We start from the raw sequence: 72089 nt of genomic DNA, 5'->3' as shown, positions 1-72089 counted from the left end.
ACTGTCTCATTTATTTGGAAAATAGCCAAGATATACAAGAAACAGCTTCTTTTAAAATTGCATTAACAAAAAGCTCAGCTTCCTTGGTTCTGAAGAATTCAGTAATTCTCTTATTTACCCATGAGCTTATCTACCAGCCCAAGTGCAGATCTCCACATTCCACCCAGGGTTACAACAGTATGGGGAATATTCACAGGTATGGGGTCCGGCCTCACAGTCACCTGCTTTGCAGTCACTGTCACCTGCCTCCCATTCACCGGTCTCACAGTCACCTACCTCACAGTCCTGTCACCTGCCTCACAGTCACCTGCCTCAGACTCACTATCATCTACTGCACAGTTATCTTCATCACAATATCTGTCACCTGCCTCACAGTCACCTGCCACACAGTTAGTCACCTGCCTCAGACTCATTGTGATCAACCTCTCAGTTATCTTCATCACAGTCTCTGTCACTTGCCTCACAGTCACCTGTCTCACAGTTAGTCACCTTCCTCACAGTTAGTTTCCTGCCTCACATTTAGTCACTTGCATCATTGCCACCGACCTTTATGACTGTTCTGATGGCAGCCCTGGTCCCTTGCCAAACATCATTCTAACCCACATACTTGATAAAACCTCATCTGTCATTGTGACAGCCATCTCAGTCTGAGAGATGAGTCCAGTGTTATTAAGTGCACCACCCCCTTCCTTACACTTAGCACCAATGCCACAATCCTCTGAATGTTTCCTTCCCTAAGAATAATCAACTTCTACTTCCATCCTTGTATACATCGCCAAAATACCCAGTTGGTCTTCATTTGGTATCTTGGTCCTGAATTTCTCCAGACTTGTGTGCAGACATACACTCAAGGCCTTCACACAGACTTCTCTAGGACAGCTCAGATTCAACAAAGCTCCAAACATACTTCTTAACATTCCTTATAAAAAATGATGCAACTGATCTGTCCATATCAGCAGACAACATTTTCTTCTGTTTAGTTATAGACATCAAAAGCCTAAGGTGGCCTTGTGTCCCCTCTTTGCCTCTAATCCCATTGGACTCTCCCAGACCAACAGAAGATATTCCTTTTCTCTGTACCTGAAATCACAATGATGATCCATCCAGAACCCTGGACTTTGGCCTTCACAAGCACTCTCCCCGAAGCTACTGTGTTAAGCCTATCTTCTGCTCTCCACTCCTGTGCCAGTGAATATATGCTCCTCCCACTCTGTTCACCTATAGAGCTGGGAATGCCTGATGTGTGGATGTGTGTGAGAGAGGAGGGAAGGAGAGGAAGAAAGTGAGAGAAACCTCAATGAGCAGTGACTGCATTTAGAACACTCTTGGAAGACATGCTTCACTGAGACAGGTCATTGAATTGGGTGGAAAAACAGGTATTTAAACCTTTGGGGGTGAGAGGTAGCTTTGATGGTGAGTGTATATCAGGGGTTTGAGCCATGGTGCTGGAAATGCCTCGTTTGCAGTTGAACATGGCCTTGTAAGGGGAAACAAATGACGTCTAAACTGGCTACAGGGCTATGTGAGCTCCAGCGGTGGGGCAAAGGTGGGGGCCCAGTTTTAAGCAGTCTAGGATATGCAGTCCTAATCCTGCTCATCTTAAGACAATATTTCCAGGATTTGGACATGCCTCGAAATCACTCTTGCTCCAGGTTTGCTTCTCACATCTCCAGAGATCCATTGGTCCCACAGATGTCCAGTAAACCCTGATTCTGAAGACCTTCCCCACAAACTCTAAAGCTTCCAAAGTCAATAATACCCCACAAACAAGGGCTCAGATACTCAGCTGCCACTCTAGTCCTGGATCCTGCATCTTAGCTCTCTGATCCTGCAAGACATGATACTGAACTACAACTGACTGCCAGCTGTCTCACTTCAGGATGTGCACACATCACTTCAGGTACCTATTATATTTTCTAAAGGACATGCTACTGGTAGTCAGATACTGGGATGTGTCCATACATCTGCTGTTCTGGATTGAGTATCTATGTCTGATCAGAATACAGGTGTAATAATCAGAGATAAAGGCAGGTTATTTCAAGACAAATTTCTAGTCTTCCCTGCAGCACAGTAGCCTAACTTCTGTGTTTAACATATACATCAATACATATATGAACAAAACATATACGACCATATGCCCATAAAAATTTCATAACTAGAATAATGATAATAATATATTAAAAAGTAAAGTTCACAAAATACTTCCACAGTGTAGTCCTCCCTCGCACTCAACTCCAAGTCATTTTTCCCTCTGAGCAATCTCTAGAGACATTTTCTAATCCTGTCTAGGAAGGAGTCTTCTCAGCTCATCATGATGGCACCAGGTCCCTCAGAATTAAAGTCCCTCTGCTCAAAAGTGCAGTTTCCATCACTCCTCACATGAATCTTCAAGCCTCTCCACATGCAGAGAAAACTTCTCAGGCCCTCCTTGCACTTGGTGACAGAAACAGAGAAACTTACTCTAGGGAGTCTCTCTGGTCCTGATCATCTGGACCGAGTTGAAAAGACCTGGGCAGGCACAGCTCTGACTTCTAATATGCACTTGGCTGAACTCAAGTGCTTCCTGGGGCCACAGAACCTTCCCAGGTAGTGTGTCCACATGGCAGCCACCTGCACACCAGGGGCTGAGCAAAGTAGTTCCAGGCTATGTCCCAACTGAAGCACTGTCAGCTTGTACAGCTGTCACTTAAGCAGTGTCCTCCTGAGTCCGACTTACATAGTTTTCTTGAGTTTCTGAGTTCCTTAACTCACTGCAGTAGCCCAAACTCAGATTCTTCAAATCCCATACAGACAAAGCCTCAGCCTCACAAAACCTGGAAGTTTCACCCTCGGACACCAAGCTGAGTCTTATAGGTTATGAAGTTCTCAAGGCATGACCCTTCATAGGCATGAACATAGTCATGTTGCACAACAGACATATACAGATCCTTGGTGGCCATACTTGCTGGTGTTCCAAAGTTCTGCTCCTTCTCCTGCTTCAGTGGTGTACAGAAGATTACCATAGCAAGGTCTGAAACATTGCACAGGATACCTTATTTCTGATATTTTTCAATGCTATGAAACCACATGACAATGGAAAATATATGTTCACCCAATGACCTGGGAATTAAAATTAACCCTTATTTCTATTCAGATGCATGTAGGCTGACCTTTTAATATGTCAGCTGTGGGACTGGTACTGTGGCTCAATAGCTAAAGGCTCTTGTTTCCCTGGTGGCAACCTGAGTTTAAACTCCAAGACCTACATGATAGAAGAGGACCAGACCTACACTTACAGGTTGTCATTTGTTCTTGACTCAAAAACATAGAAAGAAAGAAAGAAAGAAAGAAAGAAAGAAAGAAAGAAAGAAAGAAAGAAAGAAAGAAAGAAAGAATAAAACAAGGAAAGAAAAACAGAGAAAGAGAGGGAGATGGGGAGGGGGAGGAGACAGAGAGACAGAAAAAGAGAAAGAGAGGGAGAGAGGGGGATGGGAGGGGGAGAGGGAGAGAGAGGGAGGAAGAGAGAGAGAGAGAGAGAGAGAGAGAGAGAGAGAGAGAGAGAGAGAGAGAGAGAGAGAGAGAGAGAGAGAGAGAGAGAGAGAGAGAGATTAAAGGCAGTTGTGTGGGGTCATTTATGTTAGGGTAATGAAAAAAATTCCAAGTAGGATCATGATTTCATGATTGGAAAAACTGGGCAAATGTTGTTGAGTTGAGTAGATAGAGACACCAACTCTAAGCAATCTTAGATCCCCATAGAAAACATATCTATGTAGTCAGCCATTTTCAAAGTAACAGATATTCATAGAAGTTGCTAATTCAGAATGCGTGCAAAGCAGTAATTTATTACTGTGAGAATGTAGGATTCTGTTAAATGCTATTTTTTTCAATTTTTAATATTTTTATTACATATTTTCCTCAATTACATTTCCAATGCTATCCCAAAAGTCCCCCATAGCGCCCCCCACTTCCCTACCCACCCATTCCCATTCTTTTGGCCCTGGCATTCCCCTATATTGGGGCATATAAAGTTTGCACGTCCAATGGGCCTCTCTTTCCAGTGATGGCCGAATAGGCCATCTTTCGATACATATGCAGCTAGAGACAAGAGCTCCGGGGTACTGGTTAGTTCATAATGTTGTTCCAACTATAGGGTTGCAGATCCCTCTAGCTCCTTGGGTACTTTCTCTAGCTTCTCGATTGGGAGCCCTGTGATACATCCAATAGCTGACTGTGAGCATCCACTTCTGTGTTTGCTAGGTCCCTGCATAGTCTCACAAGAGACAGCTATCTTTGGGTCCTTTCAGCAAAATCTTGCTAGTGTATGCAATGGTGTCCGCGTTTAGAAGCTGATTATGGGATGGATCCCTGGATACGGCAGTCTCTAGATGGTCCATCCTTTCATCACAGCTCCAAGCTTTGTCTCTGTAACTCCTTCCATGGGTGTTTTGTTCTCAATTCTAAGAAGGGGCACAGTGTCAACATTTTGGTCTTCATTCTTCTTGAGTTTCATGCGTTTAGCAAATTGTATCTTATATCTTGGATATCCTAAGTTTTGGGCTAATAACCACTTATCAGTGAATACATATTGTGTGAGTTCCTTTGTGATTGTGTTACCTCACTCAAGATGATGCCCTCCAGGTCCATCCATTTGGCTAGGAATTTCATAAATTCATTCTTTTTAATAGCTGAGTAGTACTCCATTGTGTAGATGTACCATAATTTCTGTATCCATTTCTCTGTTGAGGGACATCTGGGTTCTTTCCAGCTTCTGGCTATTATAAATAGAGCTGCTATGAACATAGTGGAGCATGTGTCCTTCTTACCGGTTGGGACATCTTCTGGATATATGCCCAGGAGAGGTATTGCTGGATCCTCCGGTAGTACTATGTCCAATTTTCTGAGGAACCGCCAGACTGATTTCCAGAGTGGTTGTACAAGCTTGAAATCCCACCAACAATGGAGGAGTGTTCCTCTTTCTCCACATCCTCGCCAGCATCTGCTGTCACCTGAATTTTTGATCTTAGCCATTCTGACTGGTGTGAGGTGGAATCTCAGGGTTGTTTTGATTTGCATGTCCCTGATGATTAAGGATGTTGAACATTTTTTCAGGTGCTTCTCTGCCATTTGGTATTCTTCAGGTGAGAATTCTTTGTTCAGTTCTGAGCCCCATTTTTTAATGGGGTTATTTGACTTTCTGGAGTCTACCTTCTTGAGTTCCTTATATATATTGGATATTAGTCCCCTATCTGATTTAGGATAGGTAAAGATCCTTTCCCAATCTGTTGGTGGTTTTTTTGTCTTATTGATGGTGTCTTTTGCCTTGCAGAAGCATTGCAGTTTCATGAGGTCCCACTTGTCAATTCTCGATCTTACAGCACAAGCCATTACTGTTCTATTCAAGAATTTTTCCCCTGTGCCCATATCTTCAAGGCTTTTCCCCACTTTCTCCTCTATAAGTTTCAGTGTCTCTGGTTTTATGTGAAGTTCCTTGATCCACTAAATGCTATTTTAAAAGTACATTTATTTTAATTCTGTATTATCATGTTTGCATGAATGTCTGGTTACCATGAGACTCTCTCTGTGAGCTAGAGACCAGAAGAGGGTCTCCTTGGATCCTCTAGAACTGGACATATAGACGGTTATAAGCTGTAGTAGGTACTGAGAATCCTTGTCCTCTGGTAGACCTCTTAGCCACTGACCCATCCCTGCATACCAGGATATTTTCCCCACTAGAAAGTGACTTTACATTCACTGGCAGTTGTGGTTGAAAAGTATTTATATCAGGAGTAAAGCTTATCTAAAAAAATCAGTTGTGCAATACAAAGTAACTAGAAACACAGTTATTCATTCAATTGGTCCAAATTGGTCCTGAGACAACATTATTGGTGAAATGTACAAAAATATAGAATCTCCATATTGTAATTAAGGTGCTCTGATATAGAAAACGTGCAAGAAAAGTTGGTGGCATAAGGGTGAACCCTGAATAGCTAGCTTGCAATGACTGTAAAACATGATCTCTTGTATCTCTCAGAGAACCTACCTACTCAAGTACATAACCCTTCCATCTCGATACCTATAACTAATAGTAAAACAACCATCTGAATAAGAATAAAACACAACTTTTGAGTTTATCTTCTGAGTTACTGGTTAAACGTGAAAGGATCTTTCTTATTATGCCAGACCACATGAATTCATGTTTTATGACCCTATTCCTTGGTTAGTCTTCACTAAATTATTATTCAACCGTAGATGTGATAACTTACTCTGAGGGACAGTTTACAAGTCAGTTCTGAGCTCCATTGAGAGATACTTGCCCGTCATAGGTTCTGTGTTTTACTCTCATGAAGGAAGCTGAGGTTCACGGTAAATGTACTTGCAAAAATACATGGAAATACACCTTCTAGCATAAATTGTGTGATCAGATATTGTAAGACTGTATATTTCAGGAGGCTTCTACCTTGGTTTAAATGTGGGGGTTTTGTTGAGGTTTGGTCTTGCTTTTTTTTTTAATGCTAAATGTGGTCCCCCAAGACCTGGAATCTGCACTTAGACCTGTGACTCTGCACCAAGTCCTTTCTGATTGGTATATAAAGATACCAACACGCAATAGCTGAGCATAACAGACATAGATGGGATATAGGTTTCTCAGGCGTGGGGTCAGAAGAGGACCATGAGAAGAAGGTGCAGGAGGAAAAAGGAGAAACCACCATAGCATAAGTGATCCAGAAAAATGTGATCTTGAGGGCTGGCCAATTGGAGAGTCCAAATGAAACACAATAAGTAGTAGTTAATAATGCAGGAAAATAGGTTCTAATAGCATAGAGTTATCTATCCAGTTCTAATGTTGATTAAAGCTTATGGTAAATATAAAGTTTCTGTGTGTGTTTTATCCAGGAACTAAAGAATCAAAGCTTGGGTGGAAACCCCAGGTTGAGATTAAAATTTTCTATAACATATTGGAACATCAGTATCTAGCAAAAATTCACTTTTAAATAAATTAGTGTCAGATTGCCAAATGGAAAACATATACTGTCATCTTAAGATTAGGTGGTCAGGAGAACTGGTTTCTTAGATGTGTGATTTTCCTTGAAGCTGTGTTAAGGGTGGGAGAACTAGGGAAAAAATACAAAATTGGCATGTGTGATTCTAAGTTAGGATGAAGTTGAGCCTACCAAACTGTTGAGGTTGGCCTACTGCTCACATGTCCGGGTTCGAGCCAGGAAGGCATCTTGGAACTGAAAGAAAAGAGGGAGTCTAGGCCGGTTGAAAAATAATGAAACCAAGACAACTAGTCTGTTCAAGGTTTAAATGTTTAATGGCAGGCACACTTTTTAAAAGAGGGGTGGGGGGGTGCGGGGGGTGGCATTCCATTCCAGCCTATTCATTCTTGGATTCTGAACCAGCTGCAGGTGATGACATGCAGGATAGGGCATAGTCTCTGGAATAGCTCTGGGGCCTCTCAGCAGGTAGCAGCATCTTGAAGAGGAACAGGGACAGTGTCTGAACAATAGAGTGATCTAGGGAGGAAGGCTCCACCCTAGATAATCTCCCTACTGGCAGTCATGTAAAGTTCTGGATCCCCCTGCTTCAGGCTTGTGGGAGGCTACATCTCCTCCCTATTATTAATATTTAATAAAAGCTGGACTGACGCATCAAATTTTTATGCTCCGTAGTCCTGCCTGGGAATTATGGTGGCTGGTGGCCATGTGTGCCTTAGGATCTCAGATCCTCTCAAACCATCCAATTCTGTCATAGGAAGTTACATGTAGCTAGTTTGTGTCATAATTCAGACAAGCATGGCTTTGTGGTGTATTATTAACAGCCATGGCCTTTTGGCATGTACCCCTGTCTTAGATTGGTATGATCTGGGATCTGGTTGCCTGTCATTGACTAACAGGTCCTCATAGTGCACCTTATTCCCAAATCAGACCAAAGTCACAATATGTAGATAGAATTCTTCTTGATAAAAATTAATAACTGCCACCTGCATGCTGATGTGGGTGGGGATGCACACCTGCTGCAGTCAGGCTGAAGGGCATTGACTGACCTGCTTAAAAAACAAAGTCCAGACAGTGAAAGGCATAGTATAAAAGCTTCTTTTGGGAAAGTCCAGGTACTCCATTCAATTACTAATTAGAAAGATCAGACTAGACTTAGAGCTCCAGGTGTGGAGGAGGTGACTTTGAGAATAGCAGAAAGGCTTACAGCTTCCCTGGGAGTGGAGGCTGTGCTCTAATGTAACTTTCTGGCTAAAGAGAATTTTTAGCCATAATCAAGGTTAGAGTCCTACTTACTAGAAGATTCAGCATCTGTATCTAGTTGTTGAACTAATCTCTGAGGAGGCCATCACGATCCATCTTTGTGTGTGTGTGTGTGTGTGTGTGTGTGTGTGTGTGTGTGTATGTGTGAAAAAACAGAGACCAAGCTGCTTTCCCAGATTAGGATCCAGTCTGGACGCTTCCATGCATTAGTGAATGGGTCCTGCCACTTTACAATGACATAAGAACTAGAAGTAACTGGATGCCTGTAGCAATCCACTGCAGACAGACCATTAACATCAGTTTGCAAAAAATTTAGAAGAAATAAAGTAAAAACAAGATGTGCCAAAAAGTAGTCTACACAGGTGAGAGTGTTCACACAGAAGCGGACAGCTGGAGTAGCCATTCTACTATCGAATAAAATCGACTTCCAAACAAAAGTTATCAAAACAGACAAGGAGAGACACTTCATACTCATCAAAGGTAAAATCCTCCAAGAGGAACTCTCAATTCTGAATATATATGCTCCAAATGCAAGGGCAGCCACATTCATTAAAGACACTTTAGTAAATCTCAAAGCACACATTGCACCTCATACAATAATAGTGGGAGACTTCATCACACCACTTTCATTAATGGACAAATCGTGGAAACAGAAACTAAACAGGGACACAGTGAAACTAACAGAAGTTATGAAACAAATGGACTTAACAGATATCTACAGAACATTTTATCCTAAAACAAAAGGATATACCTTCTTCTCAGCACCTCATGGGACCTTCTCCAAAATTCACCATATAATTGGTCACAAAACAAGCCTCAACAGATACAAAAATATTGAAATTGTCCCATGCAACCTATCAGACCACCATGGAATATGGCTGATCTTCAATAACAACATAAATAATGGAAAGCCAACATTCACGTGGAAACTGAACAACACTCTTCTCAATGATACCTTGGTCAAGGAAGGAATAAAGAAAGAAATTAAAGACTTTTTAGAGTTTAATGAAAATGAAGCCACAACATACCCAAACCTATGGGACACTATGAAAGCATTTCTAAGAGGGAAACTCATAGCTATGAGTGCCTCCAAAAAGAAACTGGAGAGAGCACACACTAGCAGCTTGACAACACACCTAAAAGCTCTAGAAAAAAAGGAAAAAAATTCACCCAAATGGAGTAGACAGCAGGAAATAATCAAACTCAGGGCCAAAATCAACCGAGTGGAAACAAGAAGAACTATTCAAAGAATTAACCAAACTTGGAGTTGGTTCTTTGAGAAAATCAACAAGATAGATAAACCCTTAGCTAGACTCACTAGAGGTCACAGGGATAACATCTTAATTAACAAAATCAGAAATGAAAAGGGAGACATAACATAAATATTTGTTGCCCATTTTAGTTATTGGTTATTAAATGTGCCCAAAACAATTCTTTGGCTAAAGAAAATATTGTTGTAAAATCATCCCTCTTCACCTCAAAGTAGAGTTTCAGCATCCTATTAAGGCCTCTGTGGTGCTAACAAAGAATTGTAAGATAAATTCATATATTTTAGAATAACTATAACAAAAATTGTGTCTTAGAAACCTGAATAAGTGCCTGTTCCTTGTTCCAAAGAGCAATTAATTTGGTTATTACAGAATATTAAAATTTGATGTATTGCATATCATCATTTTAAATAAAATTGGCATTCATTATCCCAAAGATAAGTTAAAAATTTGTTTTTAATGCATGCTTTTGTATCTTCTATAAATTAATACATGCATGCATCCCATATACTGTTGTTTAAAAACAGCCCTCTTGTGGGAGAAAAGTATATTTGATTTTATCACATGCTTATTCTTTTGAGCTTCCCCCTGCTTCAACACATATAATTAAATTGTGTGCTGTAGATGGTGTTTTAAAATGGTGAATAATCAAGTTTAATTTGTAGCTTTATTAACATATATATGTCAGAGCTTACAATTGCTTAAAATTGTTCATCACTCAAATGCTACTAATTCTCAAAATTGCAATTACTTATGCTAGTCATAAGAAAAAATACTGATCCTTACAGAACTCTTTTTTGGACAGTTAAGAAATTGTCCTGGGTTGCCTGGAAAAGACCACCAGGATTTCCCTTTGTTTTATAGAGATTTACAAAAAGCTGTAGCTGAAAAAGGATTATAGGTAGCTCCTGAAAAAATACAAACTCAGGTTCCTTATAATTATTTGGGCTTCAGACTTACTGATCAAACTGTTTCTCTCCAGAAGATAGTTATTCGCAGAGACAACTTAAGGACTTTGAATGATTTTCAAAAATTGTTAGGTGATATTAATTGGCTTTGCCCCTATTTAAAGCTCACTACTTCTGTTAATTTTTAATAGGATTCACGTGCCTACAGGATTGTTATTGCAAAAGTCTCCTCTAATGTGGATACATTCAAGGATTTCTCCTAAACGCAATATCTTGCCATATTATGAAGCAATAGCCCAGATGATTGTCATTGGAAGGAAACAGGCACTAACTTATTTCAGCAAAGAGCCAGATATTATTGTTCAGCCTTACAATGTAAGTCAAGACACTTGGCTGAAACAGCATAGTACAGATTGGTTGCTTGCTCAAATAGGGTTTAATGAAACTATACAGCCACTACCCTCAAGATAGGTTGATAAAATTTTTAAATGTACATGACGTGATAATTCCTAAAATGACTTCCTTACAGCCTTTATATAATGCTCTATTGATTGTTACTGATGGCTCCTCTAAAGGTCGAGCTGGATATATTATAAATAATGAACAGTTAATCATAAAGACTCCTGGCCTCTCGGTTCAATTAGCAGAATTAACAGCAGTACTGAATGTCTTTCAGTCTGTGCATGAGGCTTTTAATATTTTTACTGATAGTTTATATGTTGCACAATCGGTATCCTTATTGGAGACCTGTGGTACGTTTAACTTTAATACACCAGCAGCATCCTTGTTTTCACAATTACAAAACATCATTCTTGCCCGAAAACAGCCATTCTATATTGGCCACATACGATCTCATTCTGGTCTTTCTGGACATTTAGCTGAAGGCAATGATTACATCGACAGAGCTTGAAAAGGAGAAGCCTTAATTTCAGATCCTGTTGCTTTGGCCAAACATGATCATGAAAAATTTCATCTCTCTAGCCAGACATTAAGACTCTGACTTAATATCACTAAGGAGCAGGCAAGAATGATTGCAAAACAATATCCTAAATGTATTACATTTCCTCCAGTGCCACATTTAGGAGTTAATCCACGAGGTCTTATGCCTAATCATATTTGGCAAATGGATGTAGCTTCTTATGCAGAATTTGGAAAATTTAAATATATACATGTTTGTATTGATACTTGTTCAGGATTACTTTTTGCTTCTCTGCATTCTGGAGAAGCTTCCAAAAATGTAATTGATCATTGCCTACAAGCTTTTAATGGCATGGGATTGCCTAAACTTATTAAGACAGATAACGGGCAATCCTATTCTAGCAAAAAATTTACTTCATTTTGTAAAGAATTTGGCATCAAATATAAAACTGGAATTCCTTATAACCACACGGGACAAGAAATAGTTAAACATGCTCATCGCACTTTAAAAAAAAAATGGCTTTTAAAAACAAAACAGGGGTGGTTATATCCCCCAAAGTCAACAAAGGCACATTTTTTAATAATTTTTTATTACGTATTTTCCTCAATTACATTTCCAATGCTATACCAAAAGTCCCCCATACCCTCCCCCCTACTTCCCTACACACCCATTCCGATTTTTTAGCCCTGGCGTTCCCCTGTACTAGGGCATATATAGTTTGCATGTTCAATGGGCCTCTCTTTCTAGTGATGGTCGATTAGGCCATCCTTTGATACATATGCAGCCAGAGTCAAGAGCTCTGGGGTACTGGTTAGTCCATAATGTTGTTGCACCTACAGGGTTGCAGATCTCTTTAGCTCCTTGGATACTTTCTCTAGCTCCTCCATTGGGGGCCCTGTGATCCATCCAATAGCTGACTGTGAGCATCCACTTCTGTGTTTGCTAGGCCCCGGCCTAGTCTCACAAGAGACAGCTATATCAGGGTCTTTTCAGCAAACGCTTGCTTGTGTATGCATTGGTGTCATCGTTTGGAGGCTAATTATGGGATGGATCCCTGGATATGGCAGTCTCTAGATGGTCCATCCTTTTGTCTCAGCTCCAAACTTTGTCTCTGTAACTCCTTCCATGGGTGATTGTTTCCAATTCTAAGAAGGGGCAAAGTGTCCACACTTTGGTCTTCTTTCTTCTTCAGTTTCATGTGTTTTACAAATTGTCTTATATCTAGGGTATACTAAGTTTCTGGGCTAATATACACTTCTTATTGAGTACATATCCTTTGAGTTCTTTTTGGATTGTGTTAACTCACTCAGGATGATGCACTCCAGGTCCATCCATTGGCCTAGGAATTTCATAAATTCATTCTTTTAATAGCTGAGTTGTACTCCGTTGTGTAAATGTACCACATTTTTTGTATCCATTCCTCTGTTGAGGGGCATCTGGGTTCTTTCCAGCTTCTGGCTATTATAAATAAGGCTGTTATGAACATAGTGGAGCATGTGTCCTTCTTACCGGTTGGGACATCTTCTGGATATATGCCCAGGAGAGGTATTGCAGGATCCTCTGGTAGTACTATGTCCAATTTTCTGAGGAACTGCCAGACTGATTTCCAGAGTGGTTGTATAAGCTTGCAATCCCACCAACAATGGAGGAGTGTTCCTCTTTCTCCACATCCTCGCCATTATCTGCTGTCACTTGAATTTCTGATCTTAGCCATTCTGATTGGTGTGAGGTGGAATCTCAGGGTTGTTTTGATTTGCATTTCCCTGATGATTAAGGATGTTGAACATTTTTTCAGGTGATTCTCAGCCATTCAGTATTCCTCAGGTGAGAATTCTTTGTTTGCTCTGTGCCCCACTTCTAATGGGGTTATTTGATTTTCTGGAGTCCACCCTCTTGAGTTCTCTATATGTATTGGATATTAGTCCCCTATCTGATTTAAGATAGGTAAAGATACTTTTCCAATCTGTTGGTGGCCTTTTTGTTATTGATTGTGTCTTTTGCCTTGCAGAAGCTTTGCAGTTTAATGAGGTCCCATTTGACAATCCTCGATCTTACAGCACATGGCATTGCTGTACTATTCAGGAATTTTTCCCCTGTGCCCATATCTTCGAGGCATTTCCCTACTTTCTCCTCTATAAGTTTCAGTGTCTCTGGTTTTATGTGGAGTTTCTTGATCCACTTAGATTTGACCTTAGTACAAGGAGATAGGAATGGATCAATTTGCTTTCTTCTACATAATAACAACCAGTTGTGCCAGCACCATTTGTTGAAAATGCTGTCTTTCTTCCACTGGATGATTTTAGCTCCCTTGTCGATGATCAAGTGACTATAGGTGTGTGGGTTCATTTCTGGGTCTTCAATTCTATTCCAGTGGTCTACTTGTCTGTCACTATACCAGTACCATGCAGTGTTTATCACAATTGCTCTGTAGTAAATCTGTAGGTCAGGCATGATGATTCTACCACAGGTACTTTTATCCTTGAGAAGAGTTTTTGCTATCCTAGGTTTTTTCTTATTCCAGATGAATTTGGAGATTGCTCTTTCTAATTCGTTGAAGAATTGAATTGGAATTTTGATGGGGATTGCATTGAACCTGTAGATTGCTTTTGGCAAGATAGCCATTTTTATAACGTTGATCCTGCCAATCCATGAGCATGGGAGATCTTTCCATCTTCTGAGATCTTCTTTCATTTCTTTCTTCAGACAATTGATGTTTTTATCATAAAGATCTTTCACTTCCTTAGTTAGAGTCACGCCAAATATTTTATATTATTTGTGACAATTGAGAAGAGTGTTGTTTCCCTAATTTCTTTCTCAGCCTGTTTATTCTTTGTGTAGAGAAAGGCCATTGATTTGTTTGAGTTAATTTTATATCCAGCTACTTCACCGAAGCTGTTTATCAGGTTTAGGAGTTCTCTGGTGGAATACTTAGGGTCACTTATATATTCTATCATATCATTTGCAAAAAGTGATATTTTTTACTTCATCTTTTCCAATTTGTATCCCCTTGATCTTTTGTTGTGGAAATGCTCTGGCTAGGACTTCAAGTACAATGTTAAATATGTAGGGAGAAAGTTGGCAGCTGAGTCTAGTCTCTGATTTTAGTTGGATTGCCTCCAGCTTCTCACCGTTTACTTTGATGTTGGCTACTGGTTTGCTGTAGATTCCTTTTATCATGTTTAGGTATGGGCCTTGAATTCCTGATCTTTCCAAGACTTTTATCATGAATGGGTGTTGGATTTTATCGAATGCTTTCTCTGCATCTAACGAGATAATCATGTGGGTTTTGTCTTTGAGTTTGTTTATATAATGGATTACATTGATGGATTTCCGTATATTAAACCATCCCTTCATCCCTGGAATAAAACCTACTTGGTCAGGATGGATGATTGTTTTGATGTGTTCTTGGATTCGATTATCAAGAATTTTATTGATTAATTTGCATTGATATTCATAAGGGAAATTGGTCTGAAGTTTTCTATCTTTGTTGGATCTATCTGTGGTTTAGTTATCAGAGTAATTGTGGCTTCATAGAATTAATTGGGTAGAGTACCATCTCCTTCTATTTTGTGGAATAGTTTGTGCAGAACTGGAATTAGATCATCTTTGAAGGTCTGGTAGAACTCTGTACTAAACCCATCTGGTCCTGGGCATTTTTGGTTGGAAGAGTATTAATGCCTGCCTTTGTTACTTTAGGGGATATGGGACTGTTTAGATCATTAAATTGATCTTGATTTAACTCAGGTACCTGATATCTGTCTAGAAATTTTTTTCTGTTTCATCCAGGTTTTCCAGCTTTGTTGAACATAGCCTTTTGTAGAAGGATTTGATTGTGTTTTGGATTCTTCAGGATCTGTTGTTATGTCTTTTTTCATTTCTGATTTTGTTAATTAGGATGCTGTCCCTGTGTGCTCTAGTGAGTCTGGCTAAGGGTTTATCTATCTTGTTGATTTTCTCAAAAAACTAGCTCCCCGTTTGGTTGATTCTTTGAATAGTTCTTCTTGTTTACACTTGGTTGATTTTGCCCCTGATTTTGATTATTTCCTGCCTTCTACTCCTCTTGGGTGAATTTGCTTCCTTTTGTTCTAGAGCTTTTAGGTGTGTTGTCAAGCTCCTAGTGTGTGCTCACTCTAGTTTCTTTTTTGAGGCACTCAGGGCTATGATTTTTCCTTTTAGAAATGCTTTCATTGTGTCCCATAAGTTTGGGTATGTTGTGTCATCATTTTCATTAAACTCTAAAAAAAGTCTTTAATTTCTTTTTTTTTTATTCCTTCCTTGACAAAGGTATCGTTGAGAAGAATGTTCTTCAGTTTCCACGTGAATGTTGTCTTTCTATTATTTATATTTTTATTGAAGATCAGCCTTAGTCCATGGTGATCTGATAGGGTGCATGACAATTTCAATATTTTTGTATCTGTTGAGGCCTGTTTTGTGAACAGTTATATGGTCAGTTTTGGAGAAGGTACCTTGAAGTGCTGAGAAGAAGGTATATCCTTTTGTTTTAGAATAAATTTTTTGTAGATATCTGTTAGATACATTTGTTTCATAACTTCTGTTAGTTTCACTGTGTCCCTGTTTAGTTTCTGTTTCCACCATCTGTCAATTGATGAAAGTGGGGTATTGAAGTCTCCCACTATTATTGTGTGAGGTGCAATGTGTGTTTGAGCTTTACTAAATTTCTTTAATGAATGTGGCTGCCCTTGTGTTTGGAGCATAGATATTCAGAATTGAGAGTTCCTCTTGGAGAATTTTACCGTTGATGAGTATGAATTGTCCCTCCTTGTCTTTTTTGATAACTTTGGATTGGAAGTAGATTTCATTAGATATTAGAAAGGCTACTCCAGCTTGTTTCTTCAGATCATTTGCTTGGAAAATTGTTTTCCAGCCTTTTCCCTGAGATGGGTGTTCTGTAAGCAGAAAAATGTTGGTTCCTGTTTGTGTAGCCAGTCTGTTAGTCTATGTCTTTTTATTGGGGAATTGAATCCATTGATATTAAGAGATACTTTGGAAAAGTAATTTTTGCTTTGCATTATTTTTGTTGTTAGAGTTGGCATTCTGCTCTTGTGGCTGTCTTCTTTTTGGTTTGTTGAAGGATTACTTTCTTGGTTTTGTTTTTTTTTTTGTTTTTGTTTTGTTTTTGTTTTCCTTTGAAGGGCTGGATTCATGAAAAGATAATATGTGAATTTGTTTTTTTTTCATGGAACACTTTGGTTTTTCCATCTATGGTAATTGAGAGTTTGTCTGGGTATAGTAGCCTGGGCTGGTATTTGTGTTCTCTTAGTGTCTGTATAACATCTGTCCTGGTCTTATGGCTTCCATAGTCTCTGGTGAAAAGTATGGTGTAATTCTGATAGTCCTGCCTTTATATGTTACTTAACCTTTTTCTCTTACTGCTTTTAATATTCTATCTTTATTTAGTGCATTTGTTTTTCTGATATTATGTGTCAGGAGGAATTTCCAGTCTATTTAGAGTTCTGTAGGCTTCTTGTATGTTCATGGGCATCACTTTCTTTAGGTTTGGGAAGTTTTCTTCTATTATTTTGTTGAAGATATTTGCTGGCCCTTTAAATTGAAAATCTTCATTCTCATCTACTCCTATTATCCATTGGTTTGGTCTTCTCATTGTGTCCTGGATTTCCTGGATGTTTTGAGTTAGGATCTTTTTGCATTTTGCATTTTCTTTGATTCTTATGCGATATTCTCTATGGTATCTTCTGCACCTGAGATTCTCTCTTCCATCTCTGGTATTCTGTTTCTGATGCGTGCATCTATGGTTTCAGATTTCTTTCCTAGTGTTTCTATCTCTAGTGTTGCCTCATTTTGGGTTTTCATTTTTGTGTCTACTTTGCTTTTTAGGTCTAGTATGGTTTGTTCATTTCCATCACCTATTCGGCTGTGTTTTCCTGTTTTTCTTTAAGGACTTCTACTTGTTCGGTTGTGTTTTCCTGTTTTTCTGTAAGGACTTGTAACTCTTTAGCAGTATTCCCCTGTATTTTCAAGTGAGTTATTAAAGTCCTTCTTGATGTCCTCTAACATCATTATGAGAAATGTTTTTAAATCCGGGTCTGGCTTTTTTGGTATTTTGGGTTGCCCAGGACTGGGTGAGGTGGGAGTGCTGTGTTTTGATGATGGTGAGTGGTCTTGGCTTCTGTTAGTAAGATTCATACGTTTGCCTCTCACTATCTGGTAATCTCTGGCGTCAGTTGTTATAGTTGTCTCTGGTTAGAGCTTGTTCCTCTTGTGATTCTGTTAGTGTCTGTCAGCAGACCTGGGAGACTAGCTCTCTCCTGAGTTTCAGTGGTCAATGAAATCTCTGCAGGGAAGCTCTACTCTAGTAGGGAAGGTGTCCAGGTATCTGACATACGAACCTGCCTCCTGGCAGAAGTTGTGTTCCACTCACCAGCGGTCCTATGATCTCGTGGAGAGTACTCTGGGGACCTTGAGGGTGTCCGCAGACTCTGTGCCCAAGGTGACCCAGTGCTGGGGCTGATGGAAAGGGACTTGTGACCCTGGTCAGGCCAGGTTTTCTGCTTCCCCATTTAATGCTGTCTCAGGCCCCATGTGATTGGATTGGAACAGAAGTGTGTTCCACTCACCAGAGGTCCTAAGATCCCCTGAAGAGTCCTCTTGGAAACTTGGTTGTGTCCGCTGACTCCACGCCCAAGGTGACCCAGTGCTGGGGCCAACCGGAAGAGATGGACATGCTTTTTAAAAGAGGAAGGAAAGTCCATTCCCCCCAATTCATCTTTGGAGCCTGGAACCAGCTGCAGGTGATGACTTGCAGGATAGGGCATAGTCTCCATAACAGATCCTTCGGCCTCTCAGCAGGTAGCAGTATCTTGAAGAGGAACAGCAACAGTGGCAGAACAATAGAGTGATCTAGGGAGGAAGGCTCCACCCTAGATAATCTCCTTAGTGGCAGCAAGGTCCAGTTCTGGCTCAGCTGGTTTAAGACTTGTGGGAGGCTATACCAAACCTAACTAAACAGCATGCTAATGTACAGGCTTGTTCTCCCACCTAAGGTCTCTCAATGCTTCTCTGCTTTCTTAGAGATGCTGCTTATTTCCAAAGATACTAAAGACCTTGCAGTGCAATGAAGTAGGCAAAGTCCTGCTGATTAGAGGAGAGAAAACATGGCTACATGTCTTCCAAAATAAAAAAAAAAATAGAAAATAAATGGAAATGTGAGATTTCAATACCATCGTATCATAATAATCATAGTCTCATCATAATCAGGAGCTAAGCATACATGCACATTCTTTTCTTTTTCAGGCCTTGTTAGGGTATGTACTTTGGCCACATCAGTGTTATAGAGTTTCTTCACGGACTCTTCGATCTGGTGCTTCTTGGCTTTAACATCCACAATTTATCCACAGAGATATTAAAGAGATATTGTAGCAAATGATATATATATATACATACATATATATATATAGTCCTTAAAATAGGTTTATACCATATATAAAAAGAAATTTAAATGAAGTTAATTTTAGGAAAAATATTAATTCAATTTATATAGAGGTAAAGGGGATATTTGTATATTTGTATTTCTGTAAATTAAGATAAAGTAGAAAGTGTATTTGTCCAGAGAGATATTGATCTCCATAGAAGGGAGAAATAAATGAAAATGGCTTTAAGTGTTTTTAAACATGGATGAAAAAAATTCAGGACTTTGATGTCAAGGCTCAGGAGACCAAGGCTAAGACAGTTAGGTTTCTTGTGAATCTGAAGCCAACCTAATCTATAAACAAATCTGGGACATCTTGGGCTACAAGAGAAATCCTATTTCAATAAATTATAATTGTTTTTAATAATTTTAAATTGTTTTAATTTCAAAATGAAGGTGCTTATAAGTTTGGTAGTTACAATTCCCACTGTGGACCACTGGGTCTGTGGATTCTGGTTTCTGGAGTCCCGACCAAGGGCTGTGTGGATTTATCCCATTGATAAAAGATCCTATAGGAGGTGTTAAAAATCCTGAGCATACACAAGTGCTTAGAGGTAAGACGGAGTTGTCTCTTATGTTTTCTAGGGCCAGAGAGCCAGGATACAAGATTTAAGCCCAAACTTCAAATGAGAAACTGAGCCTTTATTGTGAGGGTATTTGAAGCCACATTGCCAGTAACCCTGCCTATTTTGCCCACAAAACCACATAATGGGAAATTCCCTAACTGTGAGCTATATGGGTATTGTCTTTTCATGACCAATGCTGATATATGGAACTCCACCTTAGGGTGAGGCAGGCTGTATACACAAATAAATAGCTTGGTTAAGTTAATTGCTTTCTTTAATTAATTTAGCCATGATGATTTAGGTGGGTATTTTTCTTCTCCCATCTTGCATTAACAATGCCAAAAATATTAGAAAGATCATAACATACCTTAAAGATATATGTCACAGTACACTGGTAAGTCCAAAGAAATAGATTTTATTAATGCAAACTAACAAGGCTAAAGCAAGGCAAGATATGTAACTTATAGCTATAATGAAACTTAAAACTACAATGTAACTTACACCACAAATGAGATTGAAGCAGTAGTGACAAGTTTCCCAGGTTAAATTTTCTGGATCAGCTGGGTTCACTGATGAATTCTACCAAGCCTTTATAGAACTAAGATTATTGAGTCTCCAATGGAAGACTGTGAGCATCCACTTCTGTATTCGCCAGGCACTAGCAGAGCCTGGCAGAAGACAGCCATATCTGGTTCCTGTCAGGGTGCTATCGTTGGCATCTGCTATAGTGTCTGGGTTTGGTGGTTGTTTCTGGGGTGGATCTCCAAGTGGGGCAGTCTCTGAATGGTCTTTCCTTCTGACTCTGCTCCAAACTTGGTCTGTGTAACTCCTTCCATGGGTATTTTGCTCCCTATTCAAAAAGGAACAAAATATCCTCACTTTGGAATTCCTTCTTCTTGAGGTTCATGTGTTGTTCAAATTATATCTTGGGTATCCTAAGTTACAGGGCTAATATCCAATTATCAATGAGGAACCAGAGAAATACCCAGGGAGCTGAAGGTGACTAAAGCCCCATAGAAGGAGCATCAATATGAACTAACCAATATCCCCAGAGCTCCTTGGTACTGTACCAGCAATCAAAGAAAACACATGGTGGAACTTGTGGCTCTAAATATATATGTAGCAGAGGATGGCCTAGACGGTCACCAATGGGAGGAGAGGTCCTTGGTCCCATGAAGGCTCTATGTAGGGGAATGCCAAGACCAGGAATTGGAGTAGGTGGGTTGGAGAGCACTGGCAGTGAGGAGGGAATAGGGGATTTAAGAGGGGAAACTAGGAATCCTTTGAAATGTAAATAAAGAATATATCTAATGAAAACAAGAAAAAGAAAAGATTAATGAGTCTCAATTTATTCCATAGTAGACAGGAGAACTCAATTAGTGAAACCAATATTACCCTAACACCAAAGTCAAACAAAGACACACCATGTAAACAAAATCATAGGCTACTCTCTATGATGAATATACACACAATAGTCTTAGTAAAGTCATGTGAACACAATTCAAGAACACATCATTCCAGAGAAGGTTCAACGTACACACATCCCAGTGCATCATCACAAACTCAAATACAGGAATAAAAATAGCATTTCAACTAATGTAGGGGGAGGCATCTGTTAATATCTACTGGATAAATTGCAGTCGAGTCCATGAAAAAATCCACTTATTAAGGATAATAACTGAATAGTAATGGATGGAATATATATATATATATATATATATATATATATATATATATATATATATATATATATATGTAGTGAGTGTGTGTGTGGTGGTATGTGTGTGTGTGTGTGTAACCTGCAGGCCAGTTCAAGAGAAATGTAAAAAGAAAACTAAAATTATATCCCCTAAGGTCAAGAGTAAGACAAAAGGGTCCCCACTCTCTACTTCTATTTAATATCATGTATGGACTCTTCATCAGAGCAATAAGGCAAGGGAAGAAAATAAACGGGACAAAAGAAAAGAGGAAGGAACCTATGAATCTCTATTTGCAGATGATGTGAATTTACGCCAGGAATCCGTTAAGTACTAGGTAACTCTTCCCTGTGTAAGCAGCCTTTCTGTGCTGTTACTAATGATATAAGGAAACTTTCTCATGTGCTGTTATGAGGAAATTTTCTCTTGCCTTAGGTGGTTGGTTGCATATTCTGTTATGTTCTTTGCTTTGATGTTCTTAGAAACCCATCACAGTAGAAGTCAGTTAGAACTGCTTTGTATAGTTAGCCACAATATGCTTGGACTAGAACCAACCACCTGTAGAACTTCCTGCACCTCATTATTCCATGTTTTGATTTTTTTTTTAGTCCGTGCCCCTGGAATGTAACCCACCATAAGAGAGATACCTAAACCAATATAAGAAGGTATTTGGAGCAGACTTCCATTTTGGCTTGGGGTCAAATAAAGTTCCTAAGACCTCCCTGGGAATTGACATTGTACTATTAGGCAGAAAGAGACATGTGTATAGGTATAGGCATCCTGATTAGAAGTTAAGAAATATATGTTAGGTAAGGCAAGCCTTCTTCCATATTTCAACACCCCAAAGCAATGAGAGCAGAGTAAATGTACAAGGAAGACATGTTCTTAAGGAATTGGCCTATCCCTTGATCCTGAATGGTGGAGATAGTTGGCAAAGATTTTTATGGATTGCAAGGCTCAAAAGCTATGGAGGATCCTGCCTCATGGTCAGAGATAGCTCCTGAGTCTGGTCTGCATCCTGAATAACCAATAGAGCTCAATAAACTCTCCTTGTCTGACTGAGATCCATGTGCATGTGGTTTGTGAGGCAACACCTGGACCCCAAAAGAAACACATAGAGATAAACACTTTCAAAAGTGGCACTTCCAGAGGTGCAGAATATAAAATAAACATACAAAAGTCAGTAGCATTTTTATATACCCATGAAAAGCATAGGGGAAAAAGAAACAGAAAACTTCTCATATTCAAAATCACCCCAAGACTATCACAATGCCTTGGAATAAACCAAACAGAGGAAGTGGAATACAAACTTGCAATACAAGCTTTAAAACAGAACAAAATGGAGAAAGACAAAATAAGGTGAAAAGACTTCCCATGCTCAGGGTCTGAAAGGGTAAATATTGTGAAAGTGCAATTGTCACCATAATGTCTATATTATTCATTACAGAAATTTAAAAAGACACCCTAAAAATTCAAATGGAAACATAAATGGCAATGAAGTTTTGAGAACTAGTGATATGTCTGGAGGTATCACTATTCCTGATCTCAAATTATGCCACAGATTCATAGGGATAAGAATATGTTGGTACTGCCTTAGAAACAGTCATATAGGGCATCAAGATAGAACAGAGGATGTGGATAGAAACCCATACCAATAACCCCATTAAAAATGGGGCTCAGGGCTAAACAAAGAATTTTCACCTGAGGAATACCTTATGGCTGAGAAGCACCTGAAGAAATTGTTGAGATTCCTCAATCATCAGGGGTATGCAAAACAAAACAATCCTGAGATCCCACCTCATAAAAGTCAGAACTGCTAAGATCAAAAATTCAAGTGAGAGCAGATACTGGGAAGATGTGGAGAAAGAGAAAGACTCCTACAATGTTGGTGGGATTGCAAGCTTGTACAACACCTATGGAAATCAGTCAGGCTGTTCCTCAGAAAATTGGAGAATACCACAATACCACTGCTGGGCATATATCCACAAGATGTTCCAACTGGTAAGAAGGACACATGCTCCACTATGTTCATAGTAGCCTTATTTATAATGTCCAGAAGCTGGAAAGAACCCAGATATCCCTCAACAGAGACATGGATACAGAAAATGTGGTACATTTACACAATGGAGAATTACTCATCAATTAAAAAGAATGAATTTATGAAATTCCTAGGCAAATGGATGGACCTGGAGTGTATCATCCTGAGTAAGGTAACCAAATCACAAAAGAACTCACATGATATATACTCAGTGATAAGTGGATATTAGCCCAGAAACTTAGAATACCCAAGATATAAGATACAAGTTGCAAAACACATGAAACTCAAGAAGAATGAAGACCAAAGTGTGGAAACTTTGCACCTTCTTAGAAATGGGAACAAGGGAGCCACGGAGATTCTAAGGCAACCCCCTTTTCTGGCCCCAGACCTCCGTCTCTTTCCTGGCCAGAGGATAGGGGTCCACCCATCCCGGGAGCTCTTTGCCTGAGCATCAGCAGCAGACATCTTGATTCCAGCACACCGCCAAGAGTATTCTGCACAGGTGAGAGCACGGAATACAGAAACTAACAGCTTTGGGGACAATCAGGAGCCACAGAGCTTCTAAGGCAGCCCCCTTTTTGGGCCCCAGACATCATGCCTCTTTCCCGGCCAGAGGATAGGGGTCCGCATGGCCCGGGAGCTCTTGGCCTGAGCATCTGCTGCAGACATCTTGGTTCCAGGACTACTCTGAGAGTATTCTGCACAGGTAAGTGTGTAGAATACAGAAGCTAACAGCTTCTGGGAAAGGCCAAAGCAACTCAGCTTCAGGACAGGTCCTGTTTTGGGCCTTCATTTTTGGCCAGGAGGGAGGTCCTAACGCCAGATATCTGTGCATCTCCCATGTAAGAGTAGAGCTTGCCTGCAGAGAGTGTTATGACCACTGACACTCAGAGGAGAGAGCTAGTCTCCCAGGTCTGCTGATAGAGACTAACAGAATCAGCTGAGGAACAAGCTTTAACCAGAAACAACTAAATCAACTAACTCCAGAGATTACCAGATGGTATCAGTAATTACTGTTCAAGATGATTTGCTCTGGTCAAGGTAGGAATCTCTTCCAAAGACTAGGAGCAGTGGCATTGGTCAAACTCTGGATTTATGATAGATAGAAGAAATCAGATTCTTGTGATGGTTTTAAAAATAATTTCTTTTATACTGAACCATTTTTTTTAAATTAAAGCTTGTTTGAAGCAGAATTTCTGTGCCCTCTACTGTTTATAAATTATAAAATGTGAGAGACTTGTTGATGTTCGTGTTAATGGTTTTGTATTGTGTTTCAGGGTGACTATGTGTAGCCTTGGCTCTGATGGAAGTCTCTGTGTTGACCAGGCTGGACTCCAGCTCAGAGATTTTTCTGCTTCTGCCTCCTGAGTGCTGCAGTTAAAAGCCTTCTCCACCACTGACTGGCATGGTAGGTGTTATTTAATGTATAAAACCAAGAAATCACTGTACTCATGATAATGATCACTTTAACTGCTTCTAATGTGATCCCCTATAGTCACCCCTTTCCTAACTGCCCATCAGGGTGTTCATTGATTTGTTTTCTCCTTTCAGAAGATCTTGTAAATAAAATAATTATCATTGATTTGTGTACAACCAAGAGGATTATCTATTAATATAAGTGTGGGATTGTGTGTTGTAACACAGTTTCTCCTGTGTCATTAGTCCAAGTACTTTTTGATGCCTTCAGGTTGGGACTACTGTAAATAACGTTGCTCTGTGCATTCATTCACCTGTTCCTCTTTTCTGTGTGTCAATATTCAGGAATCAAAGGCCTGCATGCCTCATTTCTGCATGTGAGAGTTTACCTTCTAGATATGATGGAACAAGAAAGTCAACAATGAAGGAACATACTACCTACATGTATCAAGATAAGGCACACATGTCATGCCACACAGAGCTATGTCAGACAGAATATTGTTGGGTGGCAGAAAGAAAAACATGAGGAAGAGGCCTCACCCTTTTCCTCGGGACTCCTTGGTCACAGGAAACTGTTTTTGGATTTACTGGTTGGAATAATCTCAACAGGTTTCAGATTCAGGACCATGCTTGGTGCTGAGATGGTATTTGGGAGAAATACAGGATAGGGTCTTAAAAGGTGAAGATGTTCAATTTTCTCAGAGTCATTGGTTTGCCTGTGAGAAGCTTTGTCTCTGGGAAGGCCATTTGGCCTTCCACCGGACAAGTCAGCCTTCTTTAGGAAGCTGCTAGGTGTTGTCATGTCACATCAGGAAACAGATGAACAGAGCAATGGCACCATGCTTGTCAGTCTTAAACACTGACCAATTTGTCTTGTTTGTATGACTTTCAGTCTCTCAGCCTGCTCACCAGCAATTGTTCTCTTCAATGAGTCTTCTCAATTTTTGCCACTATTATACAGAATAAGAATTGTGTTACTATGTTGTATGCCCATTTTAAGAAATGGAGTTCATCATTTTATTATACACAGCTTTCCAGTCCTCTCTCCCTTTTACTTGTTGGGTTGTTGTTTTGTGTTTGAGTGTATAAGAAAGAGCAGGCATGCATATGCCACAGCTTGCATGTAGAGATTGGAGGACAATCCTGAGCCATTGTTTAGTACAGGCCTCTGGCTTTCTGATATTGTGGAGTGCCAGGTTAGCTGGTCTAAAAACTTTTGAGAATTTACATGAGCCCTCCAAACTCTCAACAAGAGCACTAGGACTCTAGACACATACTAACAAGTCTGGCTTTACATGCGTTCTGAGAGTCAAACTTAGGTTCCCAATAATGCACTGAAGCACTCTACCCATTGAACCTGCTTCCAAGCACTTCACTCTTTCCTCATGTTGGGCATTGGCTTCTATCTCTTTCCTCATTGAATTTTTTTTTGTATTTATGAAGTTCTGGGTATCTTTTAAAGATTTTTTTATTTATGTTATGAATATGAGTAAACTGTTACTGTCTTCAGACACACCTGAAGTGGGTCACAAGTGGTTTTGATTCTTCATGTGGTTGCTGTAAATCGAAATTGTGACCTCTGGAAGAGCAGCCAGCATTCTTAACTCCCGAGTCATCTCTTTAGCCCCTTGGTTTTGTATTTGAGGTAGGGTATCAGAGTGTAAACATCACTGTCTTAGAAACTGCTATATTGTCCAGGGTGTGACAAATCGTAAATGTCACTATCAGACCAAGATTATCTGAGAAGCACACCCTTATGATCTCTATATTACTCTCCTGTTATAACTGGACATAGCTGAGATACAGCTTGCGGACAACACAGGAAGTAAGTGTTGTTCCACTTATTTTCTATTCTGACAACCTAGTGACTCCTGTGGCTACTTACATGCTATTTTCCCTCAGACAATCCCAGTCTCCAGAGTCTCACAGAGCTCCAGTAAACTGAGCATGGGGGCTCACATCTATAATTCCAGCGCTCTGGAGGAAGAGGCTCATGGATCTCTGTGAGTTCCAGGCCAGCCTGGTCTATACAGCAACACAAAAAGGAGACCAGAAATGCTCTCTCATGATCACCTGGCTAATTAGGAGCATTCACGCTGCTCTCAGTGACTACACAAATCATTTCTCTTAGTATCTCCTGGATCCTCTGAGGACCTTGTTTAGTACATAGACACAGGTCACAGAACAGAGCTGCAAGCCTTTATTAGAATCAGTCTTAGGGACTGGATGATGAAAGAACAGGATCAGGAATACAACTTCAGGAGAGAAAGAGGACAGGTCAGCAAGATGGCACTTGGATCACACATGTTGCAAAGATGGGTTGCCCAAAACACATTAACATCTATTGTCCTAATAGCTTGGAAACAAGATCCAAAAAGGATTTTAAGGTCTCGCTACTATAGTATGACCGGCATTCTGGGCTGGCAACCATGGCTTCCTGGAAAACAAAAATGCAGGGAGGGACAGTGTTGGCTATAGTCAAGGTACAGGACCTCAGCAGGGCTCCACAACCACCCACAATGAGACTGCTCCTCATGCACAGCAAAGAAAATCCCATGCAGTGACTCAGGTCTCCAGTAACACATTCTGCCACAAATAATTGGAGCCCACTCACATCCTTCAGGAGGAAGCCTGCAAACCACCATAGTCAGGCAGGGAAGAAGTGGAGAAGGTTCTGGAAAGGATAATGGGGGCTAGTTCTAGAGCGGGACAGTAGAGCTGAGTATGAGTTTGGTGATGTATCCACACCTGAGCACCTCTCTCCAGGCACATTGGCTGTGTAGCCATGTTAAAAATATGTCCCCCATTTGGACTTGTTAGAGGAAAATCATTTTGTATAGCACTGTGGTTTTTCAAGACCTGCTACTCAAGTAAAATACTTTGGGAAATAAGGTGAGAGCTGCACTGTTCAAAATATACATCTCTGCAATCCAGTTAGGCTTGAAGCAAGAGGACAGGAGACAACAGTGGTGAGGAACTTTAGGCACTCCCTGGGGTGGGGTGGAATTTCAGTCATGGTGGGAGGTTTTGTTTTAGCACAGATGATGACCACAGAAATGGGAATCATCGTTGGCTGGGGAATAATAAACCCCAGAGAGGTTCCAAAAAAGACACTAGAGAAAAATTTCAAGCATCTTAGAGTAGAACTGTGAGTACCAAACTTGTACAGAGGCCATTCCAAGGACTCCCCTGATCCTACTATGGGTGAGAACCCCATGCTTACCCAGCAGATGGGAGTGATCTGCAGGATCATGCAAGGAACAGACTGGCTGTATACCCTGCATGCTGCTTTAAATGTACTAGGGTGGGCAAGGGTTTCAGTTCTCAGTTGCAGGTCACGGGACATGTAGTAATGGTTGCATCTATCACTTGTACATAGACTTACAGCATTTGTTGCATGGGTGAGTGAAGGTAGGGAGAAAATTACCATAATTTTGGGTTCCAGAAGTATGTTTTTTAATCTATCCTCTCTGTAGCAGCCCTGGATTTTTTCAAAGGCCACCTTTTCCTCTGCAGTAGCTTTGAATGCCTGGAGTTCTTGATTCATCCACACCCTACTTCCAGAGACAACACTTGCATAGCCTTCGAAGAAAGGAACACACGCTTCTGCTGCAAACACAGAGAGAAAAACACCATTAAAAGGCAATGGGATGGTCAAACAGAGGCTCAATGTTCCTTGCAGCATCTACAAATGCATTTCTCTTAGTCAAACCCTCCCAAAGGCTTCAGACTACCAGAAACAACATGGTTTACATGAGATACACATATCTAGCAGAAAAACATCCATGAGTTTGATATCTTGATATTTGCCTTTCACTTAAGCCCAACATTTGCCTCAGCTTCAACTGTGCATCTAAGGTCCTTTTATCATGAGTATCATCACCAGCACACCACTGTCCCCACATCCCACAAATCCACAGTTCTAACTCAGTGCAGAAAGCATCAATTGTCTTCTGAAGCTCCTTGCCAGTGACCTCCCGAGTACACCTATGTTTGTCTCAGGGCCCCACTTAGATATCTCCATGAGACTGAGATGGGGTGAACAAGGGTACCACTCTCACTTGTCTGGAAGCTCAGCTCTCCAGTCACCAGCAAGCCCAGCAGAAGAAGTGTCCCCTTCATGGTGCTAAATGCTCCTCCCAGAGCAGATCCTCTTCTTTATAAACCATTATATCTCTGAGCCCAGCCACACCCATCTGCAAACATGCCTCCAGAAGTTCCAAACACATTTTGGGCAAGAATCTAGCACTTGTGCATCTCCTTTCAACTTGCATAGAGGCAGCAGAATGGGGGCCCCTCCCATTCTGAAGAACAAACAGCCTGAGACAGCCTGATGTCATCAGTTTCTGGAGAGAAGTTGTTTGTACCTTTGCCACAGATTGTTTAGAGCTGATCTTTGCAAGCAGCCCAAGTGCTGAACAAAATGACATGTGATACTTTTTTACTTGTCACCTGTGCTTCCTTGTCAAACTCTTACCTATTCTTGATCCCATTGTCCAAACTACTGAGACCTTTGTATTGGAAGGCTGAGGACAAGGAGGCACCATCTACCTCTTTGTGACTCTCAGCCAGGGTAGCCCCAGCTCTTTGTGAGGGTTGATATCCTTTGGGGCTGATGATGCTTTTGTACCAGAAATTGTGCTTCACTCCACAGTAGCCCATTCCTGTTGTCATGATTACCTTGTCCACTCTCAGCTCTGTTAGGAACCATGTCTTAAAGAGGTTTGACCAGTATTGTCCATCTGGTGAGAGCACTGAGTGGTAGAGTGCGGTCTCCTGTCCACAACCCCTCAAGCTACTGTGAACTGCCTTCCTGTAAACTAAACTGCTCCACAGGCCACAGGAAGTGCTGTGTGTATAGACTGTCTCAAGTTCAGAACAACATACTTACCCTAAGGAAGACATTTCCAGCACAGATATGATTGTCAGCTCTGTGGGGTAATTCATGTTTCTTAAGACAGCAAGGTCTTAAATTTAGGCTCACCCTGTTTGCAGTGTGTGATGGTTAATCTTGATGATCATTCTGACTGGGTTGAATGTTGCCATAGAAACAAATTCTGAGTGGGTGTTTTTAGGCATGGTCCATTGAGGTGGGTAAACCAACTTTTATGTGGAAGCATGTACTATAGTTACAAATAGGGTGGATAGAGTAAAACAAGCTGAGTAGAACCATTCATGCCTCTTTGCTTCCTGATTATAGATGTGATCAACCACCTCAAGTTCCTTCACTGTGTCTAACTGACTGTGATGATCTGTATCTCTTCAAACTGCGATAGAAATGTTGCTCCTCACCAAACCATTTTGTCACTAGTTCCCTACAACAGTGGAAGAATAATTTTTTAGCATGTGAAAAGCCCTAGGGTTATCCTACAGCAATGCACATATAAACAGGAGCAACCAAAAAGATAGCTCAGTGTGTAAATTGCTTCTTTTGCAAGCAGAAAGTCCAGGGTTCAAATCCCTAGGACCCATAAGAGTAGTGGCATACATGTCTAATTCCATGTGGGTCTAATGTTCAATAAGAGACTTGTTCTCAAAAACATCGTGTGGAAGGATGTTGAGATAGCTTAGTGATTAAAAGTGCAGTGATTGAAGGTGAAGACCTGAGTTCAAATCCCAGAAACCACCTGGTAGAAGAAGAGAATTAACTTCTCCAAATTGTTGTGTGACCTTCACGTGCACAAGCACACACACACACACACACACACACACACACACACACATCTTAGTACCACTGTCCATACAGAGGCACATACACAAATATACAGACACATGAACAGACATCTAGAATTTTCTGTGGAAACTGGCATGAGTAAGCATGAACAGGCCCCTAATTGACAAATATAAAACAATTTCAACAAAAAAACTAAACAACATGATATTGGATTGTACTAGAATTTTGAAATAACCTATAAAACCATGCTGTTGTGAATGGCTGTGTGGCATATAAATGAGCATGGATGAAAGTCAGTGTTCATAAGAATTCCAGAGGTTCTGTAGATGTTTCTCCTGGAGTAGACCCCCCTTCAGTCCTTCACTGTGAGCTATATGGTCTCAAGAAAGCAGCAGAGTGAGCTTGGGAAACAGGACAGTAAGTGAAGTAGTTGCTTAGCATACACTCTTGAATCCATGGTTTCTAACCCTCAGAACGTGTGAGGACAGCTAGGCACAAAGTGACCCCTGGTAACTCCAGCACCAGAGAACTTACTGGCCAGTGCATCTAGCCATTAGCAAGTTCCTGTAAGAGGCCCTGTCTCAAAAAAATATAAGTTTGTCTCAGTTATAAAAAGGACACAGAATCATGTCCCAGCAACGACATGGTAGCTAACAACCATCTGTAACTCCAGTTCCAGAGGATCTAGTGCTCTCCTGTGACCTCCACAGGGAAAGCATTCAGTAATGCATAAGACACTCATGCAGGCACAATCCCCATACACATACATTCAAACTAAATGAAATGTCAAATAAGCACACATATATGCCTATATGTATGAATACACAGATATAATGTATATACACACATCTATATGGTGGAGAGCAACTGAAGGCCCTCACTGTCTTTCCCTGGACACTTAGTACAGATAGATATAAATGTCATGTGTCTTAGTTAAGATTACTGTTACAATACCAAGATCAAATCAGAGTAGCATAGAGTCACTGGGCAGTAGACACTTACTTAATCACATGATGCCCTTGTATCCATTCCTAACCCTGTGCAGAAGAGAGAAGCCCCCAGTGGGCACATTCTACAGGCCATCTCAGGCTTCAGGACATGCAAGGTCATAAAAACAAAGACCAGTGGACCGAGCAGAGAGATCACAATTAGATCTCAGTACTTGGCACCTAATTGACCAAACAGTTACAGGAGGTAAATCCTGTTTGGCTCAGATAACCAGTAAAATTCAAAGGCTTTGGACTCTTTAAGTCTTCAGCAAAGTTCATTCTGTCACCATGTTCTGTACAGAATGTGACAGTCAAGTGCCTTATACAACAAACTACTTAATTGTGCCTTATCAAAACACATATAATCTTTACTTTTAAAATTGAACACCAACCAAATTACTTAAGCACAAACACTTATGTAACATGGGCATGTGGGACGAATAGTTTGAAACCAAGGCGGCATTATATAAAAAGATAGTGTTGGGTGTTTTAAGTAGGGTCTTGTTTATTGACTTGAGAGAAGTGAGATAGCCCTTTGGAGAGTCTAACTAGCATTTGTGAAGACCTGCTATGTGTGCTGACTCTGGGAGAGGGGAAGGCTTTGCTCTACTGAGCCTTAAGACATCTAAAGAACACCAAAAGTCAGCCAAGGAAAGAGGAGCTATAGAAGAGGAAATGGGATTCAGAGCCTTTGCTATGGTGAAGGTTAGGTGTGTTCTTATATACAAGGGATCCATGTGGACTGTAGGGTTGTCATTCATGTTGTGTTGCTACAACAAATTACCCAAGACTAAGTCATGTATATTGGAAAGAGTTTAACTTGCTTCATGGTCTGGAAAATTGAAGGTAGAGAATAGGGCAACTTTAGGTAGCCAGGGATTTGTGTTATCTGAACACAGGGTGTACTGCAGAAAGGCAACAGGGGATTGTGTAATACTGAGAGCAGAGGCTCTAACTTCCTTCTCAAAGACCTACCATACATTCCTCAGTTCCCACACTGCAGGGACAAAGGCTCAATGTGGGTATTTGGTGTTTGCCTTAAACATGGTGAAAGCTAGAGCTGCCCCTCCCTCTGATAAGTTGGTTTTTTGATGAAGTCTGGGGATTTAGGTGACAAATTTCCCAGGAAGTTGAAGGGAAAGCATTTCAGGCATTGAGGGCAGAGCATATGAAGGCCCTGGTTCTCTCTTGGGTCACAATTATGGAAAAAAATTATGGGAAAAAACCTAATGTAGAGACTCTATAAATAATAAACACGCTGGTTAAATGGTAAATTCCAGGTTCAGGTGTACACAGAGCAGTCAGATGACTGGAAAAGTCCAAAGCAATCTGATAAAGACATAGTGCTTCTCACCTGTGGTCCCCACTTGTGGGAAGTTGAGGCAGGTGTATCCCAGTTACCTGTGTGGGATCCCCTCAATCACAAAGAAAAAATTGTACTCAGGTAGGGGGATGCTCTCCCAGGCTGGCTTCAGCTTCTTCATTGCCCACAGTGTTTCACAACAAGGAGCAGAATGTCCTATAAATGAAATATATATTTTAGCTAGCTTCTACAATAGGCACGAAGATTTGTATATTATTTGATGAGCTGTAAACTTAGATCAGACAGGTGTTGTACTATTTTGACTTGCATACAATCCATAAGCCCGATGTTAATTGCTGTTTAAGTGTTGCCCATGTTTATTTCTGCTCCATCAGCCTGTACTCATGGTCCACAGCTCCTGGTCTTGTGCTCCTGAGACATCAGGCCCCATGGCAGCCTTCCCCTTTCTCCATCTTCTTCCTCTTCCTCTCTCCTCTTCTCTTGCCTTCTGATCCCTACCTGTGACATTCAGCCCAGAAAAAAAGAGCCCAGAATAACTCTCTTCTCTCCATCATTGCCTGGCATTCACATTTTCTTAGATAGTCAGAGATTTAGGTGAACTGATTTAAAAGCAGCATCTGGTGTATTTGAAAAATTGTTAAAGAGATTGGCAAGTAGTTGGAGGTTTGGGAGATTCCATTCCATGGGGTCCTGTACTTAGCATTTGAATACACATCAGCAAGGGAATAACTCCAACAGGTAGCAGGTGGTAGAGGCAGCAGTGGTATACTATCCTGAGCAGTCCTCTTACTAGCATGCGACCCTGAGGCCTACCTGTGCTGCACATCCTTCACAGCATGGACAGGAAGCTAAGCCTTTCTGGCACTCTGCCATAATGAGTCTCCAGGCCCTAGTGTAGTCTCCAAAGTTTGTACAGCTTCCTAGACCTCTTCTGGCAATTGTAGACTAATTATCCTGTCCTCTGGGTCCCTTGTGTTCTTCCTCAGAGTCTGCCTCTGCCCTCTCTTCATTCCATGACCCCACATCTCTCTCCTGCATTTTCCCTGTCAAATGCTTCAGCTACCATAGAGCAGTAAGACTTTTGGCCTATTTCACAGCTCATCCTGCTGACCCTTCAACCTGCACTTGTATGCCTTAGGCTATGCTCTGCTGTCTTCAGCCTCCTCCATTGGTGTATGTTCAGCCCACACTTCCTAAAGAAGGACAAAAGAGCTGTCAAAAGAACCCTTTCATGAAGCCTAAAATGGCAATGCCAGGGTGGCCAGTGTATCTCCTATCTTAGTGAAAAGGCTTAAGCAGTCTGCTTGCAAGGTGGGTGGAGCAGGGGCCCTACAACAGCCTTGCCACTTAGCACCCTTCCCAACAGTCCCCTTATGTCCCTGTGCAGTGGGAGATGGTTCCACTCTGGCCCAGATAGAGGGGGTTGAAGGGTCATCTGGAATTTTGTGGTAGCAAAAATCAGCTGGACACACTGGCACAGATGGATTAATGCTGAGTGTTCTGGAGCTTGGGAATCCAGCTGAGATTGGACTCTAATTTTTACAGGGTAGCTGTGGAATATTGAAAATGGCCATCATGCAGGCTTTTTGATCAGTAGTCAGAATAGCTATAGCAGCAATGTAGAGTCTGGCAGTGACCAATTAAGGGTCCAGGTATATCTGAACTGAAGTGCCCTGGCTTAGTTATAAGAAAATGAGCACAGGGCACATGAAGTGAGAACTTAATGAACACACTAATGATGTTTATTAACAGGGTCTTCCTGTGTAATTTTGGGTAGCCTAGAACTCGTTGTGTAGACCAGACTGACCGCAAATTCACAAAGAAAGGAAGGCACTTCTTCCAAAATACTGAGATCAAACTTTAGAATTATCATACCTGCTCATTGATAACAGATTTTGACAATGATTTCCACCAGCCCCAAAAATGTTTAATCCACCACACATACACATAAACAGACATACAGACAGACAGGCCCTCAGACAGACAGACAGATACAAATAGTTAGGCAGGCAGGCAGGACCAGACACTCATTTCTCAGGAAGGTTATGAGGTCAAGACCAACCTGGGAAAGATCTTCTTTAAAAAAAACTAAAACAAAACAGAAAACCTCAACTATGGGTTTAAGAAGTGAGGTTTAGGTAGAAGTGAAAGTACTTGCCTTTTATTCCACTATTCACATGGGAAAAATTCACAAAGACTTCTGTGAGTCCAAGGCTAACCTGATCTATATATTTCCAGGACAGCCTGGTCCTAAAAGGTAGGCCTCCTGCTCCACCCACCTTGGAAACAGACTGCTTAAGCCCAGTCACTCAGATAGGAGATACACTGGCCCCCCTGGTATTGCCATTTTAGGTTTCATGAAAGTGTTCTTTTGACAGCTCTTTTGTCTTTCTTTAGGAAGTGTGGGCTTTGTAGAGAGACCCTATCTCAGAAAAAACTTACAACCAACAGCAAAAAGGTCAAATTGAAGGATGCCTACAAAAGCAAGATAAGCATGGGTTGAAGCGACTGGTTCAACAGAAGGCATGAAGCATATGGAAGATAAGGGCAGAACAAGACAGGGCAGGGGTTACATGGCCAGTGGTCTGAAGTTTGGCTTGTTTAGAACTGACTATGAATATGGCCCTTGAGGTTCCCAGTGTGACAGGAGGACACAGGTCTCATTCTGGAGGTCTGATTGAGAGACCATTTGATCCTCTCCCTACTCATACTTTCCCTTTGGCTGTCAAATGACAAGTGACATTTTTCATATCTTAAGAAGATTACTAAGAAGGCAAACAAGCTGAGATAGGTTTTTGACAAGGATCTTGCCAAAATACATATCTCCCAATGACGCAAACACACACCCTCAGGAATTTCTAAGACGTGTACTGGGAGGGGCACGGAGAGGCTCAGACACGGGCCCCTCCCTTCCCACAGGGCAGTTAAAGAAGGGGACCAAGCTGTGTAGGATCACCTGCCACCATTATCATGAAGCTTGCTGGTGCTGTGGTGATCCTCGGGGCTGCCCTGCTCCTCCTGACTTCAGGGGGAGGTGGGTATTACCGTGTGGGGGTCAGGGATGCACGCTATCCAGGCTCTCACAACCCTCCATCCCCTGGGATATACTGATGCAGGTCTTTCAAGTTAGGGTCACCTTGTCTTTGTGTTCCAGATTGTGGCATTTGCCCAGCTATAAAAGAGGATGTTCGTCTATTTTTACACGGAACCTCAGAAGAGTATGTTGCGTATGTGAAACAATACAAAGATGACCCTGAAATACTGGAAAATACTGAAAAAATCAAGCAGTGTGTTGATAGCACCTTGACAGAGGAAGACAAGGCACATGCAACTACTTTCATAGTGAGTATCTATGTGTCTGGTTAGCGGCAGGGCTTGTGCTCTTGCACACCACTGAAGCTGCGCTGAGAATCAAGAAATGTGACACACCTGATTGAGGATGTCAGGAGGATGGGGCAGGAAGGAACTCTCAGACTGCCTGAGCCAGCCCTTGCTGCTCAGATCAGCCAAGCCACAGTAGATCCCTGCCCGAGTTTGGCCTCCCTCAGCCTTCCTGACACAGCCTTCCAAGTCTAGCTGCAGATTCTTGGTACCTGGCACCCTTCTCTAACCTGGGTCTTTTATCCTAAATTTTCAAACCTACCACTCCATCTCCAAAAAAGTCATATGTTATCCTGTTCTCTGAACATTGAAGGACACTTTGTGGACTCCACGTTTGGACATTAAAGGGTAGGATTAAAATGAACCACCTTATGTCCCTAGAACAGGTGTGTTAAGGCCCTGCCTTTAGCAGAAGTTATTTGATGGTCATCATCAACATGTGACAGTAATCTGTTTGCTTGTGTGGTTCCAGCTGCCCAGAGGCTCACATGGTGTTCTTTGAGTTCCTCCGCATTTGGTGTCACTGGGACTATGTTGTCTCACAAGTTGGTTCCTCTTATCTGGCTTGACTTGAGGCTCTTTTCAAAGTTGTCTCAACAGATTGGAGACAAGGCTCTTTCATCCTGGTCAAATACAAGAGCAATTGCATATTGGATGCAGATCTTTCTAGGAGGTGTCTCATTGCATGGTCAGTGGGGCATGAGGTCTCCTTCACCCTCAAGGTCTCACTTGGCTTTCTGTTTTCAGGAAAAAATAGAAGCCAGCCCGCTATGTTGATGGCTACAACTTTGCTCTCAAGGAAGCCACTTGCCTGCTCACCTGCATCGATGTAGCAGGCTATAGTCCTTTGCTCCAGGTCTCTAAGAACAGGAATCCAACAATAAAACCTTGCAATTCAGAGGGGAGTCTGGATTTTTGAATTCAAGGTTAGGTCTGATTTGGTTGAAGGATATTGCAGGGACAACTTCTGGGACATTGAGGTGTCACAGCTCAATCGTGGTACTGCCAAAATGCCCTGCAGAATACATTAGAGAATGCTAAGAGACCATAGTCACTACACTAGAGTGTCTGTCACCCTCATGGGACAGGGTCCACAGGGAACATACATGATCTCCCAGGTTGAACTCCCCAGGAACATGGAACTGAGTAGGACCAGAAATACCAAGGGTCTGTTGAGGAGTGCACAGGCTCTAGAGAGCAGAATCTGTCCTTGCTCCCTAGAGTTTGGTACATGATCCAGTTGTGTGTGTCTGTGTGTCACAGTGTGTCCCATGTAGAAAATAAAATAAAAGTACCTATTTCAAAGGATGTTGTGAGGCTTCCTGCCCCTCACAGTGAACAGAATTTCAGTCTGGAAATCAGAGTGGGACCTGGCCAGAACAGAATTCAGGTTATCCTAATATCACTTACCCAGTTCTGAACAGTTATATCGCCACTGGGTGTTACATGGAGTGGGGACCCAGTGTCCTAGGGCTTTAGGACCTGTCCTGTGGCTCTTCTTAGTGGACATGGCAGGAAGTTCTTTCCCACACCAGTCACCAAATAGTTGTTCTGTGGCCAGTCTCAAGGCCATGTGCTTTACTCAACCATCAATAGGTCTGATATCACATAGGTCCCAGGCTCACACCAGCAGGCATATCCAGAAGAATATATAGGTTCCTCATGATGCAGAGGCTCATGGAAGGCCCAACATGCACAGGCTTTCTCATTATAGAGTATGTGCTGAGAAGAGTAAAAGGTATTATTCTTTTTCATAAGACTATGATAAAATAACCATGGTTGTGTATTTATAAAGAAAATCTGATCCGTTTGAAGGCTCCAGGTCCACATTCCTGCATCTTAACTTCTTAGCTTCTGTTGAGGACCCCCTAACCATCTGAGGCACAGAAAATTGTATGAGACTTGTTGCCAAGTCAGTGTGTTGGTTGTCTTCAGTACTCACCCAATCTATAGCATTTGTCCCTTTCCATGGCAACACCCCAGAGACCTAATCACCTTTCCAATTGCTCCTGTTCTCCATTACATTATATCTTGAGACCTTATGATGGTAACCATGTTTCCAGCACAGGACACAAGGAATCAGATTCAAATCACACAGCACATTAGGAGGTCATCTTACATAGACTGAGGCCTGACATCTGTGGCCCTGGCCTCCAAGTAACCCTTGTCTAGCCAGAGGTTGCATCTGAAGGAGGACTCCTGCCTTCTGAAAGCTAAGGGTGCTCTAGGGACTATGTAGATGCTGTGACCTAACTCTTCACACTACACATATAAGTCAGAGTAGGCTTTTCTACCATGATTCTCTCTACAGATTAAAAAACCCAGAGCCCCGCCATCTGATGAATAGCTGTACTTGGTTAGCTGGGATTTCCTAATATTCTACTGGATTTTCATATATACTTTCATGAAGGGTATTCATCTGCAAATAAGTTTATTGTTAGGTGTATTAACTCTTGTGTCCCTGAGACAGTTAAGTAGAAAGCTTCCTTAATCCATTCATTGAAAGAATTTAACTTTAGTGAAGAATTGTCCTAATGTACTTGATTGGCCGGTGTTCATTTTCATCATAGAAAGGTGTTTATTTTCACCTTTTATTCTTTGACTCTTGGGACTTCAGTGATATTCTTGCCCTCCTTCCTGATATTATTTGATATTTTCCATTTTAATCGTCTTTTGCTTGATGGGATCTCACGATATAGACTTGTCTATGCTCAAAGGTGGAGAGAGCTGCCTGCAAGTGTCCCTTTGTTCTAGGATTTAAGAAATATACCACCAAGACCCAGCCTTTAAATTTCCTCTTACTCTTCCTCTTAGTCATTTTCCTCCTCCTCTTGTTTCTTCTCTCCTTCCTCCTCCTTTCATGCATCTGTTTTTCCTCTCCTTTTCTTTCTTCTTTTCAGATATTTTCAACATTTAGTCCTGGCCAGCCTGGAACTTGCTGTGTAGATTATGCTGACCACGAACTTACTTAGATTCACATGTATTTGCCCCATGACTGCTTGGATTATAGATATTCCCTCCCTTGCTCAGCTTCTCTTTTAATAATTTGATCATGCTTATAACAGTTTTATTACTGTTTTGCACCTAGAATGCACAGGAAATACTCACTTGGCATCAAGGACTGTAAAAGACTAAGAAATGGTAGGACCTCAGATTTTCCCACAAAACTAAGAAAGAAACAAACAAACAAAACTTGCTTTAAGGAGCTAGATACTCTTGATCAGCAGGAAATACACAAACCATATCATCACATTTAAACCCCTGACTTTATTTGGGGATGTCTTCCTTTCTTTTTCCTATTTTTTCCTCCTCTATAGTGTTATGGGGTAGGAACCGTGCAAGAAGGCAAGGGGAAAAGAGTGGAATATAGAAGAACCCATAAACTAGCAAAAGATAGTGATGCCCAGCATAGAGTTAAGGCAGAATGGGAAATGTGATTTCAAATGCAGTAGAGAAAAACGCAGGGGATGGAGGGATAAAGGGATGGAGAGATGAAGGGATGGATTTTTTTTTTTTTGAGATTCCATTAAAAATTTACTGGGGCCACAACTGCTAGTGTATCTCCCATTCTACTAAGAGAGGGGATTTTCTGTTTGTTCTTTTTCTTCTTCCTAAACCTGTGTCAAGAAAGACTGGGGGAAATGATTGTGCAACTGGAAAATTGCTAGTGGAAATGGGGGTCTGAGAAACATAAAAATGAATGCAATGGGAAAACAAAAGAGTCTACTCTGCTCTCTTCTTTCTGAAGGCTAATTTATCCATGGGCACAGACCAAGTTCTGTGCTAACTTTACATTTTACAAATGTTAATAAGAAAGGAATAACAGCATCCAAGAGACAATGAGTTATAAAAAAGACTGCCAAATTAAATCTTCCTATATACATAAAGACTATGTAAACCACAGAATGAAATTCCTCAAATGTTTTGCACTGGTAACAGTGATTTGTTCATATTTTCTTCAGGAAATGAAAAACTTTGGATGCAATGAAAACTTATTAAGATTTGAATTCAGTGGGAGAGGTCTCCTGAAAACCTTGATGAGTAAAACAAAAAAGTGCTTATTTCAGTGAAAGCATCTCTGTTTACAAATTTTTTGTGAATATTGCAGAATTAATTGCTTAAAACATAAACAGGTAAATATCGTGAGAATTTTGAAATTTGGTTCCTTTAGAAAAAAAACTACACAGTTATACTGGAATATTGATTTGTTTTAATCCCAGGTGTAGGATATGAGGGTAGCCTCACATTTTCCACTGTTTTGACTATTTCCTTCACTCTCTAGCACAGGCATAATTTTGCCAGCTGCAAATAGTTTATGTGATTTCTGATGTGTAGAATTCTGGGGACATTTTAGAGGCTGTATAATTGCTATGGTCCTGAGAGGGTTGGTTGATAGTTTTTGGTCATGGCCTTTTAAGTAGTCAGGTGCAAAATGGAAACAGTAGGAAGAAATTATATATCCTGACAAGAAAGATCAACATTGCCTCAAAGAGCTCATTGCACAAATTATCAAGAAATAGTCTAATGATAATATTGCCCTCTTTCTGACCCCTGACTATATTCTACGGTCTATTTCTTTTCCCCTCCATTTTGTTTTCAAAACAAACCAACAAAGGAACAAGCAATCAAAAAATTTCTCATACAGTGTTAGGAGTTTGAAATGGTGGAAGAAAGAGGATGGGGAAGGGTGGAAGAAAGAAAAACCCACAAAGTAGCTATCGAAAGGTACAGTGGATTCTTATCACACACCAATAGCCCCATCTCCCAAAACTTTCCCATTAGAGGTGACTTTGTGTGGAAAGTTTCAAGGAGCATGAAACTTTGAAGCAACAGCTGTTCCACCGTAGCTTCTTAAAAGCCTAACTACGTTCCTACCTTTCAGTGACATCCTACAAGATCATTTTTTTTTTTTGACTGTTTTGGAAGTTGCCTTAGAATGGTCAGACCTTTTTCCATAGACAACATCCTGTGCCAGAGAGAATCCATTGCTGGATCTCTGCTTCTGTTCCTGGGTAAGCTTTAGTCCTATACATCCTCTTCCATCTTTGCAAAAGCAGCCATGATACTGAGCAATACAAGTTGGTCAGCATCTTCAGGAAGCTGAAGAAAACGACAAATGCCACCTGTATATTGTGGATATAGAGATGAGTTGTTCTAGAACCCCCTGAATTATTGGGTGCCCTTTAGGGAAAGGAAAACCACAAAATGCCTATGGACGTTCACACTATTTACGTTTAGAAGCAGATAAATCCTGACGTTTCATATATATATGTATATATACACATACATATATGTATGTATACACACATATATGTCTATATGTCTAATATATATGTACACACATATATAATTTAACTCATTACTTGTAATCAATATATTATATTATAATATAAAATAAATTATAATATATAATATTAAAATGTATTTAACATATATATGTGTAATTTAAGTCTTGGGCTTGAAATGTAGCTATGTGTACAGAGTTTTTTTACCTACCATGCACTAGGCCCTGGGTTTGATTTTCAGAACCCCACAAAAATGTGATACATCTGAGTAACCAGGACATGGAAGTACAGATTGGATGATCAGAAGTTCTAAGTTATCCTTAGCTACATAGCACGTTTGAGGGCACCCTGAGTTACAGCAGAGCTCCACTTAAAAAATTATTCTTAAAAAGCTCACTTTTTTGAGTTAAATAGATGTGTTAATGGTTAAGAGAACAAGCTGGTCATTCAGAGGACTCAGGTTTATTCCCAGCTCCCACACAGCAGCTCACAACTTGCTATGATAAAAATGACACAATCCATCACAATACACAATAATACATAATACATGATTTGACTCTCTCTGCCTTGGTAATTTAGACTGATATGGTATGGCAAATGGAGCAGATGTAACCGATGAAGGTGTTTTGGAAATAGAAAAATAACAGGACCAGGTGCAAGGACATAGATGAACTTTACTTGGGGTGATTTAAGGTTTACATAGATTTAGGAGAGAGAGGGCAGAAATATCCAGGAATGGCAAAGTTCATTGGTGGAAGGTTGGAGGAACCAAAATACCCTATAGCATGGGGAATAATTTCAAGAATCTCAGGAGCTAGCTGAATGGGTTCTTATCAGAAGGAAGTTAAAATTGCAATATTAATCATGGTCATATGGAATTCTGCAAGCAGAGATATGGGTGAGTTTTGAATTCCCCAGACAAGGTAGAGAAGGGCTAGTATAAGCCTATTGAATATGCATGCCACATTATACCAGTGCATAAAGCAGTCTCAGAAAGATGTAGAGAAACTTTAGACCCACTTCTGGTAACTTGGTAGGAAATTGACATTGAGCCAGGACAAGGAAGTAGGCTTCATGCAAGTATTTGACTTTGGGCTAGGATAGGGAAGTAGGCTCCAATATCTTGGTCATCCAGGTAAGCCCCTAGAAACAGTGATTATGGGACTTTGTTTACTGCCTTGCTTATTCCTTAATTATTGTGTGTATTGCCTTGTTTGTTCCTTAACCTAGAACTGACCTTATTACTTGCTTGTAATTAAAATGATATACAAGCAGACTTGGAAAAAAACAAACCCGCTTCAGTCTCAGAACTGGCTGGGGTTATGCTACAGTGTTGTCTAATTTTGTTTTTTCTTTTTAATCCTTGCTCCTGCCCTGGAGAACCTGTTGACTGACTGAGCTGACTTTATCAGATCTCATCTTAACATTGGAGCTCTATTAAGTGGTATAAAGTGAAGGACACCTTGGGAATTGGAAGTGCAGAGATAATTCTCATAGATGCTCTTAGTCTTTGGACCCTGAGTAGAGACAATTTACACCCTAGACATGAGAGAGAATAGGTTTCAGAAAAGCAGTCCTTCCCAATTGTCCACGGATGGTTTGACAATAAATGTAAGCAGTTTCAGAGCTCCTCTAAGGATAGACAGAGGTCAGGAGACATGGTCCTTCTCTCTGGCTCCCACTGGGAATGCTTATTTCTGGTTCTGGTTCTTTTAGGTAGGATATCTAAGTCCCTTTGGCACATCTAGTTCTCTCCTCTCTGTCTATTGTCTGTCCTTGGCATGCTAATCTGTCCATGTCTGTCAGTTTATTTCTGTGTTTTTGTGTCATTGTTTGTTGCACTGTGTTTCATGTTCAAAAGAAAACACATTGTTAAAACTTAACTGCTGGTTTTTCACCCTTTGATTTGTTTTTAACTCACTGAAAAAAATAGTCTCTGTTAGTCTTTGGACCCCTAAACCTGCAGCACAGCTGGAGAAGCCCTACTAGGAGCTGATTATCTGCACAAGCCCTCTTAAAGTGTAAAAGGACCAGCAGCTTCTCAGCTTCTATGGTATTGAAGCTGATCTCTATTTCCTTTACAAAAAACTCTGTGACTGTCATTATTGGGTTCATAATGTGACAAGGTGTTCCTCTCTTGAAATTACATCTAGAAAAAGGAAGAAAATTTTATTTTGTCTAAATAAGTAAATATATTCAGCAACCTCAGGTTTATTTCTGACTGTTGCAGGAAATATTTAATATGTCAACCTACCACCTCTATTGCCCCGTGGGTCCACATTCCCACTCTAGTACTGGTGCTGGCAGGCCACAACACTATGCAAAGTCATGCTCCACCTATTCTTATCTCTGAGCTACTCTATCCCATCTAGCGAGTTTATCTAATTTCTACACAGCTGGCCACCCACCCCACAATCAGCCATCTGAACACCTAATTTCCCAATAGAAACATGACTCTCAAAGCTTAATTATCCAATCAGATTTATATAATAGTAAAACCACAATTTACTACATGTCAATACAATAATTTCTGAGCCATGTGATAAAGATAAAGCTTTAACCCAATTTTTCTAAGCTTGTGAAAATCTTAACTACTCATGGCTTTTTAAAACCATATGCAGTGGGACCTCTCTATTGCTGGTCATGGTGGCCCACACCTTTATTCCCAATACCCAAAATACAGAGGCAGACAGATTTCTGAGTTCGAGGCCAGCCTGGTCTACAAAGTGAGTTCCAGGACAGCCAGGGAAGATAAACCCTGTCTCAAAAAATCAATAAACAAACAAACAAACAAAAACCAAAAAAAAAAAACAAAAAAACATGAGAAGGTAGTTTTAAAAAATCAGGATCTTCTTTGTGTTCATCTGTCTCCATGTTGACTTATCTCCCTCCTCCTGTTAGCTCTCTATCTCTCTCCCTAGTTCCTAGCTCTGCCTCCCTTTTCCTGTCTAATCACAGGACTGCTACTAACCTAATGTGTCTGGACAGGGAAAATCCTGCAACATCTGACTGATTTTAAAATATGTTCTGCATGTCTTGGCTATATATTATTGGCTGATAAATTATTGGGGATGATTAAAATTTTGTACTGTTGGTAAGAGAAATTTGGCTTAAAACTGGTAACTCAGGTTTGCAGTCATTCAGAACAACAACATGGAATTGCACAGATGGCTCATTGGTTAAGAGCACTGACTGCTCTTTCAGAGATCCTGAGTTTAATTCCCAGCAAACACATGGTGTCTCACTACCCTCTGTAATGGGATCTGATGCCCTCTACTTGTGTATCTGAATACAGTTACAGTGTACTCATATGAATAACATAAGAAAATAAATCTTATGAAAAAAAAGAAAGAAAAGAAAGAAAGAAAGAAAGAAAGAAAGAGAAAGACAGATAGAAAGAAAGAAAGAAAGAAAGAAAGAAAGAAAGAAAGAAAGAAAGAAAGAAAGAAAGATAAACAATACCTGACATGAGCTTTATAGACCAGGCAAACTGGACTTTAAAGATACCTCTAAATTAGGCAACATTTTATGTAGTTCTTATCCTAGAAACCAGACTTATAAAACATAGGATTTAAGGCCATGTCTCTGTGGTGAGGTATTGGAGGCTGTACCATGATGAGTTCGTCTGCAGGAACTGGCAGCCAAACTTTGTAGCATGGGGGTGATGCTCATGGTACTGATTTTGGAGAGAATGGATTGTCTGTTGGAGGGTGAGTTTTGCTTTCCAAAGTTGTGGTTGTGCTCTGGTGTTGCAAGGGAACCTTGAAGATTGTGGTTGAACTGCCCGTGTTCTATTGGCTGCAGTTTGCAGTTTGATCCCAGGCTCAGGATTCTAACTCACACATATTTGGAATTAGGAGGACAGATCAGGCTGTGTGAAGGGTTGATGAGGCTATGGAACTTGTGAAGGCATTATAGCCTAGCTTGCGTACTCCAGCTGCCTTTAAGGAAATGCATATAGAATTATTATAGATTTAGAGGATTGTTTTTATACTATTCCTTTGGATCCTGTTGTGTGTGGTAGAGTCACATTTAGTGAGCTTATTTGTAATTTTAAAGAACCCATAAAGTGATAACATTAGAAAGTTTTGCCCAAAGGATGGCCAATAGCCCTACATTATGTCAAAAAATTTGTTGCTGCTTCAATTCAAGAAGTTAGGACTTTGAATCATTCAGTGTATATTATTCATTATATAGTTGGTATTATATTAGATGATTTCTCTGAAGGCATTGTACTACAAGCCTTTGCTCTTATACAACAAACTTTGAAAGCTTGGTGATTTAAAGCTTCTCCAGAAAAGATTAAAAATCCATATCCCTTTCAATACTTCAGACATCAGTTATATCCTAAACAAATTTTGGTACAGAATATTCATATAAGAAAAGATAATTTACTTACTTTAAATGCTTTTCAAAAGCTGTTAGGGAATGTTAATTGGCTAAAAGATTATCTTAAGCTTACATCAGGAGAACTTAAGTCTCTGTTTGATATTCTTGAGAGGGATGCAAATTTGAATTTTCCTCAACAATTTAGTGATGTGGGATGAATAGCTTTCCAGAAAGTAGATGAAGCTATTAGACAACAACAGATACATTATATAGACTATGATCAATTGTTGGGTGTTCGTGTTCTTACTCCTTCTCATGCACCCACAGCAGTTCTTTGGTAAAAGGGAACATTAATGTGAATTCATCTTTCTTCATTTTTTATGGCAATATTTTCTGTTTTTATTTTAAAAGAAAAAATTAAATAATCTCATTTTTGATTTATAATATAACACATTTTTATATGCACACAAAAGATCCCTTTAAAGATTTCAAGAGTTATGAAAAAAATCCTAGATTTCAAGAGCTTTAGAACAACAAAAAAAATTAGAATCTTTTACATTTAAAAAAATATTTTTTATTATTTTCTTTATTTACATTTCAAAAGTTATCCCCATTCCCAGGTTCCCCTCCAAAAATCCCTTATCCCTGCTCCCTTCCCCCTGCCCCCCAGCCCAACCACTCCCATTAAAGAACCTGGCATTCCCCTATACTGAGGCATATAACCTCCCAAGACCTAGGGCCTCTGCTCCCATTGATGACTGACTAGGCCACCCTCTGTGTCTTCATCAGGGTTTCTATTCCTGCACAAACATCATGAACACAAAGCAAGTTGGGAAGGAAAGGGTTCATTCAGCTTACACTTTCTACATTGCTATTGATCACCAAAGGAAGTCAGGACTGGAACTCAAGTAGGCCGCAGGAGCTCATTCAGAGTCCATGGAGGGATGGTTTTTACTGGCTTGCTTCTACTGGCTTGCTCAGCCTGCTCTCTAATAGAACCCAAGACTGCTAGCCCAGAGATGGTCCCGCCCACAAGGAGCCTTTCCCCCTTGATCACTAATTGAGAAAATGCCCCACAGCTGAATCTCATTGAGGCACTCGCCCAACTGAAGCTCCTTCCCTTGTGATAACCCCAGCCTGTGTCAAATTGACATAAAAGCAGACAGTATATTCTCTTAGAACCACAATTTCCACCATGTGTTTTCTTTGATTGATGGTTTAGTTCCAAGGAGATCTGGAAGTATTGGGTATTTCATATTGATGTTTCTATGGGGCTTCAGACCCCTTTAGCTCTTTTGGTACTTTTTCTAACTCCTTTATTGGGGACCTTGTGCTCTGTTCAATGGATGATTGTGAACATCCAGTTATTTATTTGCTAGGAACTGGCAGAGCACTTTAGGAGACATCTATATCAGGCTTCTGTCAGCAGTATCTTGTTGGCACCTGCCATAGTGCCTGGATTTGTTGGTTATTAATGGGTGGATCCCCAAGTGGGTCAGTCTCAGAATGGTCGTTCCTTCAGTCTCTGCTCTGAACTTTTTCTCTGTAACTCCTTCCATGGGTATGTTGTTCCTCCTTATAAGAAGGATTGTGAGCTTCTGGGATAATATCCACTTTTCAGTTAGTGCATCACACATGTTATTGAGTTTTGTGATTGGGTTACCTCACTCAGGATGATATCCCCCAGATCCATCCATTTGTCTAAGAATTTCATAAATTCATGGTTTTTAATAGCTGAGTAGTACTCCATTGTATAAATGTACCACATTTTCTGTGTCCATTCCTCTGTTGAGGGACATTTGAGTTCTTCCCAGTTTCTGGCTTTTGTAAATTATACTGCGATGAACATAGTAGAACATGTGTCTTTATTACATGGTGGAGCATCATCTAGTTATAGTCTCATGAGTGGTATTGCTGAATCTTCTGGTAGAACTATGTCCAATTTTCTGAGGATCTTCCACAATGACTTCCAGAGTGGTTGTACCATCTTGCAGTCCCACCAGCAATGGTGGAGTGCTCTTCTTTCTCCACATCCTTGCCAGCATCTGCTGTGATCTGAGTTTTTAATCCTGGCCATTTTGACTTGTGTGAGGTGGAATCTCAAGGTTGTTTCTATTTGCATTTCCCTGATGATTAAGGATGTTGAACATTTTTTTCAGGTGCTTCTTAGCCACTCGATGTTCCTTAGCTGAGGATTTTTGTTTAGCTCTGTACCCCTATTTTAATGAGGTTATTTGAATTTCTGGAGTCCAGTTTCTTGAGCTCTTTGTATATATTGGATATTAGTCCCCTATCAGAATTAGGATTGGTAAAAATCCTTTCCAAATCTGTTGGTGGCCTTTGTGTCATATTGACTGTGTCGTTTGCCTTACAGAAGCTTTGCAATTTTATTAGGTCCCATTTGTCAATTCATGATCTTACAGCAGAAACCACTGCTGTTCTCTATCAGTACCATGCAATTTTTATCACAATTGCTCTGTAGTACAGCTTAAGTTTACACAAGGTGATTCCACCATTCTTTTATTGTTAACAATAGTTTTTGCTATCCTACATTCAAAGGATAGTCATTTTGACTATAGTCATCCTGCCAAACCATGAGCATGGGGGATCTTTCCATCTTCTGAGATCTTCTTCAAATTCTTTCTTCAGAGACTTGAAGTTCTTATCATAGAGAGCTTTCAATTCTGTAGTTAGAGTCACACTAAGGTATTTTATATTATTTTGAGTATTGAGAAGGGTGTTGTTTCCCTAATATTTTTTCTCAGTCAGTTTATCCTTTGTGTAGAGAAAGACCATTGATTTGTTTGAGTTAATTTTATATCCAGCTAACTTCCCTGAAGCTGTTTATCAGGTTTAGGAGTTCTCTGGTGGAATTTTTAGGGCCACTTACATATACTATCATATCATCTGCAAATAGTGATATTTTGACTTCTTCCTTTCCAATTTGTATCCCCTTGATCTCCTTTTGTTGTCGAATTGCTCTGGCTAGGACTTCAAGTACTATATTGAATAGATAAAGAGAAAGTGGGCAGCCTTGTCTAGTCCCTGATTTTTGTGGGATTGCTTTGAGTATCTCTCGTTATTGATGTTGGATACTCGTTTGCTGTATATTGCTTTTATTATGCTTAGGTATGGGCCTTGAATTCCTAATCTTTCCAAGACTTTTTATCATGAACGTGTGTGGATTTCAATATTTTTTATTTGTGGTGGCTTGTTTGGTGACCAATTATATGGTCAATTTTGGAGGAAGTACCATGTGGTGCTGAGAAGAAGCTATATCCTTTTTTTTTTAGGATAAATTGTTCTATAGATATCTATTAAATCCATTTGTTTCATAACTACTGTTAGTGTCCATGTGTCTCTGTTTAGTTTCTGATTCCCGGATCTGTTCATTGGTGAGAGTGAAATGTTGAAGTCTCCCACTATTTTTGTGTTAGGTGCTATGTGTTCTTTGAGCTTTACTAAAGTTTCTTTAATGAATGATGCTGCCCTTGGATGTCGAGCATAGTGATTCAGAATTGAGAGTTAATCTTGGTACATTTTACCTTTGATTAGTATGAAATGCCCCTCCTTGTCTCTTTCGATAACTTTGGGTCAGAAGTCAATTATCTTCTCTATTAGAATGGCTACTGCAGGTTGTTTTTTTTGCAGAACTTTTGCTTGGAAAATCGTTTCCAAGACTTTCACTCTGAGGTAGTATCTGTCTATTTCCCTGAGGTGGGTTTCCTGTAAGCAACAAAATGTTGAGTCCTGTTTGTGTAGTCAGTATATTAGCCTATTTCTTTTTATTGGGTACTTGAGTCCATTATTGTTAAGAGAAATTAAAGAAAAGTAATTGTTCCTTCCTCTTATTTTTATTGTCAAAGTTGGGATTCTTTTCTTTCGGCTGTCTTCTATTAGGTTTGTTGAAGGATTATTTTCTGGATTTTTCTAGGATATAGTTTCCGTCCTTGTGTTTGTGTTTCCCCTTTATTATCCTTTGAAATGCTGGATTCATGGAAAGATATTGTGCGAATTTGGTTTTATCAAGGAATACCTTGGTTTCTCCATCTATGATAATTGAGAGTTTTGCTGGGTCTAGTAGCCTGGGCTGGCATTTGTGTTCTCTTAGCGTCTGCATAACATCTGTCCATGATCTTCTGGCTTTCATAGTCTCTGGTGAGAAGTCTGGTGTAATTCTAATAGGTGTGCTGTTATATGTTACTTGACTTTTTCCCCTTACTGCTTTTAGTATTCTATCTTAATCTAGTGCATTTGTTGTTTTGGTTATTATGTTTCAGGAGGAAATTTCTTTCTGGTCCAGTCTATTTTGAGTTCTATAGGCTTTTTGTATGGTCATGGGCATCTCTTTCTTTAGGTTTGGGAAGTTTTCTTCTATAATTTTGTTGAAGATATTTGCTGGTCCTTTAAGTTGAAAATCTTCATTCTCATCTACTCCTATTATCCGTAGGTTTGGTCTTCTCATTGTGTCCTGGATTTCCTGGATGTTTTGAGTTAGGATATTTTTGCATTTTGCATTTTCTTTGTTTGTTTTCCCCAAGTTCTCTATGGAATCTTCTGCACCTGAGATTCTCTCTTCTATATCTTGTATTCTATTGCTTATGTTCTCATCTATGGTTCCTGATTTCTTTCCTAGGTTTTCTATCTCCAGAGTTGTCCCACTTTGGCTTTTCTTTATTGTTTCTACTTCTGTTTTTAGGTCTTCGATGCTTTTGTTCAAATCCATCACTTGTTTGTTTGTGTTTTGCTGTAGCTCTTTAAGGGATTTTTTGTTTCCTCTTTAAGGGCTTCTACCTCTTTAGCACTGTTCTCCTGAATTTCTTCAAGTGAGTTATTAATGCCCTTCTTGATGTCCTCTACCAGCATCATGAGATACGATTTTCAATCTGATTCTTGCTTTTCGGGTGTGTTGGGGTATCCAGGAATGGCTGAGTTGGGAGTGCTGGGTTCTGATGATGGTGAGTGGTGTTGGTTTCTATGAGTTAGACCCTTATCTTTGCCTTTCGCCATCTGTTTATCTCTGGCATTATTTGTTAGAGTTGTCTCTGGTTGGAACTTGTTCCTCCTATGATTCTGTTAGTTACTGTCATCAGTCCTGTGAGCCCAGCTCTTTCTGCTGACTCTCAGTGGTCAGAGTACTCTATGCAGACAATCTCTCCCCTTGCATGGAATGTGCACAGACATCTGCCTCCTTGGAGATGATGAATGCCCAAAACATGGCCTGTCCCAGAAGTTGTGTTTCCTCTGCAGTCTGCATGCTCATCTGCACAGACTGCTCTCTGAGGAATGTGGGACCCAAGATGGCTCTCTCACCAGCTCTGAAAGTCAGCGCCCTCCAGGGTGGACACCTCTCTTCTGTCGTGGAAAGTGCCCAGATATCTTGAGCCCCAAATGGGGTCTGTCCTAGAAGCTGTGTTGCTTCTGGAGTCTCCTTGCTCACCCTATGCAGAGCGGACCTGTGCAGATTGGTCTCTGAAGCACCTGAGACCCATGATGGTTCCCTAGCCTTCTCTGGCAGTCAGAATCCTCCTTGGGAGGGCACCTCTCCTCTGGCAGGGAAAGTGCCTGGATTTCTGGAGCCTGAAATGGTGTCTATCCCAGAAGCTATGCCACTTCTGCCTGTCTCAGAAGCTATGTAGTTTTTGTGGTCCACACTCTCACCTACACAGACTATTCTCTGAAGGACCCGGGAACCAAGATGACTCCCTCACCTGCTCTGGCAGTCAGAGCCCTCCTGGGTGGACACCTCTTCTCTGGCAGGGAAGGTAGCTGGATGTCTGGTGCCCAAAATGGGGTCTGTCCCAGAAGCTGTGTTGCTTCTGCCTGTCCCAGAAGCTGTGTCCCTTCTGCAGTCCGCTTGCACAGCCTCTGAAGAGATGACCTGCACAGACTGGTCTCTGAGGGACCTGGGACCCATGATGGCTCACTCATTTGCTCCTGCAGTCAGAGTCCTCCCAGAAGGGCACCTCTCCTCTGGCAGGGAAAGTGCCAAGATGTCTGGAGCCCAAAAAAAGGGGTCTGTCCCAGAAGCTGTGTCACTACTGCCTGTTCCAGAATCTGAGTTGCTACTGTAGTCCGCACTCTCACCTCACAGAATAGTCTCTGAGGGACCTGGGCCCCAAGATGGCTCCCTCACCTGCACTCTTAGTCAGAGCCCTCATGGGGAGTCACCTCTCCTCTAATCCTGAGCCTTCAATTGATTATGATATCAATCATCAAGACAGCTCAAAATCCCTGTCAGCCAGCTGAGTTAACCTGGAGTGTAGTATCCACTCTTACTGTTGAGTAAGTATATTCTATCAATTCTCAAAGCTACTCCCCATATACCTCGTATCCAGACTTTGTGTTTCATAATTGCCAATTGGCAGCTGAATTGAGTACCTGGGATATTGCTGCAGACAACTTTAATGTTGTTGCTTTTAACTTTTGGAAAAAGATTGCTTGCCTTCAGACAGGATCGCTGTTAGCAAGCTCACTATTCACCATGGCAGTTATTCTTCTCTATGAAGAAATGCATTGAATGCATAGTCATATGCTCTTTGTGGGTTGGGTGTAAATGTGAAAGAGTGTGCTTTTGAAGGCTAGTAGCCATGGAAGAGTAGGAGTGTTTTTGAGCTTCTAGCAACCTGTCTTAGTCAGGGTTTCTATTCCTGCACAAACATCATGACCAAGAAGCAAGTTGGGGAGGAAAGGGTTTATTTGGCTTACACTTCCATGCTGCTGTTCATCACCAAAGGAAGTCAGGACTGGAACTCAGACAGGTCAGGGAGCAGGAGCTGATGCAGAGGCCATGGAGGGATGTTCTTTACTGGCTTGCCTCCTCTGGCTTGCTCAGCCTACTCTCTTATAGAACCCAAGACTACCAGCCCAGGGATGGTCCCACCTTTCCCCCTTGATCACTAATTGAGAAAATGCCTTACAGTTAGTTGGATCTCATGGAGGCATTTCCTCAACTGAAGCTGCTTTCTCTGTGATAACTCCAGCTGTGTCAAGTTGACACACAAAACCAGCCAGTACAATTGACCCCTTGTCAACTTGACACACAAACACATCACTAGTAAGCCTCAACCCTTACATTCTTATTCATCCCCAAGATCTAAATAACTTTAAAAGTCCCACAGTCTTTACATATTCTTAAATTTTCAATCTCTTTAAAATATCTATCTCTTTTAAAATCCAAAGTCTTTTTACAATTAAAAGTCTCTTAACTGTGGGCTCCACTAAAACAGTTTCTTCCTTCAAGAGGGAAAATATCAGGGCACAGTCACAATCAAAGCAAAAATCAATCTCCAACCGTCCAATGTCTGGGATCCAACTCACGATCTTCTGGGCTCCTCCAAGGGCTTGGGTCACTTCTCTAGCCATGCCCTTTGTAGCACACACATCGTCCTCTGGGCTCCAGATGCCTGTACTCCACTGCTGCTGCTGCTCTTGGTGGTCATCTCGTGGTACTGGCATCTCCAAAACACTGTGTGACCCCTTCAGTCCTGGGCCTTCAATTACAACTGGGGCTGCACCTTCACCAATGGCCTTCCATGGCCTCTCACAGTGCTGAGCCTGAGCTGCTGTGTGACCCCTTCATGCCTTCAAAACCAGTACCACCTGGGTGACCCTTACACATTACCAAGTCCCACTGCAGAAGGAGTACAACCTTGCCTATCTCTGGAACACAGCCTCTTTGTGCTTTCAGAAAACACTTCCCAGAAGATGTCACCTCAACGATGCTGGTCTCTTCTTAATCACCGCTAATTTCTTAGCTCCAGCTAACCAGCATCAATAGTCCCAGTAATGCAAAGTTTTTGCTTTAGTAGTTCTGGTATCTTGTTAATCACAGCTGATTCTTCAGCCCCAGCTAACCAGAACTACAAAATCTTCACAATAAAAACAGCAATGGCCCTGAAGAGAGTCTTTAATTTTCCCTCTGAAATTTCACAAACCAGGCCTCCATCTTCTGCACTGTTCTCAGCATTATCTTCCAAGCTCCTACACAACATCTGACAGAGCTCTTAACAACGAATGGATCTTCAAGCCCAAAGTTCCAAAGTCCTTCCACAGTCCTCCCCAAAATATGGTCAGGTTGTCACAGGAATACCCCACTCTGCTGGTACCAATTTGTCTTAGTCAGGGTTTCTATTCCTGCACAAACATCATGACCAAGAAGCAAGTTGGGGAGGAAAGGGTTTATTTGGCTTACACTTCCATGCTGCTGTTCATCACCAAAGGAAGTCAGGACTGGAACTCAGACAGGTCAGGGAGCAGGAGCTGATGCAGAGGCCATGGAGGGATGTTCTTTACTGGCTTGCCTCCTCTGGCTTGCTCAGCCTACTCTCTTATAGAACCCAAGACTACCAGCCCAGGGATGGTCCCACCCACAAGGGGCCTTTCCCCCTTGATCACTAATTGAGAAAATGCCTTACAGTTAGTTGGATCTCATGGAGGCATTTCCTCAACTGAAGCTGCTTTCTCTGTGATAACTCCAGCTGTGTCAAGTTGACACACAAAACCAGCCAGTACACAACCTAAACCAGAGACATACATCAAAATCTATGTTTGTTATCCATTATGGGTAAGAAGGAGCAATAAGGACACAGATCTAAGGGAGGCATGTTCACTTAACCACTCTATAGTCTATTCAGGATTATGGAAAACAAGTAAATCTTTCGACCCTGTCCAGCTAGTGATAACTGCTCATCTTTAATGAACAAAATGGGGGGAGTATCCTAGTCCCCCATTCTTGAGTAGGCTAAGCAAACCCAGAATGGTTTTACAACTTACCTGGAGGCATCTGGCCTTGCTACATTTGAAATTTCTTACAGGAGCTTTGAGGAGTTGACTGCCCACTGAGCTTACTTTGCAACTCAATCCAGATGAAACAAAGGATGGGGTCTGTAGGCTTTCCCTATATCAACACAGTGTTGAAAATTAAACTTTGCCTTGATCAGGAATTTTGTCTTGGCTTTATCTTTCTCTCACACCAGTTCTTTTTCATTTATAGTCCCCCTTTAGGTAACCCAGCTAATCCATGGTGCTTGACAGCTAAAGAGAAGGAGAAGGAGTTAGCCCTCATGCCAGGAAAAGTGTACCTGTCATATCTGAGACATAAAGGACACAGAGTCAGCCAACAAGAAAGATCTGGTGAAGAGCAGCCCAGGAGGCTAACCAACTGGGTCTACAGAAACAAAAATGGAATATAGATTTCAATAATAAATTGATAATATAGGAGGAGTGTGTTAGCCATGCAGAGGTTTGAAATTGGTCCAGCCATTGAGCAGTTTAAGTGTGTGTGTGTGTGTGTGTGTGTGTGTGTGTGTGTGTGTGTGTGTGTGTTACATTTGGGAATCGAGAACACTGGGGCAGGAAGTAAACAACTCCTGTTTCTGCTACCACTGTATCTGGTCAATTAGAGAAACAAATAACTGGCAATAGCTGCTACCACCACCACATCCAAAGCTGCTGCCACCATCACCAATGGGTTGATTAGAGAAGAAATTAATTGACAAGAGCAACAGTAGTTGGGGTGCCTTTGTGCCTGATGAAATTGCATTGGAGGGTGGTGTCAGAGTCAGCTTCAGGTGTCAATTTGATACAATATAGAATCACCTAAGGAGGGTGGGCATCAGCAGAGGTCCTGCCAGGAGTAACCATATAGGTACCAAAATAAAATAAAATGAAATAAAATAACATAAAATAAAATTATGCACATGGATATATTTTATTTTTCAGAATTTGAAAAATTAATTCTGTTGTTGTGTACCATTGATGCATATTCAGGGTTTCAATGGGAAACTGCTTTGAGTTCTGAGAAGGCTGATTCTGTAATTGCACATTATTTTAAGTAAGGCTATTTTGAAAGTACCTGTACAAAAAAGACTGACAAATATCCCCAATAAGATGAAGCAATTCTTTGCTTATTATAATATGAAGCATATTGGTGGTCCACCATATAATCATACAGGACAAGCAGTTGTAGAAAGATCTAATCACACCTTAATGAATGATTATAAAACAAAAAGGAAGAATAAAGTCCCTCAAAGACATAACAACAGCGCTTTCTCAAATATAAATTTTTGAATATTAATGAGAAAGAAACAACAGTAAAAATATTCAATAAAACTCTCGCTAACCGAATCCAAGAACACATTAAAACAAACATCCATCCTGACCAAGTAGGTTTTATTCCAGAGATCATGGATGGTGTAATATATGGAAATCCATCAATGTAATCCACTATATAAACAAACTCAAAGACAAAAACCACATGATCATCTCCTTAGACATGGAGAAAGCATTTGACAAAATCCAACACACGTTCATGATAAAAGTCTTGGAAAGATCAGGAATTCAAGGCCCATACCTAAACATGATAAAAGAAATCTACAGCAAGCCAGTAGCCAACATCAAAGTAAATGGTGAGAAGCTGGAAGCAATCCCACTAAAATCAGGGAATAGACAAGGCTGTTCACTCTCTCCCTACCTATTCAACATTGTACTTGAAGTCCTAGCCAGAGCAATTCGACAACAAAAGGAGATCAAGGGGATACAAATTGAAAAGGAAGAAGTCAAAATATCACTTTTTGCAGATGATATGATAGTATATATAAGTGACCCTAAAATTTCCACCAGAGAACTCCTAAGCCTGATAATCAGCTTCGGTGAAGTAGCTGGATATTAAATTAACTCAAATCAATGGCCTTTCTCTACACAAAGAATAAATAGGCTGATGCTAGTTAAGAAGTCATCTCCTCAAACATATATATTTCATTCTATAGATGGTATTTTTGCTGGTTACAAAAAGTAGAGAGCGTTTTACAGATGGCTATAAAATATTTGACTAAGTGTAGACTGATGGCTTCAAAAAAGATTCAACATGGTAAACTTTTAGGTTATTTGAAACATTTAGTGTATAGAGATTGTGTGTTTTCTCAAAAATTTGCCCTCAGATTAAATAAATTAAAAGTTTTAGATGCTTACCAAAAGCTGTTATAAATTTTTAGATTTTAATCTTAGTTTGACAAGCTGCCTCTTACAAGCAAAAAAAGGAAAAGAAGGGATAGAGGAAAATGGATTTTAAAACTCTCCCAGGGACAGAGAGAAATCGGGGGACGCCCTGTTCTATTCTCTCTGGCCCCTACAGGAAAAGTCTCTACCCTCTTTCTGTTGTCTATGGTTGGTGCACCAATCACTTGTCAATTCATATATGTTTTTTGTTCCGTTGTCTAAATGATTGTTTCGTTGTCTAAATGACTGACTGTTTTATGTTTCATGTTATAAATAAATAAATAAATGGTTAAAACTTTACCTGCTGATTCACTCTCAGTTTACACAACTGAGGCTGAGAGGCCCCTCACTTTAGCCAAAAATCAAACACAACAAACGAGGTCCTACTAAAAAACTTGTCTTTAAAAAAAAAAAGAGTCTACAACCTCTTAGTTCTAAGACAAATGAGCTGATAGTTGTTTTTCCTAAAAAATTCTCTACAAGTTTGTGATTATTGTGTTTAACAAATTACAGTGTTTTTGTCTTATAAGTATAGCTATAAAAAGTAAAATTCTTTGATTAATCTAAATTTATAAGATTCCTGTAGCCACTTCATTTAGTTTTTAATTAGTCTTAAAGGTATAAGTATGATCTACATATCTTGGTCATAGAGAATTGGCTTATAAGTTATTTGGGTATGATTAAAAGGTATAACACTGGTTACAAAGTTAACTTAAGTAGTAACTCAGGGCTAAAGTCATTTTCAAACAAAAACACCTGACATAAACCATCCCAAAAAACTAGTCCTCTAAAAAAACTTCTAAATTAAGATAATATTATGTAATCCTTATCCTAAAAAATAGACTTATAGAGATAAAATTTTAAAAACAATGTGTCTTTAATAAAACATTAAAATTTACACTGTCATACATTCATAAATTTACAGCCAAACTTCATAGCGTGACAGTGATGTTTCTAGTGCTAATTAAAAAAAATAAATAAATTGTTTAAAATTCGGTCTTGCTTTCCAAAAGTTATAAATATATTCTAATATTACAACAAAAACTTAAAAATTATGGTTAAAATTGCCAGTGTCCCATTGACTACAGTTTACAGTTTAATCAAAAGCTTAAGATTTTTACCTCACCCAAAATTAAGATTGTTACAAGAGTAATCATCTTATGAGAGTACTAATGGCACTCACTTTGGCCATTCAGCCATACAAAGCAAGACAAAGTTAACTAGATATATTCATCTTTATACAGAAATTAAAAATTGACCCTCACACAATCAGTTTGGCTATGCTTACGGCCTTATGAAAGAACCTAGTGGGGAAACCCCCACCCAACTCCCGATTCAGCGTGCACCCAAGAATCACGAATAGAACACAACACCTTGATGTAACAACACGAGGTATTTTAATGGCGGAGCTCCGGGTTGAAACGTATCTCACACAGGAGACAGTGGATTCGACCACGAGGCTTGGAAGCTAGGGGTTTTTATAGAAAAGGAGTGGGGCTGGGGGAGGTATTGGCGCGGTTTTACATGATTGGTCCATTTAAACATCAGCAGCCTGAGGTCAGAGGGTGGGAGATAGGGAAGCGATGGGCTTGCCCGGGCATGTCCTGGTCTGTTCTGCTATGTTCTCAGCCCCAGGTTTCAAAGCTCACAAACAACTCTTTGGGCTATTTGACATACATTACATGAATCACAGGTCTCAAGTTTTATTTCCTTTCATTTCCCTCTTCTTCTGTTTAGACTAATTCTAATCATAGAATTTTAGAGATTGGTGTCCCCTAACTCTTCATCTACCTGAACTATAGGTTGATATTGCCTTTGAAGAACCATGAGTTTTACTGTATCAATTCTACTCTGGATAAAAGCCATTCCTCTATTTATTATACAGGGGCCGAAAACTAAAGCTAAGCATATCATAAGGATTGGTCCAGCTACAGCGGAAATCAAAGAAGTTATGCAAGATGGTCGTGATTCAAACCACCACTCAAACCACCCCCGTTGAGCATCCCGTTCCCGTTTCCTTCGCTCTAATCTTTCTCTCAGTTTCTGCATAGAGTCTCTAACTATTCCTGTATGATCTGCATAGAAGCAGCACTCTTCTTTAAGGGCAGCACACAGTCCTCCTTCCTTTAGGAACAACAAATCAAGAGCTCTCCTGTTCTGCAAAACTACCTCAGACAGGGAGGTCAAAGATTTTTCTAAAGCGTCAATGGACTTCTCTATTGCCGCTAGGTCTTCATTGACAGCATCCCTCAAAGACTGAATTCCCTGTCTTCCTTCTATCAAAGCTGACACTCCTGTCCCCACTCCTACTGCCATACCTATTCCCAAGAATGCAGCCAGGGTTAAAGTAATTGGTTCTCTTTTCGACCGCCGGCCAGCATAGCTTTCTTCTAAACTGGATGCAGGGTGATAATATACGCGGGGTAATAGCTGGATCATGACACAAAAATCATGAGATGAATTAAAAACCTTAGTTGATACACAGGGAGTAAGTCCTGTATTGCAAGCCCACCATCCAACCGGGGAAGGTACAAGATAGTAATTAGCTTCCGTTCTGGACACGGACTGAATTTGTCCGCATAGGTGTTTGTGAGTGGAAGGTGGGGTGCCTATACAGAGACCTGGACTCCTCGCAGATACTTCAGTCAGGGTCAGTTTTTGTCCTGTTCCCCAAGAGCAGGAAGTATGGCTGCTGGTTCTGTTGAAATCTCCATTGAAAGCAATTCCTTCATAATAAGGCAGACCCGAGGTCAGGCATAGCCAGCAGTCCTCAGTAGCCCTTGGATCAGTTCTATTAAGGGCATAAAAGGCTCCTCTCACTAGGTTAAACATCCTCTGTCTTGTTGAAGGAATCTCAGGGGTAATAATTAGAGGTACCTGAGGAGTGGGAGGTTGGGTGATAGCAGCCATACTAAGAGGGTCCGCAATCACCGGAGTAGGCTGAGTAATAGTATGGGTGAGGGGTGTGGACTTGGTTGGGGGGCCTAAAGGATTGTAGGGGGTCTCTATTTTTAGTCTGATGGTGAACAATAATCCCTCATCATATCTTTCCTTGTAAATCCTAAGACCCCAGGTATACCCTTTTGTCCATCCCAGAGCTCTTTTCCCTGGTTCAGTAAAGGTGACACGGAGCGGATGGCACCAGTCAGTACACTCGTCTAGGTCGAATCCTCCAGGTACATAAGACGCTAGGGAATAGTTGGCTGTTACTCTAATATAGTCCCAGCTTGAGGAGGGCTTCCAGTGGGCTGTACCTGAAGTCTCGCAACCCCAGCTCTTGCAATAGAAGTCAGCCTTACCTCCACATGTTGGATTAAGGGATTGACTTCAGTGGGGCCCAGGACAGACATAGAAGGGATGGGTTCGAAGCATACTTCTATCCCTTTGGTTAGAGCAACCACCCCATGGGTCTCTCGAATGTTTTTCTACGTATGGAGGGGGTGTTAAAGGTGCCCTCTGAATGTCAGAGTACCCCTCCAAGTCCCATCCAGGAGGGGCTCCTATAGCCAATTTACAGATGTCAGGGAAAAGATCAGGCCACCAAGTCCACAGAGGGTGTACCTCGGCGATTGTCCATACAGCCCTACCCCCCTCATTGAGTACCTCCCACATTTGTTGAACAGGACTGTGGGGGTTGAAGTCCTTTGGGATCGCTCCTACGAAGCAGGCGCAACTTAAAAGGGTTAGTAGTCTTCTCCAAAGTCCACTCATCATGGCTGACTCCAGGGGGTGCTCTCTTGACGTGGGATGCATGGACCCAAGTGGGGATTCCTTCCACTTTGACCGCGGTGGGCGTTGTCAGTAGCACCAAGTAGGGTCCCTTCCACCTCGGTTCTAGGTTTCCCGCTCAGTGTCTCCTCACCAGGACTGTGTCTCCTACTTCAAACTGGTGCGGCACCTGTGTGTCACCAGCAACATAGGTTTCTTTTAGCTGTTCCCAGACCTCTTTTCTTACTATTTCGAGAGCTTTTAATCAAGCCAAAAGACTAGAAGAAGGAGAGAAAGACACATCCGGGTGATTCCTATCCCCTACAGTCATAAAAATGGGTGGGGGTGCCCCATACATTAATTCAAATGGAGTTAGGCCAAGGGGTCCAGGTGTATTCCGAACCCTGAACAAGGCATAAGGGAGAACGGCTGTCCAATCGCTTCCGCCGGATTCTAAGGCTATTTTAGTCAGAGTCTCCTTTAGCGTCCTGTTCATCCTCTCTACCTGTCCTGAACTCTGGGGTCTGTATGCACAATGTAATTTCCAATTTGTCCCCAGTTGCCTGGCCAATCCCTGACTTACCTGGGAGACAAAGGCAGGTCCGTTGTCTGACCCCATTACCTTAGGTATCCCAAAGCGGGGAAGGATTTCTTCAAGTATCTTCTTGACCACTACATTAGCTGTTTCTTTCTTGGTGGGGAACGCTTCGACCCATCCCGAGAAGGTGTCTATAAAAACTAGGAGATATTTATTTCCATACCTAGCCGGTTTCACCTCAGTGAAGTCAGTTTCCCAGTAGGCTCCAGGCCTGTCTCCTCGCAGTCGTTTTCCTTCCTGGAGCCTGCTAGACCCAGCATTGGTAAGTGCACAAGCACGGCAGTTTTTTACTATCTCCTGCACAATTCTCTTTAATCCAGGAATGTAATAGGGGGACTTACTAACCAATTTTAGTATTTTTTTAGTTCCTAAATGAGTCAGATGGTGTATGTTAGCTAAGTAATCTCGCCCCTCTTCTTCTGTGAGGGTTCTTTTATTAATTTCCTCAGCAGCGGGCTGTTGGGTTCTCACCACCAGAGTCATTGGCCCTTGGGCTGCTTTTTTAGCTTCTTGGTCTGCCATTTGATTTCCTTTTTCAATGGGCCCAGTTCCCTTCTGGTGTCCTGGGCAATGGATAATTGCCACCCTACGGGGCAGATGAACAGCTTCTAATAAGCTGAGAATTTCTTCTTTATTTTTGATATCTTTGCCGGCAGACGTCAGCAGTCCACGGTGTCGGTATATTGCTCCGTGAACATGAGCCGTGGCAAAAGCGTACTGGCTGTCAGTATAGACATTAAGAGTCCTTCCTTCTGCCAGCCTTAAGGCTTGAATTAGTGCGATTAGTTCTGCTTTTTGAGCTGATGTACCCTCCGGCAGGCTGCTGGCCCATATGACAGACTTTCCATCCACTACTGCTGCCCCAGCCCTCCGCTTACCTTCTACCACAAAGCTGCTTCCGTCTGTGAACCAAGTCATCGCCCCTGGCCAAGGTTGGTCTGTGAGGTCTGGCCGGATTCCAGTCTCTTCTGCCAGTATTTCTTCACACTTATGTGCAGGGGCCTCGTCAGCCTCAGGTAGTAAGGAGGCAGGGTTGAGAATGGCTGGGGGTGCGAAACTTACTCGCTCTGTCAGCAATAGGCTCTGGTAATGCGTCATTCGGGCGTTGGTCAACCAGCGGTCCGGTGGTTGCCTGACGATGCTCTCAAGAGAGTGTGGGGCCACTATGGTAACATTCTGGCCCATAGTCAGTTTGTCAGCATCCCTTACTAGCACAGCCGTGGCTGCTATCGCTCGCAGGCAGGAGGGCCATCCACTGGCCACAGAGTCCAGTTTCTTGATAAGTAGGCTACCGGGCGCTTCCATGGTTCCAAAACCTGGGTAAGGACTCCCCTTGCCACTCCATTTCTTTCATCAATGTATAGGGTGAAAGGTTTGTTTAAATCTGGCAGGGCCAATGCCGGAGCCTGCAGCAGTGCCTTTTTGAGAGTTTCAAAGGCTAGCTGATGTTCCCTGGTCCAGGTGAATTCCCCTTTCTCTTTGGTTAGTGGATACAAGGGAGCTGCCAGTGAGGCAAATCCGGGAATCCAGAGTCTGCAAAACCCGGCAGTCCCCAGGAACTCTCTTACCTGGCGAGCAGTGGTTGGGGCCGGGATCTGCATAACAGCTTGTTTTCTGGCTTCTGTGAGCCACCGTTGTCCATCTCTCAGGACATATCCTAGGTAGGTCACTTCTATCTGGCATAACTGAGCCTTTTTAGCAGAGGCCCGATACCCCAGCTTACCTAACTCGCCCAGGAGGTTATGGGTCCCAATTTCACAGTCCTCGCGTGTTTCTGCAGCTAGGAGCAGGTCATCTACATATTGCAAAAGAGTCACCTGTGGGTTATTGGCTCGGAAAAGAGCAAGATCTCGGTGTAGGGCTTCATCGAACAAAGTGGGCGAGTTCTTGAATCCCTGAGGCAGCCTCGTCCATGTGAGCTGTCCGGCTTGTCCACTCTCGGAGTCTCGCCATTCGAAAGCGAACAAGGGCTGGCTGTTGGGGTGTAACCTCAAACAGAAAAAAGCGTCTTTGAGATCCAGGACTGTGTACCATGTCCGACCAGGTGGCAAGGTGCTGAGGAGGTTATAAGGATTTGGCACCGTGGGGTGTATGTCCTGAACTCTCTTATTGACTTCTCTAAGGTCCTGGACTGGACAGTAGTCACTGGTCCCTGGTTTTTTTACTGGAAGTAGAGGAGTGTTCCAAGGGGATTTGCATGGGACCAAAATCCCTTGTTGGAGCAGTTTGTTGATTTGGGGGCGTATACCCTCTTGAGCTTCTCTGCTCATGGGATATTGTCGGACCCCTATAGGGGTGGCCCCAGACAAGTTCAATCACCACGGGGGGGACCAGTTTTGCCATCCCCACTCCTCCCGTCTCTGCCCATGCCTGAGGGTATCGATTCAACCAGTCCTGTAATCCCTCATGGGGCTTTACTTTATTTTGGTAAAGTCGATATTCCTCTCCTAGTTGTAAAGACAGCTCTAGAGTCTGGGGCACTTTTATTCCCCAGAAAACCTCCGGTCGATGAGAGGTGAAAGTTATTTGTGCTTTTAACTTGGTTAGTAAGTCTCTCCCCAATAAAGGCATAGGACACTCTGGAATGACTAGAAACGAATGAGTTACTCGATTTCGCCCTATGTCTACTACTCGGGATGTGGTCCATGGATACAACTTTTGTCCCGTGGCCCCAATCACCAAGGTTTTTTTTCATTTTTCTTCACTTTTCCTAGAGGTGTTTTGAGTACTGAAAATTTGGCTCCCGTGTCAACTAGAAAGTCCACGGGGGTCCCCTCCACTTCTAAGGTTACCTTAGGCTCGGGGAGGGGGTCCGAGCCCCGTTCCCCCTAGTCTTCATCTTCTCCAAGAGAAAGCACCTTTACCTCTTGTTTTTTTTTTCGGACAGTCGCTCTTCCAGTGGCCCATTTCCTTGCAATATGCGCATTGGTTCCTCTCCAGGCGCTGCCTGCCTTCTCGGGGTCTCCTTGGTCCCTGCTGTCTTTTGTCTCCCAGGTTCCCTGACTGTCTACCTTTTCTTCCATTATCTCTTTCTCCTACTGCGGCCAGGATCCTAGTCAAAACCTTTTCTTGTCTCCTGTCTCTCCTATCCTCATCCTCTCTTTTCTCTCTTTTCTCTCTCTCTAACTTTTCATCTTCTGTTTCTCTCCTATGATACACTTTCTCTGCCTCTCTAACTACATCCCTTATGGTGTAATCCTGCAAGCCCTCAATTCGCTGTAACTTCTTCCTAATGTCAGAAGCCGACTGGCCAATGAAGGCCATAATTACTGAGGCCCTTTGACCCTCAGACGTGGGGTCGAATGGGGTATATCTCCTATAAGCCTCCATGAGCCTTTCGAGGAAGACTGAGGGGGGCTCAGTCGCTCCCTGCATAACCTCTCTTACCTTGGCCAGATTCGTGGGCTGCCAGGCAGCACCTCTGAGACCCGCCACTAGGACCCGGCGATAATTGGACAGTCGTTCCCTACCTGGTGCCGTATTATAATCCCATCGGGGCCGGGTTAGCGGGAATCCTTCATCTATTTCAGCTGGAGTTTGGACAGGGCGCCCAGCCTCGTCTCGGACGTTTTTCCGAGCCTCAAGGAGAATTCTCTCCCTCTCCTCGGTTGTGAATAGAGTCTGCAGAAGCTGCTGGCAGTCATCCCAGGTCGGCTGGTGTGAATACATTAATGATTCAACCAACCCAGTGAGTCCTGCAGGGTTCTCTGAAAAAGGGGGGTGATTAGCTTTCCAGTTATAGAGGTCAGAAGAGGAAAAAGGCCAATACTGTAGGGGCTGTAGACTGTTCGGATCGGCAGGGGGAGCCCCAATAGCCCTGAGGGGGAGCGCCACGGTTGAATCTGCAGGCCCCTCAGGGGTGACTCCTCGCCAGCTCCTTGTTCCTGTGGAGGGACTCCCTCCTCCGGCCGGGGCCTGAGGCAGGGGTCCCGAGGGAGCTGAAGGTTGGGGCTGGGAAGCATATGGTGGGGGTTGAGGGGTGTCGGGCCACTCAGGGGGTTCTTCAATCTCTGGATAGATCTTGGGGGGTTTCGTCACTGGTGTGCTGCGATCATCATCTCCCCCGAGCAGTGGTTTTGGTTTCTCTTTCTCACCATTTTCTCGGATGGCTAGAATCTTGGTGCCAGGGCGGAGAGGCGGGAGGAATGGGCGAACCCACGGGGGTGGGTAGCGTGCCAAGTCCTCCCATACTGTGATGTACGGTTGCTGCTCTGGATACGATCCTGGCCCCTCCTGAAAAACAATGGCCTTCACAGCCCTTATGGTGGGTAAGTAAAAAGTTCCTTCTGCTGGCCAACCTACTCCAAAAACAGGCCATTCCGAGGAACAGAAAGTCATCCATGGCTTTTTTTTCACTGTTACTGACAAATTTCGTCCTCTAGCCCTAACGTCCGTCCAATGGTCCTTAGTCAAAGATAAAGGAGTAGACACGGTCTGTCCCATAGTGAAGAATAAGAATAAACACAACACAATGACAGAGACGGAAAACACTAAGACATCCAAACACACTCGTCCGCGTCTGGACTTATACAACCAGCCAAACGCTACCTCTGATGGAGTGGGATTCCGCGTCCACTCCTCTGGCAGGAAGAGCACTCACTCTTCTTCACTCTGCCAGGCAACAGCCAGGTCCTCCTGACTGTTCCGTACCCTGGGCACTCCAGGGTCTCCCTCGGAACGTCTTCCAAGGGTGCAGCCTGTGGGGAAATAGACCGTCGTCTTCCCACAGCCACTAGGGTCCTTACGGTCCTCAGTGGCAGCTGCCAGAATACAGAAAACCAGAACTGGTAACACAGGTGGGACTCAAACCCACAATCTCAGAATTGAAAAACCAAGACACAAGTTCAGCGGTTTCACACTTACACACTTAGACAACAGACAACATACAAGACTCACACAAACAAACGTACCTCCAAGGGGTCCTTCGGGGTTCTTGGGTGTCACGCAGATCTCGCTGGGGCCTCCAAATGAAAGAACCTAGTGGGGAAACCCCCACCCAACTCCCGATTCAGCGTGCACCCAAGAATCACGAATAGAACACAACACCTTGATGTAACAACACGAGGTATTTTAATGGTGGAGCTCCGGGTCGAAACGTATCTCACACAGGAGACAGTGGATTCGACCACGAGGCTTGGAAGCTAGGGGTTTTTATAGAAAAGGAGTGGGGCTGGGGGAGGAATTGGCGCGGTTTTACATGATTGGTCCATTTAAACATCAGCAGCCTGAGGTCAGAGGGGTGGGAGATAGGGAAGCGATGGGCTTGCCCGGGCATGTCCTGGTCTGTTCTGCTATGTTCTCAGCCCCAGGTTTCAAAGCTCACAAACAACTCTTTGGGCTATTTGACATACATTACATGAATCACAGGTCTCAAGTTTTATTTCCTTTCACTTACAGGACCATAAAAGTTATTTTAAAAAAATGTGTTTAAGGTATAAGTCATCTTAAAAAAGATTGTCCAAAATTAGAGACATAGATAGACAGTTAAATTGTTCCTCTAAAATCTGTCCTCATTACAGGAGGGCCAAGATGTTCAGTTTAGAAAATATATACATTTAAATTGATACAAAGCTTAGAGCAGCCTCAGGGAAGCTTGTGCAATGTTTCTTGTGTTTTGCAGACTGCGCCTAGGGAAGTTCTTAAAACTTCACCCCTCCCTGCCTTCAGGGAGATTAGCTAAACAACTTTTTTTTTCTTCAGACCTACCCAGGTGTTGTTCATAATAAAGTCTAAATTAAAGATTTATAAAAGGTCAATCAGGCTATAAAACTTATAAAGGCATTACAAGATAGCTTGCCTACGTCATATAAAATTATTATAGATTTAAAAGTTTATCTTTTTCCATTTGTAAAGAGTTTATGAGAGCTGAGTAGCCCTGCGGAGCCCACGAGGGCGGACAGGGCGCAGGGGACCAGACAGGCTGCGGCGGGAGCTGTTTCTCTTTCGCTTTCCCGGGCTCAGAGCCCGCGCCTGCGGGCTGAGGAGCGGCGGCGGCCACTGGGTATGAGAAAGAGGACAGCCAAAAGGAGTGATGCTCAGTGATCTGCACCCAGGCCGGACGCTCGCGCCTCTGGACGCCTCCTACACGAACATTGCGCTAGCTCCTGGGACCAGCTCTGCATCTCCTTAGTGCTCCTCTGCTTCAACTGCTCAAGACAGCTGACCGGGAATGGCTACCCAAAGGAAACACTTGGTGAAAGACTTCAACCCTTATATCACCTGCTACATCTGTAAAGGCTATCTGATCAAGCCCACGACAGTGACGGAATGCCTCCATACATTCTGTAAGACCTGTATTGTCCAGCACTTTGAAGACAGCAATGATTGCCCAAGGTGTGGCAACCAAGTTCATGAAACAAATCCATTAGAAATGTTAAGGCTGGATAACACGTTGGAGGAAATTATCTTTAAATTAGTGCCTGGACTACGAGAACAAGAACTTCAGCGTGAGTTGGAATTTTGGAAGAAAAATAAACCTCAAGAAAATGGGCAAGATGATATTTCGAAGGTTGACAAGTCTAAAGCAGACGAGGACGGTGATGAAAACCAAGATGATAAAGACTATCATAGAAGTGACCCGCAAATTGCTATCTGTCTGGACTTTTTACGAAATAATGGGCAGTCGGGGGACAACGTAGTGAAGGGTCTCATGAAGAAATTTATTCGCTGTTCTATACGAGTTACAGTAGGAACTATTAAAAAGTTTCTAAGTTTAAAACTAAAACTTCCAAGTTCTTAAGAGTTGGATGTGCTGTGCAATGGTGAAATTATGGGAAAGGATCATACTATGGAATTCATCTATATGACAAGATGGCGACTAAGAGGAGAAAATCTTTGCTGTCTGAACTGTTCAGCCTCGCAAGTCTGCTCTCAGGATGGCACTTTGTACCAGTCATACCCGATGGTATTGCAGTATCGACCAAGAATTGATTTTGGGTAGGCCCGGCCCAGGCTGCACTGAATGAATCCTGCACTATTTGTTTACTCGTCGACAGATTGCACAGTGAAAGGTGTATGGACTTGAGAGACACAATCTGATTTCAGCATGCACATAAGGCCATTATTGTCTGTCTCTGAGTTGTCAGTGTCCTTCATGTTCTGTCTATTAGGAGCAATCAAAGTGCCCTTCTGCTACTGACCATCTGCATAAGATACTCGTGCCGTCTCCTCGGTGTGCAAGGTGCGGCTGAAGTGAGTTAGGTGTCCAGCCGTGTCTGCTTTCTCAGTGTTCCGCTTGCCTGTTGCAAGATTGTTCTAATGTTAATTACACTAGTAAAATGGCTCAGTCCTTGTGGTGTTGCAGTTTTCATATACTTAATACTTTTATTCTTATTAAAATAGAGTACTGTACAAGAACCTAGTATAATTATATCTTGAAATTATTTTGTATAAGAATATATTTAGAAAAGTGGTTTCTGAGCCACTGTCCTATTCTTGGTAAACTTTTATGTAAAAAAGAATAAACAACCAAAAACAAAAAAACAAAAAAGAGTTTACTTCTAGTAAACTGGTGACCATTAAAGGGTTTTGCACCTAGATATGGCTAATATAGTCTTACATTACGTAAGAAATTTTCATTGTCCAGGCTCCAATACAAGAAGCTAAGACTTTGAATCTTTCAGTGTATATTGTTTCCTGGGTGAAAAATATTTTATTAGCTAATGCCTCTAAAGAGAAGTTTACTTCAAATCTTTGTTTTCACACAGTGAGCTTTAAAGTTCTAGAGAGTAATTGTTGCTTCATAAGATTCAGAGGCAATGTCTTTTTTAATATTTAGAGTTTTAGTTATACTGAAAAATTGTGGTACAAATTTGCTTCAGAATTTTATTTTCTAAAGCGTCCAGGAGATGTTAATTGGCTAAGACCTCACCTTAATTTCACCACAAGAGAACCTAAGCCTTTGTTAGGTGTTATCAAGTGAGATTCAAATTAACTAGTGAGAACCAAAAAGGCTTTAACAAAAAATAGAGGAAACTTCTACAATCTATTGGTATCGATTGTAATTGGTGGCAATCAAATATTAGCTACATATTCTAATTATTGTAATTAAATGTGTCCACAACTATTCTTTGGCAAGAAAAACATTAATGTAAAATCATCCTTCTTCACCTTAAAGTTTTAACATCCTATTATAAGGCTGCTGTGGTGCTAATTAGGAATTAAGAATTCCTTGTTCCAAACAACATTGGTTATTACAAAATATTGATATTTGACCTATTACATACCATCATTTTAAATAAAATTGATACTCATCCTAAAAATAAGTTAAAAATTGCTTATATACATGCTTTTATAGCATACATGCATGCATCCCATTTACTGTATTTTAAAACAACCCTTCTATGGGAGAAAAGTATATGTAAATTGGATCACATGTTTATTCTTTTGAGTTTCCGCCTGCTTCAGCACTGATAATTAAATTATGTGCTGTAGATGGTATTTTAAAATGTTAAAGATTGCCTGGAAAAGACCTCTTAAAGCAATGCCACGCTAGATTTATATCCCAGGTAGATTATGGATCTTATACAAAAATAATTGGCCATCATCAAAATAGTAATGGCTTGAGATAATAATTTGGTATTTTTAAATAAATAAATAAATAAATAAATAAATAAATAAATAAATAAATAAATGTGCATGTCATATTGTAAAGATTTGCTCTCAGTGTCCTCAGTTTCTACCTGTTCCACACATTGGTGTTAATTCTCGAGGACTTATACTTAATCAATTATTACAAATGGATACTCATTTTTGATTTTAGAAAAATAAAAAATGCACATGTGACTATTGATACCTTTTTAGTCTTTCTAATTACAACTACTTCAACAAGAAAAATAACTAAAAGTATAGTTAGTCATTGCCTGTGTTAATCTTTTTTCCTTAATGTTCCAAATTAAATTAAAACTGGTTATTACAGCCAAACATTTGAGATGTTTTGTCAACAATTTAATGTTATCCATGTTACTAAAATTTTTATAATTCTCAAAGAAACAGTACTGTAAAACTTTAAATCTATATCTTCAAAAACAAATTTTAAATTTAGATGCCAAAAGTCTCGCTGAGTGTCTATGGCACCCTACAACCAGGCATACTCAAGAGATGAAGAGATCCACTTACTGGCACATGACATGATCCTGTTCAGATACTTAATATGAAGAAAAGGGGGCAGTGTTTCTGTTTTTTCCACAGAATGCTAGAAGAACATACTAGCTTCCAATGTGACAGGCTGACCTGTAAGTAGGAACTAACAGTGCCCTGACAGTGGTGACAAAAAAGCTGTATTGAGCGCACAAAAAAAAGAAAAATCAGAGAAAGCATACACAAACAAAATAAAGAATGTCTTCCTTTCTCCACCATGGGCTACAACAAAGAGAGCCGACCTGGTGTCAACTTAGAGACAACTAAAAAAGCTAACTCGAGGTAGAAAGACTACTACAAGATTTCATCAGAGATACTGTTTTTGGCCATTCAGGCCAGCTCCTTATAGCTATAAAAGTTTGTACCTTACCTGTATGCTATATTGTTAGATAATTTTAAGAGTTAAAGTCACCAATCTTGACAAGTCTTTTCATATTCATTGTAATTCTTGTCATTTAACTAATTGTATAATCCCAAATTAGATAAAAAATCTACTGTTATGATTTTGTTAAAAAGACCTGCTTATGTTTTACTGCCTGTGGAGTTAGGAAATGTGCCTTGGTTCAAAAATTCAGGGTTACAAACTTTAAAAAGACTAAACGAACTTATTAGACCTAAGAGATTTATAACAGCACTGATTTTAAGAATTACTGCCTTAATTACAATTTTAACTTCTTCTACATTATCTACCACAACCCTAGTTATAAAAAATTAAAAGCAAAAGTTAACGTCCTAAAAAAAATAGTGCTAACAATAGGGCAAGATGTTGCTAGTATTAAGACCAGGTTAGCTACTAAATGTCATGCTTCTTTCCAGTACATTTGTGTTACCCCCTTACCTTATAATACAACCACTAATTGGAAAAAGACCAAGGCCCACTTACAGGGAGTGTGAAAAGATACTGATATTTCTCATGACTTGGAACAGTTAAAGACAGAAATTTCAGATATTAGTAAAAGTCATTTAGACACTTAGAACATTGATAAATTGGCTAGAGATTTAAAAAACAACCTAAGTACATTGAACCCCCTGGATTGGGTTCAATATATATACCTACTTGTTATTATTTTTGGCATTGTTTTACTAGTAATCATGGTGTTTCCACTCATCTTTAGAGTACTCCTGTGGTCTGTAGCTACGACGAGTTGAGACATCCTAGAACTTCGACTAAAATTAAAAAAAAGAAAGGGAGAAATGCATACACTCTCCAGTCGAGTCAACTGGACAAGCCGAGAGGCTTAAAAGTCACTCACGAGGAAAAGAGTTTCAAGGAAGCTCTCCTCCTGGAGTCTAACGTTCCCTATCCACGTTCCATTCCTGCGTTAGTCTAGTGTATGGATCCACGTGCTCTCTTTCAGTATTTTCCTATTATAAGTGCTATTTAAAATTGAATTCTGACATGGCTAAAGCCTTCCGCCAGTGTTCCAACAGTCCTAGAAATGTCCTTGAGCAAGATCATGGGCTTGGAATACAGTAAGATTGTAAAAGCTAAGTCACTCCCTTACACAGGAATTTACCATCACTAAGGAAGAAGGAAGTTTCAGACCAAAGGAGAAACCAGAATAGATACTTAGAACTGTAGCAGAGTTAAACCCATACACACGTATTTACAATGGCCTAAGGGAAAGGTGGACTATACAAGAGATTAAAATAGGAACTATGGAAAGGGCACGAAGCCCTTGACCCTGACTTCTAAGATTAGTGAATCTTAGGTGGAGCCCTTGTTGATCCCAGCTGTTATCAATGAATTCTATCCCAGGTGGTTCCTGTTAGACCTTTTGTGTTTGCATTCCTCTGTTTTATGTAAGATTCCAGTTACCTCAATTTTACCTTGCGAATATGTCACCCAACTTGCTTATTGTCCTCTGTATAAAAAGTCTGATGCTCGATTTTAAAATTACACTCAGATTCCACATTAAGTCTCCTGTGTGTGACTGTTTGTCGCTCATCCACGCTTTGCCCACCCACGTCAAGAGACCCCATTCCACGCAGACACAGGGACCCAGAGGGTCTGCGGCAGGCTGAGAAAGAAATTAGGGAAACATACCCTTCTCAATAGTCACAAATAATATAAAATTCCTTGGCGTGACTCTAACAAAGGAAGTGAAAGTTCTGTATGAGAAGAACTTCAAGACTCTGAAGAAAGAAATTAAAGAAGATCTCAGA

At 41.2% G+C, this 72089-nt stretch overlaps 2 protein-coding genes and 1 pseudogene across 4 annotated transcripts; 2 read left to right on the top strand and 1 right to left on the bottom strand.

The window, feature by feature from the left end:
- Positions 1 to 26840: 26840 nt before the first annotated feature.
- On the bottom strand, positions 26841 to 28621 carry LOC110288430 (secretoglobin family 2B member 20-like). Of its 3 annotated transcripts, none has more exons than XM_021154783.2 (3): positions 28561 to 28621; positions 27927 to 28108; positions 26841 to 26936 (listed from the first exon to the last, which is right to left on the bottom strand). In XM_021154783.2, exons 1-3 carry the CDS (start codon positions 28619 to 28621, stop codon positions 26841 to 26843), a joined length of 339 nt encoding a protein of 112 aa, XP_021010442.2. The 3 variants fall into 3 exon arrangements, with proteins under 3 accessions (XP_021010442.2, XP_021010443.2, XP_085697073.1); XM_021154784.2 differs by having other exon boundaries at positions 28002 to 28108; XM_085840947.1 differs by having other exon boundaries at positions 28002 to 28105.
- A 6835-nt stretch (positions 28622 to 35456) lies between these two features.
- On the top strand, positions 35457 to 36644 carry LOC147003344 (major allergen I polypeptide chain 1-like). The gene is made up of 3 exons (XM_085840946.1): positions 35457 to 35520; positions 35641 to 35828; positions 36615 to 36644. Exons 1-3 carry the CDS (start codon positions 35457 to 35459, stop codon positions 36642 to 36644), a joined length of 282 nt encoding a protein of 93 aa, XP_085697072.1.
- Positions 36645 to 66777: 30133 nt separating this feature from the next.
- Positions 66778 to 67837, top strand: LOC110285924 (polycomb group RING finger protein 5 pseudogene; annotated as a pseudogene).
- Positions 67838 to 72089: the final 4252 nt, after the last annotated feature.

Source organism: Mus caroli, unplaced genomic scaffold (assembly GCF_978045245.1).
Source record: "Mus caroli unplaced genomic scaffold, Mus_caroli_1 scaffold_8, whole genome shotgun sequence".
In the NCBI taxonomy this organism is placed as follows: domain Eukaryota; kingdom Metazoa; phylum Chordata; class Mammalia; order Rodentia; family Muridae; genus Mus; species Mus caroli.
The sequence above is the reverse complement of the archived record's forward strand: the minus strand, read 5'-3'. Positions and strand labels throughout refer to the sequence as shown.

Excerpts from the sequence above, each read along its gene's own strand:
- LOC147003344 (XM_085840946.1), top strand. The coding sequence starts at position 35,457 with ATGAAGCTTGCTGGTGCTGTGGTGATCCTCGGGGCTGCCCTGCTCCTC. Across the intron at positions 35,521-35,640 it reads CCTCCTGACTTCAGGGGGAG|ATTGTGGCATTTGCCCAGCT; the intron begins GTGGGTATTACC and ends TTTGTGTTCCAG. Across the intron at positions 35,829-36,614 it reads CACATGCAACTACTTTCATA|GAAAAAATAGAAGCCAGCCC; the intron begins GTGAGTATCTAT and ends TTCTGTTTTCAG.
- LOC110288430 (XM_021154783.2), bottom strand. The coding sequence starts at position 28,621 with ATGAAGGGGACACTTCTTCTGCTGGGCTTGCTGGTGACTGGAGAGCTG. Across the intron at positions 28,109-28,560 it reads AGAGCTGAGCTTCCAGACAA|CAGAAGCGTGTGTTCCTTTC; the intron begins GTGAGAGTGGTA and ends CTGTGTTTGCAG. Across the intron at positions 26,937-27,926 it reads TTCTGGAACCCAAAATTATG|GAAGCCATGGTTGCCAGCCC; the intron begins GTAATTTTCTCC and ends TTTGTTTTCCAG.